At 37.7% G+C, this 72,089-nt stretch overlaps 1 protein-coding gene across 2 annotated transcripts; it reads left to right on the top strand.

Annotated features, from left to right (window-relative positions):
• Positions 1-48,037: 48,037 nt before the first annotated feature.
• Positions 48,038-52,740, top strand: LOC146327415 (uncharacterized). Of its 2 annotated transcripts, none has more exons than XM_084716322.1 (5): positions 48,038-48,145; positions 50,043-50,137; positions 50,368-50,509; positions 52,297-52,460; positions 52,589-52,740. In XM_084716322.1, exons 2-5 carry the CDS (start codon positions 50,071-50,073, stop codon positions 52,648-52,650), a joined length of 435 nt encoding a protein of 144 aa, XP_084572448.1. In that variant the 5' UTR covers positions 48,038-48,145; positions 50,043-50,070; the 3' UTR covers positions 52,651-52,740. The 2 variants fall into 2 exon arrangements, with proteins under 2 accessions (XP_084572448.1, XP_084572447.1); XM_084716321.1 differs by having other exon boundaries at positions 48,038-48,168.
• The last annotated feature ends 19,349 nt before the right edge of the window (positions 52,741-72,089 follow it).

Here is a 72,089-nt window from a genome sequence, read left to right as displayed (position 1 = left end):
TTCCGGCCTCATGTGTAACGTGAAACAAATCTCACACCTCACCCTTACACTTTTTGGTGCAGACTTGGAATTTATTTTGTACCGCTGGAACTTCAGGCTTAAATCAACAGTTTATCTAAATTCACATCTGACTGAGTCAGTGTTATCCACCTCTGATATGTCGTGATAATGCACTGTATATTTACATAACTGATTGATATTTGACTTGTTGTCAATGAACCTTAACTCCCCTGTTGTGTTTGTTTCATGTCAGTTAACTGTGTGCTCTTGGTCCCCAAGTCCTGACACTTTTTGCTCTGTGTTCCAACAACATTTGAGCAAACTTGGTACCCGGTGGAACCTCAGCCAGTTTTCTTGTTTCCTGTTTCCTGTACTTGCCACGTGCTAGACTCATCCATTTTGAAAAAAAAACAAACAAAAAAAGATGTTGCTGGTGGACCTGTAAAAGCACCATGTAGCCTACAGTATATGGTCACATCTTAAGTTAGCAAATGTTAGCAAAATGCTAGCTCACTTCATTTAAAATAGCTAGCCCGTTAGGCTGAATTTGGGACCATTAGCTTTCAGACATAACTAGCTATCTAAAAACTGATGTAAGCCTACATTGGCTAGGTAATTAGCTAAGCTACATTAGATGTTAGCTAGCCAGTTAGCATTAGCAAACTTGATGTAACTATAGATATACATAATATATACACTGTATGTTGCTTTTGCAGGTCACCCAGCAACATCTTTTCAACATAGACGAGCCTGGTTCAATTATAATTACCTAATGCTGTGTTAGATATTTTTTTTATCAACTTAAGTTCTTGAGAATGCTGCAAGTTTTGAGCTTCTATTTGCCATTTATGGCCTCACTGACCTGAGCGTTCGTTTTTGACTTTAAAAAAGAATAGATGGATTTGTTGACAATATCAAATAGTCATATTAAATATATTTTGCTATTTATTACAGACTACTTTGTGCCAAAGTTTAAGGACATTTTTTTTTTTTAATAATGTCAGATTTTATATGCACATGTATGCATGAAAAAGCTTACTGTCAGAAGTTGATACTTTTGAGTTTGAGCTCCAAAATGTTTTTTGCTTCTTTGTGAAATACCCCCTCTCTTCACATCTTCATTTACAAATAAAGGATATTTTGTTAGAATCTCTCCGTTTTGGTGAAGTTACTTGGAACAATCAGAGTAGAGTTCGGTTTTGTTCCCTTTTAATGAAATACACAATGAATAAGGAAATTAATATTTTAAAAATTGCACCTACAAACACATAAAGATATCACAACATGCAGCACAATTTTTCAGAAAAGCTGCTATAGGCCAAAAAAATCGCTGAAAAAGTCTGTGAAAATTTGGGACCAACTAAAATGTGACTAAAACATATACAAGACTAAAACTAAGTCAAAACTGGGTGGCTAAACACACTAAAAAATTATAGTATTACCATTTTTTCCTTTTTTACTTAAGAGTTTAGTGTGACATATGACCACAGATTTTCTGTTTAGTTTAAAAACAAAGAATTGGAACATTGGTGAAAACAAGCTTTAATACTGTGCAATCAAAAAGTCTCAGCATCAAACTTCAAAATCCTCCAATGGAAAAAAATGGAGACAAATGTTTTGCGGACAGAATATCCCAGATCAAAAGCAGCCCTCCTGAGCTGTCAGACCACAGTCCTGCTCACTGACGGACTGGGGGGGGGGTGGCGGGTGGAGCAGAGGAACATTCATTCCAGCTCACATGAACCCCTCACACGCCTTGTGACAAAATAAACATTATCTGTGGTGCTTGGCCCTGCGCCAGCATTCAAGGAGAAACGGCCAGCAAAAAAAGAATAAATAAATCCATCTGTCTCCATCAAACCCGTGTCACGCTGCTGCTGAGGGCCCGTCACGTCTATCAAAACCTTTTACCTATCACCTTATTACAGGATATCAACCCGTTCTCCTCCCATGTTGGCTAATAGAGATATCTTTGACTCATTACTGATGCACAGGGTGCATGTGGTCACAAAGCCCTTGTAACACACGATTAACACTGTGAAACAGTTGCAGTTTGCTTAGGTTTAGGAAAAAAGTTTATGGTTTGGGTTAAAATTATTATGTTATGTAGCATACATCACATGACACAAGCCCCAGCCTCCTGGGTTAAAGTATACATACAAAGACTTTCTGACACTTAAGTCTCACACAGATGCTAAAAGATACCTTGTTGCTTCTGTATGAGTCGCAAAGGGGGTGTTTGAACGGACCAGAAATACTAAACATACCCCTGTACACTCTACACTATCTGCCCAACACCAAACAGCAGACAGACAGAAGTGGGCAGCTAGCTACTGAGTTAGCTAGTATTTTCTTCACTGGAAAGCAAAAACAGAGCTAAAACGCAAGTGAATATTTCATTGCATTCATCATGTGTAGAATTATCAATGTTTGTTAATGTAGTACCTGTAAAGCTGAAATTATACTTTCCATGTCGTGATTATAAATTTCAGTGAGGAAGGCCTCTACGCTACAACAAGCTATGGAATACTGTCCACGCCACTGACATAAGTAGACAACATGACAGCGCCCCAAAAGTGAAGCCAAAACATCTTGAATGCCCCCTGGTGGCTGGCTGCAGTATAGGTCATAAACCCTGCCCCTCCATTTCAGTAAATAGGACATGGGTCAAACCAAAGCATGAAAGTACACGTCAAACAAATTTTTCTTTAACATGGTTTCTGTTATATTAGGTAGTTCCTTTCATTCTGATTCAAGTGTTTGTGTTTCTAATCAGTTTGGTTTTAATTACCAATTTCACACTATAAAAAGCAGGCTTCACATCATGATTGACAACTGAGCTCTGCTAGTAAGAGAATCATTTGGCTGTGTGGGCGGGAATTCAAAACCACGGCTCTGACTATGGTCACTACTGCACAGACTCTGGCTCCAAATGACGTCACTAATGATATGAGCGCTTGTATCTGGGATATTTTGGCGTCAGTTTTGCACAGTGGGAGGAAGTGGAAACATGTCGTCCATCTTTTATTTATTACAATGGTTTGCATCGGTTTAAGAGTATATTAAGGTATTAACAAGTTTATAGGGTTGGTTTATAGGTAATATGCAGATGTTTTGTTTATAGTTTGTTGCACTAACAAACATTATTAAGATACTATTTTTCTCATAAAAAAAAACACAGGACTGCAACTAATGATTATTTTTCACTGTCGATGATTTTCTCAATTAACTGTCACATGTGGAGCACAAAGATTTAAGTAATATTGGACCTATTTTTCAAGTCTTTTCTATAACAATACTTTTCATTATTGATCAAGCCATTATTGATCATTTTCACCACTAATTGATTAGTTGTTTGGTCCATAAACGATAAGAAAATGTTGATTAGTGTTTCCTAAAGTACAAGATGACGTCCTCAAATGTCTTGTTTTGTCCGCAACCCAAAGATATTCAGTTTACTGTCAGAGAGGAGTAAAGAAACCAGAAAATACTCACGTTTAAGAAGCTGAAATCAGAGAATTTGGACTTGTCTTTGTTTGAAATGACTCAAATTGATTGTAAAAATAGCTGGCCATTAATTTAATAATCGATTAATAATCATTGCAGCTCTAAAAACATATCAGCATCAAATCCAAAAACAGCAGTTTTCAAAGACTCATACAGATCAAACCAGGTGCAGGTGGCTGGGCAGCAGCTCAGACCTCTGAGGTACCCATGGGATGCAGCCTCAGGCCTCCCCCAGCCTGCGCAGCCCTCCGCCCACACCACCTTTGGGATTCAGGGTAGTTTAATCATATTTAACAATACTGCTGGTTTACTTTCCTCTCCGCCAGGAGCCAAATGTGACCGCCCTGTAATTGCTTCCATACTCCCCCCTGCACTGCACGGGTGTAAATACGTTAGAATGGCAGGTAGCTCGGGCTCCTCCTATAGAAAACACAGGCTCCTACTGTAAACAGAATTTTTTGTTCGAACCCAATGCACCGTCCACACCCCCTCCCCGACACCTAATATATAACGTGTGTGTGTGTGTGTGTGTGTGTGTGTGTGTGTGTGTGTGTGTGTGTGTGTGTGTGTGTCTCTCTCTGAGGAATGCTTTGAGAGGCTTGATGGATTCTACTCAGACCATAACTCCCTTTACTAAGAAATAAACAAATATGATTGAATTATGATGCAAGGCGCCTATGAATTTTCTAACACACTTTGGTCTTGTGTCTTTTTTTTTTTTTTGTATCAATCTGAGGGCATGTTGCTGCTCTCTCTGGAGCCTTCAACAACATTAGTTTGGCTGGAAATAGCCGTCTCCTATTTCCCAGAATTACCGCCGTGGGTGGATGTTGAAAGCAGTTTGAAAAATAGCACCTCTCATTTCTTTGTCTTTCCTGAAACAGGACACCGAACAGGAAAATAGTTAAGTAGAGTAACTGCTTACGAAATTTGTGCAGCTCAGTCCATGCTTGAAACTTTGGCTATTAACAAAAAAAAGGGCAGAAATTTTGTTATCGTATATTTCAGTCTCCTTTGCTGCTGCTTTTACGTTCCAATAAAAACCCACATTCCTCAACCACGTTACGTGTCAGACATACAAGGTTTTTTTTATTGAGCGAATGTTTGTTTTGCAAATATCTTTTATAAATGTGACAAATCCAGCTCTGACTCATGCTCGTAGGAGGCCCCAAGGACACAAATATATGTTTTTGAAAGAGGATGGCAAAGGGTTGAATCCACATCTCTGAAGAGTAAATGCTCTCACTGCCACTCAAGGTTACGCACACAGAATGGAGTCTATTCATAAAAATTTAGCTGCTAACTTAACAAGGTCATTCCCAAAATTACCTCTGAGTTATCTGCCCGCAACCTTCAGTATCTGATTACTCCTGCATAATTACTCAGCTTGAGATTTCACATGTAATTTGTCTATTTAAGGCATGAGTGAACGCTCTCATAGTAATACACCTCGCCGCAAATGTGGTCTGATGGACAGCTCACAAGCTTTAGTCGTAAATAGTAAAATCAGCCACGAGAAGGTCTGCAGATTATCATCAGTGACCGTGTTGTTATATGTGAATCATGCTGCTAAATGTATTTTTGTCAAACCATAAGCTATTATATTGAGGTAAGCTACAAATCTTAAGAAATTACATAAAACTGAAAAATGAAATTGGCTAGATAAATACTACATAGCCCTCCAGAGAACTCTTTTTGTGTTTTTGAGGGTCTGCTCCTTTTAAATGTTACTCAACATACCAAGAGGTGGTGTCAAGGCCTGGGTCAGCCATGATTTCACAAAATATCGGTTTGTCAACAAAGACAAGGAGTTTTTCCCTCGGAGTATCTAACACTACAAAAGTGTAAAAGATATCTGCATATGAATGTAAAATCTGTAGACAAGGGGAAGATTTTGGTACTGGAAGCATTCTGGTGTCGGTTTATATCTGGAGTACTATTGACCAATCAAATCAGAGCAGGTTGCATGCAGGTAAACGGTCTGAGCAAACAAGGTGTAACCAAGCCCCCGGTTAGAGCGCACAGTGGCCAAACCGTGACTGACAACATCAAGTGATTCCCTGCAGCCAAGACTTTTCCCCCCATAGACTTACATTGTGAAGGAAGTGGCTGGACACATTTTGAGTATCACGAACTCCATGAAACGCCTGTTTCATCAGATTTTGATCCATCTGTCCATCCAGTTCAAAAATATGTACAAAGTCTAGAGGAGCGGCACGATTAAATGATCTTATCGAAGTTAGCAGAGGGTAAATCAGAAGTTAGCCGCTCAGCTGAAGAAAGTCTCTACCGGGATGTGGTCATGTGCCGCACAATGTGGAAGCATACGCAGAAGCTCCAACACCAAAGCTGGCTTCACACACCAATTAGCAGCTCACATAGGATTAACTGTAACCCGCCCCCAACACTGTATCCAGTTCTCTATAACACATCCATGGGCAGAATGCATTGGCTGATACACAGTCTCAGAAGTGATCAGCTAACGCCTGACTATGATTTAGCTTTTTCAAAAACGTATATGCAGATATCTGTTCATAGAGGCTAGCTTCCAACTCCATTCTTTTGCTTCTCAAGATACGAATTGGACTACAAAGTTTTAGTCCAGGTATCCATTATCAGCTGGCAATGGACTTTGAAATGAATAAAACATGCCCTTAAATAATATCACTATATTTTGAGTATTTTGCGAAAATTATATTATTGAAAATGTGACAAAATACTGAAAAATATTTTTGGTTTTATAACTCACAAAAGCAGTTCAACTCTCCTTGCAGGAGTTTTATCTCTCCTCGCATTCAACCGGCTACACTTCTTACATACATGGTTTATTGTACATCTGATCTTTTGTAACAAACCACCTCTGCACCCCTGAAGTGGCTCTCCTTTTTCAGACTAACTCTTTAATCATAATGGTGGTAACAGTAATACTGTTTTAGCTGTCCAACCATATCTTTACCAAGGTTTATTTGCCATAACCTTGATCTTTTCTAACCTTGACCATAATGTAGCGGCCATGTTCAAGTGTTGTGGAATGAAAGACTTTAAAAAATGTTTTTATTGAAAGTAATCTGCCCTGTTGGAGACCACTGTCCAATATCAGTGTTCTTATCTAAAAGAAGAGTTGTTTTCAGTTGAAGGCTTCAGTGTGAACTTGTATTTAGATAGTCTAAAATTCATTTCTTCGAGGATTATTCTGGCATAAACATAAAATAAATGTAATAAAATTGGGTTTTGGGCGCTATAAAGTCTAAATTAAAGAGTCTCACACCGATGCAAAATATCCAGTACTGATATCTTCAAATTCAAAAATCTTCTTCTTCCTGCCAATCAAATGATAATGACAAGCTGGGAATGGCACAGTTCCCTTCAGCCCTGGCTCAGCCTCAGGTTTTCCGAGCCAACATCCTCCTAACACCCAGGAACTCCAGCCAAACAGAGAACAGGGTGGCTTGCACCCTGCTCCAAGGCCGGTCCAGTCCAGTCTGGCACAGTCCAGCCCAAGGCCAGACTCACTGGGGAATTTCAGCTGAATTCAATTTCACCTCTGGCCTCTGTCGCGGCAGCTTGAGCCGCGGCTACACAAAAGGCCAAGTTTCACATTGAACGTGAGAACCCCCTCATCTCCTGACCCCTATTAACATATGAATGGAGCAGAAAATGGAACTGGGAGCAGAGACGGAGACGAAGGAGCGAGCGAGTCCGGGCAAAATGGCTCATTTTTTAGAGAGCTCGGTTTACCTTTTCCCGCTTGCTGAGGGTTATGGCCATAAACTCATAATATCAACAGTTCAAGACCCAATGCAGGAAACTCCAACAGCTCAATCCAAGGATCAACACCTTTGTGTCTGCTTAAATGGCCTCTGACTCCTCACATCACCTCAGCACTTTCATCTCTTTCACTACAGCTGTAGTGTAGGAGTCATGTTCTCTGAGATGAAACGTTAATAAAAATAAGCTCCTACAGCGAGAATGCCCACAACTGCACAGGGCAAACTGTCTTAGAGAGTAGAAATTGCCAGGATTTAGGGTTTTTTTTGTAAATATACACTCATTCTGAATTTGATGCCTTCAACATGTTTGAAAAACGCCGTGATACATCAGCTTTTCTATTAACAACACTCAGAAAACGTTTAGGTGCTCAACAGTCCGGGGTCTCTGTTGTCATATTTTGTGCTTCTTAATGCCCCACAATTTTTTAAATAGGACAGGTCTGGACTGCAGGCAGGTCAGTCTAGTACCTGAACTCTTTTACTATGAAGCCATGCTGCTGGAACACAGCAGAATGTGTCTTTATTGCTTTTGTCTGGATGGCAGCACATGTTGCTCCAAAACCTGTACGTACTTTTCTGCATTAATGGGGCCTTCACATGTGACAGTTACCCATGATGCAAATGGGCACAGATGCTGGCTTTTGAAGTTAGCACTGGTAACAGTCTGGATGGTCATTTTTTTCTGTTCTCAAAAACAAAATGTCCACGATTTCCAAAAAACAATTTGAAAGTGGACTTGTCAGTCCACAGCACACTCATTTCTGTTTCTCTCCATCCTTGCTTTGTCTCTGCTCCCCAACACCCCCTGACACACACACACACACACACACACACACACACACACACACACACACACACACACACACACACCTTTTCACTATCCATTAAGTGTGAATGCACATTTTGAAGGCTTTTGTGCCATCGTGGCTGCAGACTCTCTCCACCTGCCTAACCTCATATTTTGAGTGGGATTCATTTGCAAATGATTTTGCAAAACACACAATAAACAAAGTTGAGGGTAAATTTGACTGACAGCATTATTACAATTCCCAAATGTTCTATAGATATTGTGAATTCTTTTGTCCACAATAATCGTAGTGAAAGTCTGACAGCTCTAGTTGAAAAGTGGACGTGTAATAACCTGAAGTACGAGGCTGATGGCAGCAAACTAAAGAATCGTAGCTCTGTGCAGCTACAAGTTGAAGATTTATGGATGAAGATCATGATATTATTGGTTAAAACAGTTTGCTTCAAGCCAATGTAAGCACATGCAGGATTTAACATTTATGTTTTTTTTCCTGTCGGGCAAGTGAGTCAGATATCTACTTGCCCAGAGTCAGTTTTTACTTGCCCCTTTACAAATTGTTTCATTTACTAAAAGCAATCAAATAACAACAAAAAATTAAAGTTATTTGTCATGTTTTATCCAGGGCTGTGAAGTCTATAAAATGTCTAAAAATGGTGAAAAATGTCCACCCCAGGTTTTCAAAGTCCGAGGTGATGTCTCTGAATGTCTCATTTTGTCAGTCCAAAACTCAAAGATATATTAGTTTAACATGATAATAAACAGAGAAAAGTAATAAGGCTCCATATTTGGGAGGCTGAAAACAGCATTTTTCACTTTAACAATTAATTGATAATAAGAATACTTTAATAGTTTTTTGTTTTTTGGGGTTTTTTTTACCACTTGCCCAGTCAGGCAAGTGTGCTGCCAGATTTACTTACTCCAGGCAAATGGGACAGCCTTATTGTTGAGCCCTGACACGTCATACTTTGTTTTATGGGATGAGAACATGACTGGATTTTGATATAAGAATACAAACACATGGATGATCTGGCATATTTTATTAAGTAGGTGCACAATCTGGCCAGGTATGTGATCTAAAAGGGCTAAAAAGTCGTTTTTCATTTCATCTCGACTTTGAATTTTAAATTAGACAAAATCAAATGTTGTGATTTGTAATTTTGACCAAGTCAAGTATGTTTCAGCTCAGTAATGTTGAAAGAGTTGGGTTGGAAACTACCCGTCACACATTTTAGACAAGGCAGTGTCATTCTGAATAATTGCAGTGTGGTATTTTAAAGGCCCTGAAAACATATTTTCTTTGAACAGTTTGGACACTTCCGCTATTTTCACATGACTGACTTCTCCATTTATTCATTTTCTTTCTTTCTTTCTTTCTTTTTTCTCCTGCTCCTCCTAACAGTGGGCGGGGCTCAGGTGGAAAAAATGCCTCTTTACTTCAGTACAACAGTCAGGATTTAACAATATTTGAATCAGAATATGTTCCTGGCGTTGGGTTATTTAATCACAGCCAAATAAATCTGATCAAACTGATTTCATTTTTGATTGTTGCTTATTAAGAATATTTGATGTTAGAGATACTTTTAAATACTTAAGATCTGAAGCCAAGTTTTCAGGAGGTTTAAAGCAACATTAAATAGCAACTGTGCCAAAATATTATATTCTCCTGCCAATATTTATGACATTTCCTTTTGTTTTTCCACACAGACCGGTCAAATTAAAAGACATGCCATGAATACTGGCAGAAAATATACATAATGTAACAGCTTTAGTAAAAATATTTGCCCAAAAAACTCATGTTAGTCGTTTTTAGTCAACATTTTTTTTTTTAAGTAGTTGGCTTTTATTTATAGAAACCAGCTTTAACTCAGACATAGCAGGTAGTAGCTGTTGGCATCAGTGTCCTGCTTTAACCCCGCAGCGCAGATGGGGGAGAAAGACGAGGAGAGGTGAAAATAAAGGCAGGGTGGGTGGGGAGAGGAGGGGAGAGGGGGGGTGCAGGTGGTGGTGGGGTTTTTGGGCAGAGCAGCAGTAAGAAGAGACAGACACAGACTGAGGAGCTGCAGCCACACCCAGGAAGAACTGAGCTCCCTCTCTAACATTACAGCTGGGGATGAGGGTGGGATAGACTGTACCTGTAGAGATAAACTCATGTTTTTGTCCCTGCTTCAGGTGTCTGACCATGAATTATGGGGTTTTTAAAGGACAATACTAAGACATATTTAATTAAATTTGAAATTTGGGGCAGATATTAAGTTAAATTCGATCATTACAGAAAAAAAATCAATCAAACTAATAAAAATAATGCTGAATAAATGATAATATCGACTGACAACGCCGCGCACCGCCTGTGTTCGTCCTTCAGCGTGAGGCCGCGGGTGAAGTGTGGCAGCTAGAGAGGGACACTTGATCTCTAACTGAGATAACAGATAAGAGGCAGACAGTGATAGGAACAGCACCACCTACACTCTCAACACACCATATGTTCTTATTATCTCTGATCTGTAAAACAGGAGCGTCAACCACTTCCATTTCTCGTCACTTCATGTCTTCTGGTCTTTGTCCTCCAGTCTGCTCAGCACCAACATGTCCACATTCACATACTTTTAATCTCTTTCACTAAGAAAACACATTCAGCTGAATAATAAAAAAGGGTGGCAGGATGGACATGGGGTAACAGTCAAATTAAATAGTTTTACAAAATCGCCCCTCCGTCCCACCTTTATAGGCTGAAATAAATCCATCCATACTAAACACAGTGAGTGATTTCAGACTGATGGGGCAACGTGTTTTCACTTCAGCTCACAAACCACAGATTTTCATATCACGCCCTGTAACAAAAAAAAATGCCCTTTTTTCGCAACTTGCTCAGAAAATTTCTGTTTTTGCGAAATAAAGATGGAATTGCTTCCACACCTACTTAAGTTTAGACATCAGGTTGTTGGGATTAAGTTCAGCTTTAAGTTCTAGTCAGCATTTCATTTATTTTAATGGCCTGAGTCCAAAAATGTTCATACACACATTGGCAGAAATTATATTACTTCCATTTATATTTCTTGCATTTATGTTTGCATGTATCTAAAATAAATGCATAATTTCAGCATTTTAATTATTGATTAATCTGATGATTATTTCCATGATTAATTGTTTAGTTTATAAAATAAAAAAAAAAATAAAAATTTAAAAATCAAAAAAAGTTTGTCACAATTTTCCAAAAGCCATTTAAGTGACAAGTGACAAGTGACAAAGAAAAGCAGCAAATTCTCACATTTAAGAAGCTGCAAATGAAACAATTAATCCATTATCATCATAGTTAGCAATTAATTTTCTTTCTATCAACTAATAAATTAATTAAGTTATAGTTGCAGCTCTACAGGGACAGTCCTAACATCACAGGGACAATGTCATTGTAGGATCAGACTGATGGGGCAACATATTTTCACTTCACTCTGGAAAAAAACACCAGAAATTTCTGTTTTTGTGAAATAATGATGAAACTGCTGCCACACCCAGTTACGTCTGGACTTTAGCTAAAGTGTCGCATTTTTGGTCGACATTTCACGAATTTTAATTTGAAAAATTGAGTCCAAAAGTCTTCAAACGTGCAAGAGTAAAAATATGTTTATCATCAGACGAATTCATTCATTCATATTTCTTGCTAGATAAATCCTAAGTAAGTAAGTCATAGTTCGTCAGCAGCATTAAGTTGGTCAAGCTACAAAGAAAGAAATGCATGAATCCATATTCAAATGGCCTGATATTAGCCTGACAGCTATATCCATCTATATTGATATAGATATACGTGTTGTCCAATATAATATCCAATAACTTTTTTTATTTTTACAAAACATAACACAGATTATTTGTTTTCTGTCTTGTTTAGTTCATATAAGGGCCCAACTAATACTGGGTTTTTAGGGCTGTTGCTGATATTGACATTAGAGGGTAAAAAAATGTCAAATATCAATATATTAGTCGAAATTCTTTATACAAACATAATATGGAATATAAAATATAGACATAAACACACTATTTTTGCATTGATCATTAAAAGGTGGCTTACATTGTCAGGTCATGGTGGACGGATAATTTACAGCTTAACAATAAACTTTATTGTCCAAAATGACATCAGGGCGCTGAAACAGTAAACTATGACCAGAATTTTTAATAATTATAAATAACATAAATCCAAAAATATTTGGATACATTAAACTAGATTACAGCTCATTAAATTTGAATATTTTCTGTTTTCTTTACTCCTCTATGACAATAAACTGAATATCTCTGGGATGTGGGCAAAACAAGACATTTCAGGACATCATCTCGGGTTTTTGGAAACACTGATCAACGAATTTCACCATTTTCTGACATTTTATAGACCAACTAATAATCGATTAATCAAAAAAATAAAATGCAGACAGATTAATCAGTGATGAAAATAAACACTAGTTGCAGTCCTACATTAAATCTGAATTAAGAGGACATAAAATATACATGAAAAGTTAACAAATAAAAGCAATCTGCTGTATTCTGTTGATTTTTTTTTTACTCATACTTACTACATTACTAATATATTCAATGTCCCAAACATCCAGTATCAGTCGGACTCTAATATTTAGGAAAATATGACTGAAATCCTGTGTTTTGGCTCATGCTGTCAACTGCTGGGGTCACATAGATTACTCAGAAACAGTTATAAAAAGATCTATACAGAATATATAGATCTGAATATGAATATATTCAGCAGTGGATGCTGAAGGTAACTTTTTCTGCTGTTTCATTTGGCTGAGCCAAACTCATTTAGGCAAGTGATCAGAGGCAGAGCGAGTGGCCAGACAGCCTCTCCCCCTCCCTCCTCCTCCTCCTCCTCCCCCCTCCTCTTCCCCCTCCCCCTGCATCAGAGCCCGTGGTCATTATTGCCCTCCAGACTGCTTTTATCATCTCTATAAATCTCTGCTGGCTCAGACACGGCGTAATGAGGAGACCTGCGAGGCTGTCAACCTGCGACTCTCACCCCCGCCGAGAGGGAACGGACGGGGATGAAAAAAAAAAGGTGGAGGGAGGCTGGAGAGACACAGACAGAGATGAAGAGAGTTAAAAAGAGAGAGGGCAGGAGTGGGTTATATACGCACACCCACCACCACCGCCCACACACACACACACACACACACACACACACCACGCAGATTCAGAGTGAGAGACATTATATTCTGCTCAGAGGCTTGAGTCTGGAGAAGGAAGAGTCACGCTGGTCAGCTGGAGAATAATCAGCTTTCAAATAAAAGCTTTCAGCACTTAAAGAAACAATCTGTGACATTTTCATGTAGCTGTCCATTTTTCCCCTCTCCGTCACCTGAGCCGACCTGCAGCCGGTTCATGAACTTTATTTACATTATCTGCTCAAAGGCCTCTCCTGGCATCAAATCCTCTGCTGCATGGGAAGTGACGTGTTCCACATTTCTGCTTTGTTTACAAGAAACACAACAAGAACTGAGTACTTTGTTTGAGCAGCAGCCCGTAACTGAACAAAGACTGGAGCACAGAGCTGCAAAAACAGCGCTGGAAAAACAACACAAACCGAGAAAATGCAACTTAAAATCAAACTCTCAAGTTCTGACAAATAATAAAGGCTTGCACCTATCGATCACTTTCATAGTCAATTGATCAGCTGATTATTTTCTGGATTAATCGATTTATAGTTGCTTGCCTATAAAATGTCAGAAAAAAATGTTAATCAGTGTTTCCAGAAGTCCAAGATGACGTCCTCAAATGTCTTGTTTTGTTTTGTCCCTAAAATATTCAGTTTACTATCAGAGAGGAGTAAAGAAACTAGAAAATATTCACATTTAAGAAGCTGAAGTCACAATTTTAACCTTTGTCTTTAAAAAGTACTCAAACAGAACACTGGTGATTCATTTAATAAGAGATAAATTACAGCTCTAAACTAAGGCTGCGTGATTTTGTAATAAAGTTTGACTGAAATTTTCACGTTCACTGAAAAAAAAAAAGTTTAAATTGTGATGATGTGATATTTATTGAGGTCTGTATGAAACAAATGTGTTTTCGTTCATCTGAAGAACAAGATATTTAGGTCAGGTCATCTACAGTACTTCATGATAACGCTGTTTTCTCAAACATTTTTCATAAAATTGTGATTTGGTTCTGGTTCTGTGATTTAGATACTGCACTTGATCATATTGTGATTTTATTGTGATTGCGATTAACTGAGCAGCCCAAGTTTAAACTAATAATGTTTTGTTAGGATAATTTACTTCTTTCTTCTTTGAGTTTTAGAACCCTCCTCAAAAAACAGTATTTCAGAAACTGTTGAGTAAACTCACTGAGGTGAAAGTGAACAATGGTTATTATACCGTGGTCAAGGTGAATCCACCCACTACCAGAATTCTGATTCCAGCTTCTTAAATGTAAATTTTCCCTGGTTTCTTTACTCCTCTCTAACAGAAAACTGAATATCAATGTCTCAAGACATTGGAGGACGTCACTTGGGGCTTTGGGAAACACTGATTGACATTTTTCACCATTACAACACAACAGACTAAAGAGCTACTAATCCTTAGTTGCAGCCCTAGTTTGTAGAGAATGTATTTTAAAAAGAAAAATGAATGGTACTTTATCATTTCTTATACCAGTATTTAGTGTTTTAGTTTGATACATTTAATGAGCAAATATTTGTCATTTGTAACCAGATACTTTTTCATGTATGTGTGCCCATCTCCATTACTTAATTAGTACCCTTGTTGTATTCCATTAAACCCCAGCACACAGTTCCTACAGACTGTCAGGCTTTATTTTGATCTTGGACTTATTTAAATGGACGCAGGTTTTGGCTGTTTAACACAAAGCTGTTAATCTTCTCTTAAAAGTATTTCATACCATAACAAATGGATTCACTATAAAGGTTTTTATGATGCTATAGATGTCAGTCGATAAAAACTCAGCTGAATATTGCACATGGGACAGTGACAAAGCAAATCATGCAAAACTATTTGAAAAGGCAATTTATAAAACTGAGGATCTGTATCAGTACATTCAGAGAACAAATCAGTCCCTCCAGGATTTTGCAGGATTTTTTTTTTTTTGTACTGTTGCGGAAATTAAATTGCAGAATCAAGTGAAAACTGCCACACACAAAAAACTGTAAATATATATATAGATAATTAATTCAGAAATCAAAGGGAACTGGTTCTGATGAGAATAAATTACACTGCATTATGAGTGTTTCAAGCAACAGGACCAAAAAGGCTCATTACAAAAATTCTAACAAAATATAAAATAAGTGCACCTGGGGTATTTCCCAAAGAGGCAAAATATTTTTGGAACTCAAACTCAGATAAAACAGCAACCGGAAAATTATAAAATATTATAAAAGTCCACAAAGCATTGATAACCTTAAAAAATTATGACAAACCTTGTGTTATTTTCAGTACCTCTGACAAAATAAAAAACTAAATAAAATAAAATAAAAAAGTAAATCAGTTCATTGAGATGTGCGTGTATGATGTTAGTGCTGGAAGTTACGGTGATTGGTCAAATTTGCTGAAAAGGTCATGCAGAATTCATGGGGACTGACTGAATTTGCGTTTATTGTTGTGATCACAAAATCACAACGTCCTGAAAGGGATCGACAAATCAAGTGCAGTACCCATGACAACAGTAATGTGGGGCCTTGATTTCTAATTTGAGGGCACAAATGACCAATCAGAGAGAAATATATAGCCAAATATTTTCTCTGCTGACACTTACTGGGCTCCATAAATTTGACATGAAGATGTTAAAAATACAACACAAAGCACATTTGTAATGTTTCCATTTTAGAGTGCTTTAAGGTGTTTCACTGTAACATTAAATATGATGAAGAGCCTGACTAAATGAGCAACAATCAAAGTGTAAGTTAGTATCTATGTAGTGTTAAAGAGTAAAAAGCTGTTTCATCAGGACTGTGTGGGTGTAATTTGATCAGATGTTATCTACAGCCTCCCTCCAGAATCACAAAACAATCACAACTGTCTTCACAATTCAAATCAAATCCTGCTAAATTCTGATTGATTCACATCACACAACATTATCTAATACAACAAAGCTCCGCCTACCTCAAACCAGTGAGGAGAGCCCAGATGGAAACAAGAAAAGTGAAACAACCAAACAGACAAAAACAAAAATACAGAAATCTCTCAAGTGAAAGAGCCGAACTGATCTAACTTTGTCAGGAACGTATATGTGTTCTTGAAGGAAGGAACATTTTTTAGCTATAGGGACCAGCAGTGGCAGTTACAGGTGAGCGCTTTTTTTGACGAAAGGGTTCATAAAGGGTTCTTTGTAAGACTAGAGGTTCCATCAAGAATCCTTTTCAACCAAAGAACAGGGTTTCTTTTTGTTTGTTTGTTTGTTTTTTTTAAAAAAAGAAAGATTTTGTCCAGTGTTCTTTATAAGATCACAGGTTCATCAGGAACCTTTTTCATCCAAAGAACCTTTATGTTTGAAAGGGTTTGTTGAGGGTTCTTTGTAGGACTAGGGGTGCCATCAAGAAACCTTGTCAGCCAAAAAAATCCTTTTTTGAAGTCAGGATTTGTCAAGGATTCTTTGTAAGACTACAGGTTCCATCGAGAACCCTTTTCATCCAAATAACTCTATTTTGGGTTCTTTGTAAAATAAGGACAATTTACTCTTCATAGAACCCTCAGAAGACAATAAGCTATAGGGTGAAATCCTTCTAAAATATCTTTGGTGGGTTCTAGATGAAACCCTTGGAATATAAACGAGTTCACTGTAGAATCCCCTGTTTTTGTTTTTGTTTTTTGTTAGAAAGAACCCCCAAAGAGGGTTCAAAGTAGAACCATTAGGCTGGCTCTACATTTTCATGCAACTGGTTGCAGGTTGCAAATTGCATGACACATATTTTCCAAGCAACTTGACAGTGACATGACGCAATTTAAAAAAAAAATCTCATGCAACACCTGCTGCACCATTTTAAATGGTTTGTACTCTTTTTATACTCTGCAAGTAATTATGTTATGCAATCCATAATTAATGAGTCATTAAGTATGATCTATCCTGTCAGTGTATGATGGTGGAATGCAGGGCACAGTGGGGGGGTATGAGGGGTCCAGTCCTGCCCTGGACCCAAACCACACTTGGGCCAGCCCTGCATAGTAACTCTGAGTCCTCTTTATGTATTTTTCTTTGTTTATTTTGAATCCTATTTTTTTTTGCTGCAAAGACAAATCTCTCCTCATCTCAACTTCTGTACAAAAATACATCCTGAGGAGAGATGTAGTGAGGTGTGATTATTATCTATGTCCCCAAAAAACCCTGCCTTTTAAGATGTACTGACAGTGTCCTTGCATACTGCGAATGTGTCTTTTTTTTCTAGGAACTGCGCACACACAGCAGCTGGCTGGTACAACTGCTCGGGGGAAAAGTAACAAACAGCTCTAGAGAGATAGACCAGCGCTGACCTCAGTGACAGTGTCGGTTGTGTGTGTGTCTGTGTGTGTGTGAGAGAGAGAGACAGAGCGTGTAAGCCAGCTGAACTCTTCTACCTCTTCATTCTGAGTGTCGTTTCTGATGTCAGACAGAAGAACCTTACGTGGCTGCTGACGCCCGTTCAGCCGGTAAACCAAACACACTCCCTGACAGCTGATACATAGTATGGACTTTGACCCACGCCGAACCTCACAACAACAGCCTCGTCATCCAGCGTCAGCTCGGCGCTCCCTCTCCGGTCCGGTCTGATGCCCTCCCACACTGTCAGGAGCCGTCTCCAAACCGCCCACTCTGGCTTATGTAAGGGGATAATCCTGTGCAGTCATTAAAATGATGCACGGTGCTGGAGGTGTACAGGCACATAACTATTTGATGCAGACGGTAACATCAGTGCATTAATGTTTAATAATCATAATATCTCGCTGAAGATTAGACCTTCATACGCTTTTAAAAATAAAGGTTCCGCAAGGCTTCTTCCTGAAGGGATGAGGCTCTACCCAAAATCATTTGCTTCTGAAGAGCCCTTTTTTGAAGTGAGAGTATGATAAAGAATTCTTTCTAAGATTAAGGGTTCAATTGAGAACTCTTTTAATTCAAAGAGCCATTTTTTGAAGAAAAGTTTCATCATGGGTTCTTTGTATGACTAGAGATTCCATTCAGAACCTTTTTCATCCAAAGAACCCTTTTTCCTGAGAAAAGGTTCATCGAGGGTTCTTCATAAGACTATGGGGTTCCATTCCAAAGAATCCTTTTTTTGGAGAAAGAGTTTGTTGAGGGTTCTTTGTAAGATTAGAGATTCCATTAAGAACTCTTTTCATCCAAAGAACCCTTTTTTGACAAACGGGTTCACTAAGGATTCTTTGTAAAACTAGGGGTTCCATCAAAAACACTTTTCATCTAAAGAACCCTTTATTTGAAGAAAGGGTTCTTCATAAGACTACGGGTTCCATCAAGAACACTTTACATCCAAAAAACCCTTTTTCTGAAGAAACGGTTCATCAAGGGTTGTCCATAAGACTATGGGGTTCCATTAAGAACCTTTTTCTTTCAAAGAATCTTTTTTTTTAAGACAGAGTTTGTTGATGGTTCTTTGGAAGACTAGGTGTTCTACTGAGAATCCAAAGAAGAAATGGTTCATCAAGCGTTCTTTGTAAAACTAGAGGTTCCATTAAGAACTCTTTTCTTCATAGAATCTTTAGAGGACAAGTAGTTATACCTGAAACCCATCTACACCCCTGTGTGGGTTCTACATAAAACCCTTGGAATCTAAAAAGGTTCTTTGTAGAACCCCCCTGGGTGATTTCTAGATGAAACCCTTAGAATATAAAAGGGTTCTCTGTAGACCCCCTGCATGGGTTCTTGTTAGCGAACTTCCACCTAAACAGAATGGGCCCCAATCCAGTCGAAGCACCCAATTTGAACACTGAGAGCTTTTCCACCAGAAATAAAATTGGTTTGTAATCTGAAAGGTTGGTTCCCAAAAGTTGCAAGTTTTCCTTTGGAACCAAAGTGGGCATCTCATATTCTGCAAGTTGTGCTTTGTGTACTGCCCTCTGTTGATGACATCCTTGATTACGCTGGTTCTGGTCAAAACTTGTGGAAATGAGGGCTGGTTAACTAAATAGCACCAAGGTTCCAAGGACCTTGAATGGAACTGGTTCAAGAACCAGAGCTTGTTTGGTGGAAAAGGGCCCTCATAAGCCTTTTCCACCAAAATGGAATGGGCCCCATTCTAGTTTAAGCACCTGATTTTGAAACATTCAGAGCATTTCAACACAAAATAAATTGGTTCAAAAGCTGTAAAAGTGGTTCCTAGCTGGAACCAAAAATAGCAGGTTTTTCTTGGGAACAAAAGTGGGTGCCTCATATTCTACAAGGCGTGCATTATGCAGCATCATCTGTTGATGACATCCTTGATTACGATGGTTCTGCACAAAACTGGAGGAAATTCTGTCTGGTTCACTAGATAGCACCAAGGTTCCAAGTATCTTGAACAGAACAGGTTCAAGAACCAGAGCTTAAGGGTTCCAAGTGGAACCCCGATAAAACTGTCCACCGAGAACCAAAAAGAGTTCTACTGAGGACAAGCCAAAGAACCATATACGATCATAGTCACCGGTGTGCCGGGCTGAAGAATCTTCCAACTTTACCACCCGCAACCTGGACTGTCTGTAAAGTGCAGCTGAATATTTGAAGAGCTGCAGCTCCTCTGACACTTTAATGACCCCTGCTTCTCCAGACTCCCTGGCTCTTTCTCAGACATCTCAATCACCTTCCCCTCTGGTAAGAAAGAAAAAACTCATTTCACATGAACACTCGCTGTGTGGCTCCTCCAACAGAAACAAAAAGGCAGCCTCTCCATCATCCGGCAAACCATAAGCTTCCCTTTATCTTCCCTCCCTCATTAAACTCTGAATAACTCAGCAGAGAGGCAGAAGGAGGAGAGAGAAAAGTGATTGAATTCTGCTAGAGGAATAAAAGCCCCTTGAGGTTGCCATTTTGAATGTGTGCCATGTTGAGCAGGCTGGATCCAGAGATCACCGAGACAACGGCGCAGGGAAGAATAGTCTATAGACGGAGCTCCGGGCCAGCTGACCCACTGTAGATAATGTACCATGGATGTCATGTCATTGTACTGAGAGGCTGGAGTCATGATGATGACCCATCACGACCTCGCAGGGAGGCGGGCAGAAGCAGAGGAAGGAGCTCTGAAAGGGAGGTCAGAGGGAAATCGTGGCACCAGACTTGATATCTCTATTCAGAAGCTGCACTGGCAACCTGGTCGCACTGAATGCGGCCCAATTATTTCAATACACCAGCAGTCCTGGGAAGGGGAAGACCGGAGAAAGGGGACACAAGAAAAGAAAAATGGGTTTGACATTCAGGCAGGCGGGCTGAGGGAGGTAACAAGTTCACGGCCCTTTCAGAGAACATGGACGCCTGCTGTGTGATGGATCACGGAGCCTCAGATGGGCCATCAGGGGTGGGACCCAGGGTGGAACGCATGGGAACCCAGTCTCCCAGGAAGAAGGGAGTCATCCTGATGGTTAAATAAACGAACTCCTGGTGGTTCAGACATAAGCAGCTCCAACAGCTTTCCCCATATGGAGCAACAATACTGCTTCTAAGAAATTATCACACTGACAGAGGGGTGGGTGATATGGCCATTTTATCTTGTGGTAATGGAATATATCACAATGTGGTAAAATTTAAAAGTAAACACCATACTGTACTTCATCACATTTAATTATTATCTTCACCTTAGTTAAAAAACAAACCTGCACCCCATTTACACCTGATATTAAAATGTGATCTGTATCCGGATACGTTATCCATATTGTTGTATGGATTCGTGTACAGTGTGCCATTTTATATTGCAGTAACAGTATATATTGCAATATAGTAGCTGTTTTGTTTTGTTAATTCAACTACGAAAATTTAAAAATAACAGTACCATACTTTCTTCTATTTTCTTCACTTGAGGTAGAAAAACAAGACTAAAAAAAGTAAAACTTGTACCCCATTTACACCTGATATTAAAATGTGATTTGCATCCAGATAAACTATCTAGATTGTTGTACGGATTGAGCCATTTTATATCACAGTAATGGTATATATCACAATATAGTAATAAGAAAATTCAGAATAACCATATCCTAACCAATTTAATCATATTTGATTATTTTCTTCACTTGAGTTCAAAGCAAAACACTCAAAACAGTAAAACTTGCACTCCATTTCCACCTGGTATTAAAATGTGATTTGTACCCGAATACATTATCCAGATTGCTGTATGGATTGTGCTTAGACCTACCTAAGATCTGAACCTCCAGATGTAGTCAAGCAGATCTGATCACATTCTGATCACGTAACATTTAACACGCATTTTTCCCTGACTGGATAACTTATCCACATACAGATCACATTTTAATACCAGGTGGAAATGGGGAGTAAGACTTTCAAAGTGGAAGCGTTAACGTTCCAAATAAGAACAGTAATTTCAAGGGAAACAGGTTTTAAGGTTAACAGGTGCAAACAAATAATAGCCCGTTTGTGATGTCACTATTTTTACTATTTCACTCTCCTCCTCAAACCAGTTTTACCGGTGCATTAACGCAAGCATGTCATAAGAGAACGTGGTACACAGTCCTGCTGTCTAAATCACATCACCTTGCGGGGCAGCTAGATTTGCAACATGACATGATAATTGTGCAAGATCAACTGAAAATAACCACTGCACTGGTATTACACAATCTCTACCGGTGGACACGTCTACTGTCACAGTATATACTGTTATATCACTCAACCCTACACTGATACTTGGGATAACACCTCTGTGCACACTACACAGATTGATTAACTACATTTTCGTGTACTGACTACCTCCGCCAAGGATGTTACATTTTTGGTGCCGTTTGTTTGTCTATCTGTCAGCAAGATTATGGAAAAACTACCAGGCTGATTTTTGTGCAACTTGGTGGAAAGGCGTAGCACGGGCCAGAGAAGAACCCATTCAGTTTCCCACAAATGAATTTTTCCGTCCTGATACTGACTCCAATGCCTGAACTTTGAGTATCAGCAGATATTGATAATCCTTCTGAAACCAGTGTGCTAACAACATGTATATTTTATCAGCAATTATTATTTAACTAGTAGCCCTGTATGATGTGAGATGAGTGCTATCATTGTTGTATGGCCTGGCTCAAACTCTTTGCAAAACATGAATATATACATGACTTCACCAAACGGAGTATGAGACACTGCTAGGAAGTAACTGGGTCCCATTTTGGGTTTTCATAAATGATGTGGTATTTGATCGATGCACAGACTCGCTTCCTTCCTGATACCAGCATTTTAGGCTGTATCAGAGGCATTTCCTGATGCCACCAGTATCCAAACAATCCTAACTGCACAGAGGGATGTGTGTTTGCAATAATCTAGCAGTACAATACATATCATGATACAGGCGTTACTATATTGCAATATATTACAATACTGTAAGCAAGGTGATATATTGCTGTTTTTAAATTTATTTTTAAGACTATCATAATATAAAGAACATATATGTGTCAAGGTTAAAAATGTTTATGTTTTTATGTTATGTTTATGTTTTGTTTTCCATTGGTCAGAGGTTAAAACACAACACAAAATGAACCACTGCCACGAATCTTTGCATGTATCACCGTACCACGATACAGTGTTCTTGAGAATCAATACAGTATCCCAAATCATAATATCGGGATAGTGAAGTGTAGTGATATTTCTTACACCTCTAATTGTAAGATAGGGCATTTGGCCACTTGGCAGAGGTCTTTGCTCTCTGAATACACTTCTAGTTTTTACCTATATGGGTCAGAATAAGAAAAAAAATATCCCAAATGGTGTTTGCAAATGAATGAAGTTAGAAGAAACAGAAGAGCTCATATTAGTGAAGACCCCAACTGCAGCTGTCAGGACAGATCCTTTCATTAAAACGAGGCAAACCTGATCAGTGACTCCAGCAGTTCATTACTGCACCTCCATATAATTGTTCTCACTTTTAGCCCCAAGCATGAGCCAAGCTTCAAAAAACACTGGACCCTATAGTTCCCATAATGCAACTCAGCATCTTTCAATAAGTCTTATGCCTTTGAAACACTGTCATAATAACAGAATTTTAAACTTCAATACAGTAGTATTTTTTTAAAAAGATACTCAGTATGTCTTTCAATACCATAACAAAAAGAAAAAAGTCTTAGGCAGACAAAATGGGACTTTATGTTTTCATTTAAAAAAAAAAAAAAAAAACTACCTGCACACAGTGCTGGTACAGAAAAAATCACTGAATACTGTCTAGGTTTGCTGCAAACCAAATTTCAGGCAGGATAATAGAGACTGAACTGAAGTAAAGTCTTGAATGAGGACTTTTTAGCTTTAGTACTTTCGATACCATCAAATGTCTAATTAAAGGAGATTGAATGATTTTTGTCTGTCTAAAATTTTACTTAATAAAAGCTCTTCTGGAGCCACAGAAGACGTCATCAGCACACTGAAAACTAGTCAGAATCTACATGAAAAAAATTCTTCAAAAGGAAATGAAAAGTCTGAATTTAATCTCTTAAACCTCTTAGTTTTGTTCAGCAGCTTGAATAAAGGTAGAGAGTGGCCCCTGAGTTATTATTTTTCTTTTTTTGTCAATCTACGTTACCAAAGTCATAAAAAAACAACAACATTATGCTTGGGTTGGACAAAATAAGCCATTTTATTTTAACTGTGTATTAAACAATAAATTATTTTCTCAATTTATCAATTAATAGATGTTTGCCTACAAAATGTCAGAAAATGGTGAAGATTTTTTAGCAGTGTTTCCTAAAGCCCAAGATGACGTCCTCAAATATCTTGTTTTGCTCACAACCCAAACACACTGAGTTTACTGTCCTAAAGGAGTAAAGAAACCAGAAAATATTCACATTTAAAAAGATGAAATCATAGAATTAGGACTTTTTTTCCTTAAAAATTACTCAAACTGATTAATCCATTATCAGAATAGTTGGCAAGTAATTTAATAATCAATTAATCCTAGCAGTTCTAAATTTGGGGGAAATTGTGATGAGCATTTTTCACAATTTTTTTGACATCTTATGGACTAAATGAATATATTTGAACCAATATGTACAGTAAGAAGATGAAAAATTTCAAATGTCCATGGTAGTTATTTATGTAAATTATAGCCCACACGGGCACCAAAAATACTGTTTCAGTGGTGAACCATGTCAGCTTCTTATAAATTACATTAAACTGCCAGCAAAGTCCCAGGCTAGACAAAAACATCTGCCACAATCTGACCTCCCTCAGACACAGCAATTTTTAAAATAATCATCAGTCCTGAAAACTTTAAATTAAGGACGTTTTACCAGAAAGTGTAGCCTTTAAATGGTCATATACTGAAGAATAAAGCATGAAATGGGCTTCTTTAATCTCAGCTGATTCGCAGCCTCTCTCATCAGGGAGATCTGCTGGAGCAGTAGAGGGTGTTTAATGAAAGTGGTGACACCGGAAGCCTAATCCATCCTGAAAATATTTATATAAAGATAGTTTTGTGAGCACAAGTGCGTATGAAGCTGGGATAGTGAGGGGAAACAGCTATTGTAACCATTACAAGCATGACGATGGAGCAGAGAGGATCAGCTACAGTATGTCTGGTATGCCTGAGATGACGACAACAGCCACTAATACTGTAAACATATTTAAGCACTGCTTATCACTGAGGAGGAGGAGGCGCCGATGGAATCCATCATTTCTATCTCTCATTAATTCAGCTACAACTCTGAGAAATAACTCTTTACTAGTTAGCCAACATATAACATGAAAACATGGTGGTTCAGTGTACATTAAAATCTGTAAAGTAAGTTAAATCATTACAAAAATGAATTATTAATTATTTCCAGGACTCAAATGTGATCCTTTTCTTCGTCTTATACGACAAAGATAAGTGTTTTGAATCATTGGTGAGATAAAAGCAGCGTGAATATGTCACCTACGCCACCTTGGGTTCTGGGAAATTATAATAGGACATTTTAAAAAACAAATCTTATCTGATTTTTTGAGGGAAAAGATCAACAGATTTATCAGTAATGAAAATATACACCAGTTGCAACCTGAGCATTTTGCCCAGAGTGATGCAATGAAAAATTTAAAAAAAAACATGACACAACACAGTGAAGCCATATGTAATAATAATGATAGTAATAGTTGTAATAATAGCAGTAATCTATAAATACAAAAGTCACTCTCCTTTCCCCTATAGGGCCATAGTATCTGTGGCTCGCCCCACTTCCACAGTCTAGGAATAATAAACCTGTCAACAACAAGTCTCCTGGGAGGCCACTGCTGACACCTCGTTGTCAGTGGCAAGGCATGCTGGGATAGCTAATGGGACAGGCCCTCGGGGGTGCCTCGGACAGAGGACGGCCCCAGACAGGTGAGCTGTCTGACAGCTCTCATCTGAAAGAAACAGTCATCAATAATAACCTCTGAAATCACAAACTGATCTCTGCTATAAATAAAAACACACTCACCTCCTGTAATTACCAGATTATTGGGTAATATATCAATATTTTATCAATATTGTGATTTGAGACCAGGTGTTAGGTAGGTATATTATTATTTTTCCTGGTTTTAAAGTAAAGTGATGTCATTTCCTGAACTTACAGGCTGTTCTTGGTGTTCTATTATTTAGCTTTACCCACTTAGTCATTATATCTACATTACTGATGATTATTTATCAAAAATTCTAATTGTGTTCATGCTTGTGAAGGCACCAACAATCATCCATTCAATACTGTCACCATATCAATACATTTCAATGTCAAAAATACTGTGATACTTGAATTTTTCCATACAGTCCATACTTTTTTTTTAAAAAAAAATCTGCTCTGATTAAATCCAATAATGTTATTGATTTAGGAAATTTAAGATAAGGCTATGAAGGCATCAGCTGAAGAGAATAAATTTAAAATTTAAACAATATAGGGACGCAACAATATATTGAATATTGTGATAAAAAATAAAAATGTCTCAGTACTATACTGGACCGTGGCGATGTCTGCTGTGATACTACCTGCCTAACTACTTTATTCTATTTTAATATTTTATTTTATATTATTTTACAAAGGCACTGCTACTGACTGGTGCATTGTTTTTGTTTTGCAGTCGTGCATACATAAATTCAAACATTCATTGCCAAAGATTATTCATGCCAATGTTTGCAAAAATGAATTTTATACAAATATAAAAGTTCTGTATAAATTTGATTCATTTTTTAATAAAGGACTTTTTCAAGGTGTCTTTTTTTTGTTAAAATTGCAATAAACATCATATAATGGACTTTTTATCGTGGTATTATCATAACTTGAGTTTTTGGTAGTGTCAAAAATATTGTGATATTTGATTCTGTCCATGTTGCCCAGCCCTATTGGAAATCCACTCTGATTAAATCCAATAATATTTTTGGAATTTGGAATTATTGGGAATTTGAGGTAAGGCCAAGGCGCCATTAATTGTAGGGAATTAATTTACTAATTAAACATAAGTGCATGATTTTGAAGATATAAGGAAGTGTGTTTTCAGAGGAAATGCATGTATGACAGGAAATGATGGGACAACCTCGCTGTTAAAATGAAATCTGAAGTAAAACAAACTGAGCAGACGTACTTGACACGCCGACAAATGCTGTCATCACATCAGTAAGCAGAGCACCCTGTGCATTTACAATCGCTAGAAGGAGATTCTGTCACCAACACGTTCAAAACTCCCTTCACAAAACTTGAAAATGAATCCTCTCTTTGTACCGCCGCCGCAATGCCCCCTCCCCTACACTCCCAAACCACCACCGCCCCCCCCACGTGAGTGAGCATCCATCCTACGGTACATCTCCGTGATTTCTCCCTTATCGTAACCACGTGGCCGCATTCATTCGGCGAGTTTCGTCCTCCCTCAGCACGTGCACGCATGTGAACATCTGAGTTGATCAACTGAACAGCTCCCATACGTAGAGCTGGAGGGGAGCAGCTGGAGTTTCACTACTTTAAGGGTGACACCGGCCGGACGGTGCTGACAGTCTGTCATCCAGTCTGTCTGTCAAGTCTTGTTACACAATCCCACACTGTGAACACCCACTATTTTTTTTTTTTTTTCATTCAGAGCACAAGCAGATGTACAGAGCACAATGAGCAGACAGGAGTTTGAAAGCAGAAACAGGAAAGTAAAGGCAAAGAGTGAGCAGTTGTTTGGTCTTTCCTGGGCACTGACCTGGACAGCACAGCAAACACAGCGCCGGTCAGCCTCTCATCTTGCTTCTCTTCTCAGATTTCACACTCCAGCTCCTTCATCACTGCCTTTTGAAGTTGGTGCCTCCGCTATTTCTGAGGTAAAAGTCGAGAATGAGGGAGAGGAAGAGGGAGAGATGGGGGTGAAGTCTTTCTCTCTTGCCTTTTTTTCCCTTCTTCTTCTTCTTCTTCTTCTTATTTTCTTTACTTCCCCTCTTGTTCTATGTTGCACTAAGCTGAAATCTGCACCTCCTCTTGCTCTTCCATAGCAAAAAAAAAAAATCTCTCCACACACTCACTCACTACTGGGAGAGGAGGGGAAAAATAACACTGCGAGAGAGAGAGAGAGAGAGAGAGAGAGAGAGAGAGAGAGAGAGAGAGAGAGAGCGAGCGAGAGAGCACAGCAACAAAAGTCTGCTCAGTCACCTCGTCTCCCTCCTGTTCAAATTTAGAGGCTGGATCTCAGGCTGCAAGGCGAACTCTACTGGGCATGCCCACAACCGAGAGGCACACTTTGTAATGAACACTCACTTCCTCTCTTGTTCTTGCCTCCCCCCGCTCCTTCTCCTCCTCCCTCTTCTCCTCCTCCTCCCTCACGGCTCTTTCTCTCCTTCCCCTCCCCCCCCCCCCCCCCCCCCCGTCTCCCTACAGCTCTCAGTTCAGTTCAGCACGGATCAGGAATGCTGCTCGGACCAAAGTCCACTCGGCTCCGAGGAGCGAGCCCCGCTTTGCACGAAAAAAACAGTCTGACACTTTAAACACAACAGACTGGAAAGCAGAGCATGAGGAAGGGAAGAAAAATTTGACATGGCTTTGAAAATAAATAAATATAAAAAGCATATTTTCATACTTTCAACCATGAACTTGCTCTAACTGCCAAAAATATCAATATTTTTGGCTTGCTGCCTCAAACCTACGTGCCAGTTACTCCCAAAACTACAAATACTGACCTGTTTAAGCTTTATTGGTTTATTTCTGTTTTGTCCAATACTTGCTGATATGATTTTTTTTTTACAGTTCAAAAAGCAAAGAGGTTTTACAAGCCACAACCACTTTTCAGGGATCATTGCAAAAAATGAAAAACTGTGTGTATGTAATATATTATATTTTGTATCTTATATTCTGCATAAGGAATATATAAAGAATATCAACCAATATATCAGTCGACCGCTATATCAACCTGATACTGGCAAATTTAAATTATCTGGTCTATTTCAGTTTAAACATTTATGTTGTCTGATATGCACCGATTAGATTTTTTTTTTCTTTTGACATAATGCAGACTGGTTTTATTTCTTGCCCCTATAGATAGCAATTTATGTATAACTGATCCATTTTTTCAGGTTAAATATATTTTGCTTTATTTGTATTTTTAAATTCAGAATTATTAAAAGTAATGGTTAACATTTACTGCTTCAGTGCCTTGATATCATTTTGGACAATAACAGATTTGCTAAACTGTAAAACATCCTGCCTCTATTAAAAAACAATGTGTGTTTATGTATGTGTTCTATATTCTGTGTATATTGCTCGACTGATATATCGACGAGATATTGGCCTATTAAAGGTATATATCAGCCTATATCACTTTCAGCATAAATTGACCAAAATGGGTCGATATGATTTTTTTTAAACAGAACATGATACAGATTGGTTTCATCTGTAAGCTTTATAGACAGCAATTTATGTATATTTGATACTTTTTCTTCATAATACATATTGTCTTTTTGTATTTATATTTGTATTATTAAAAACTACTGGTTAAAATGTATTGTTTCAGTAGCCTGATATCATTCCGCACAATAACGTTTATTGTTAAAGTGCGTAATATCCTGTCTTCATTACATATCTATGTATCAAGTGAAACTCTAGCCCACTTTTGAGGGATCATTCCAAAAAATGTGTGTTTATGTAAATATTCAATATTATGTATTTTCTATTTTGCAAAAAGAATATCGGCTGATATCAGAATTTTCTACTCCCACAAATCAGTATTGGCATCAGCCACAAAAATCCAGTATCAGTCAGATGCTGGTGGAAAGTATCTGTAGCAACAGGCTTACTGGACCATAACTACATTACGCAACAAATGTGAAAGAATTCATGGTTTATGTTGTTAAATGGTTGCAGTCTGGTTAGGTTTAGGCACACAAAAATTGTGGTTTGGCATAAGTGTTACATATGTCACATGATGGAAGGGGCATCAATCACGTAACTTACGTTACATCCATAACAAAATTTTAAGCTTTTTAATTCTTTAACTCCATGATTGCTTTTCATTTCACTTTTCATGTTTGAACCACCCATCCACTCAACCTCGTTCACTCGTTATAATTCTTGTGACATACTTACTACAGCCACTCGGGGGCGCCACCTGACAATCAACAGACACATCATTCGGAAAAAGCAACATGCACATTCAGCCAACATGCAGGTTTTTCTGAGGACAGGCTGCTAGCTGCATATTTCCAATCCATGTAATTCAATCATGTGCACATTAGACGGCTGTCTAGACTTCAGTGATGTAATACCTAATCCAAAACTAATGGCCATGTCGCTCAAAATGGCAAAGCAATCAAACACAGTCAATTCCAATAATGAAATGTGCTCATGTGAACAGTTTCCTGCATCACCTCTGCTCGACCAGATAAAAATATTATCTGGACCTATGTGTCATCCTATTTAAAGTCTGCCTACGCTGGGCTCTGTTGTGTCCTATTTCATTAGTGATCCCACGAAGACAAAAAGGTAATTTTGCCAGAACTCGAGCAGTTACATCTGACAGGTATGCCAGGTATGTGGAATTTGCTGGTTTAAAGCAGCAATCTATGTACAGCGACGTGTGACGTATTTCTTTAGCGAGTCAGCCTCGTGCCTGCGCTATCTCAGGCTCCCCGCGCTGACCCAGATTCTCCCCAGCAAACTATCAGGACACTATGTATCAAAACCAGGCTATGGAATGAGGACAGCGAGTTCAGAGAGAGACAGACAGAGAGAGAAACGGAGACAGGCAGAGAAAGTTCCCCCGGCATCTGTGTTGTGCTACGCAGGGAAAAACACATGATAAATGCCATCGAAAGTGACAAGGGGCAATTCAAACAGCAAAAAAAAAAAAAATGCTCTGGAACAACATAAATCCTGCGGATTCAGAGCTTGATGGAAAAAATTTAAGCATAATCACAGAAATAATTCTGCAGCCAGAACTGCTGCTTCGCTCCTGCATCCTCTCTGTCGAGACAACAATGTAATCCCATAGATGTCCTGAGTGGAGAGTAATCCATCTGGACCATCTGAAGGGTGGAGATAGGGGCCAGGTGGAGGAGGAGGAGGACGTCCAGACGGCTGCAGGCTTGACCCCGAGAGGTCAGGGGTCATGGGAAACAGCGGGTCAATACGAAGATGAGAGGTCAATGTCACGGCTGGGTAAGCCAGAGCCGCATGTGTCCAGGTCGAAGGCGGTTGATGGAGTGATGGGGGGCGAAAGTGTAAAGGGATCAAAATTAAAAGCTACAAAGTCAAACAAAGGAAGAGAGGGGCCGGTCAAGCTTGAAGGAGTCAGAGTCACGCTTCACGCACAGATATATTGTCAGTGTTGATTTAACTGTGGGAGTGTAAACATGGAAGGAATGCCAAGTCCAAAGAATTTACTAAGCAGGATTTAAGGGTTCAGCATACTGAAACAAAGTAATTTGTACAATGTGCCGCCCCACTACATCTCAGGCAAATAAGAGCTGTTCTGAGCGCTGTCGGAAATGCCTAATATGCTGGCTCTGGTATCAGCAAGAACACAAGTCTATACAACGATCCCATATCAGTGAATTTATTAGCCCCGAAACAGCATCCTGCTTTTTCTCAGCAGAGTCCCGAGTACCTTTTTTTAATCTGATATATACCTGATATATGTTGGCTTTTTTTACGCACAGGTATAGAATTGGTACTCAGCACTGACCAATAAGAAAAGTTCAGGTACTGGAATCAGAATTAGGAAGGAAAAAATGGTATCAGGACATCGATAGTCTTTAAACCCATTCAGAACCAGACTTAGGGCAGGTATTCCCAGTGGGGATGAGGGCATTGGCTTTCTGACAGTCTTTGAATACATCTATGGCTTTACCCTCAGTTGTACTAGTCTCGCAATACCAAACAATCGGAAATTTTGCCTATTACCAATCGTCTGGAAATTTAAATACAAGGTAGCTGCTTTAAATGCTGTGAGAATGGCCACTACCAAAATGACAGTCCTAACATTATTTCAAGGACCAAAAACAATTCTAAAACCCTGATATGAGGGGTCGCCCTGAAGACTCTGGTTTAGCAATAGTCTTTTTTTTTTTTTTTGGTTCAAACTCTAATTTCTAAAACTCCAGTTTTACTGCTTGAATCTAGGGTTGTACCCACAAAAAAGCAGTCATGTTAAGAATGAAAAAAAAAAAAAAAAAAAAAAAAAAAGATTCCTGCATCAGAAAACAGGTTTTCGAAATGCTGTTAGAAAATCCCCCCGAGCACTTTGTTTTAAGCGTACTGAAGCCTATACTTTTGGAAAGACACTTAATGTCTCTGTGGATCTACGGTACATCTGTGGTGTTATGGGTAACCATGGGCCGCAAGGACTAGCAAAGGAAGTGAGGCAAAAATTTTCCAAATTTCAACAACATGTTGTGTGGCCCCGGGCTTCTTTTTAGTCGGGGTCAAAATTACAGGTTCACTCGGTTCTGAGTCACCAAGAGTTTACTCAGGACCCCAGGGAGGCTAAGTTCAAACTAAATTCAGTCTAATCCAGTCGGGCAGAGTTGCATCATATTGCTGTCTGGTCTGGGTGTCAGTATGTCTAACGCTAAGGTAGAACTGAGCAGGCCAGCTATCAGCTTTGATCCCATGGTACATCATTTGTATTCCATCTCTTTTTGACCAACAATATTGGTTAAGTGGTGGCACATCATGCTGCTGCCAGTGTTGGTGTGTTTGGAGGAACACCTAATGTCCTTGGGTAAATTTTTTTGAAAATTGTTTGGTATGCAATCAGTTCAGGGGTGAGGGTTTACCATGTGTCCTTTTCTGACCAGACGCTCTCAGACTTAACTTTTCCACTGCTTGTAAGAAAGTGTCTTATGTACCAAATGCTTGCTGATAAGACAGTAACACGGTGGTTCTGCAGCCTCCTGTCAGGAACAAACCAGACAAATTGGCCATGGCCGTGTCAGAACCATCTGAGCCTGTGGTTGCAGACCACACTGGCCTGCTCCTCTTAGCTCAATACTGACTCATTAGCCCTCTCACCCTGGGTCTCTGAGGACCTGTGACCCCAGCTATTGTCTGGCTCGAGCCTATCCTGACGAGAGCCCCAGCGCCGAACAAAGCCCTGTCATTAACTCCGGCTCGGCTGCCCCCTCGGCCACAACCTGCAGCCCCCGCAAGCCTGTCTGGGATGAAATGAAGAGGGTCAGACAAACACAACGCACCGTTCATCAACCTTAACCCCCCTGACGACCACCAGCCCGCTGCACCCTGCCATCTGAAGAGGCTGGGGAGTGACAAGCTGTTTACAGGCAATAGAGGAACAGTGTCCATCCACCTGCTCCTGTGCAAACACAGATGTGTGAGGTGTATTGGTGAACTGCAGCGAGCCAACACTAAGTGCATAGTGACGGGGGGGTGGAAAGCAATAATGGTGGCAAGACAGTTGTTTGTTCTCGTTCTCTCAGTCAATAAACCAATAACAAGTAGCTAAAGAACACACAGACATGTTGAACTTGCTAAGCAGTGTGCCGCCTGTATTCAAATATGATGCTGCTTTGCATCAATCCGATAGGAATTAAATTCCAGGTACTATGTTGAGAATTAGCTAGACTCTGATCTCATTTTGAATGGACATGAAATTATAAAGCAATCAAAATTTCTTTAAATATTTTACCATTATTATAACAGCACTACTAACCCAGCACCAATCACAATGCTGTTTCATATTTTTGACCAGGAGCTACTGTAGCAATAGAAAAAAACAAACTAAACATTTGCCTGTTGCAGATGGCAACGGCCAAGAGACTTTTCACTGCCCGAATGATGCTGGATTTTTGGGGCTGTTGCTGAAAAAGATATTGAGGAGCAAAAGAAATTCTGAAATACGTATATTGCCTGGTATTCTTTATAAAGAATATAATAAACAGAATACAGAATACATTTATTGCAATGATCCCCCAAAAGTGCTTAACCGTTATGACAAAGACACGTAATGGAGGTATGATATTTTACAGTGTAACAGTAAACTTCATTGTCCAAAATAATGTCAGGGCACTGAAACCATAAACAGGTATTTTTAATAATTATATGTAACTATGAATAAAAAACACACAAATAGAGCAAAATATATGTATATATTAAGCCTAAATTATGAAGACAGATGAAATATATACAGCTAACAAATTAAGAAAAAAAAAATCTGCAGCGTAGGGATTCAATGATTATCGGTCCGGCCAATTATTGGAACCAATTCAGCATTTTTATGATACTGGAATCAGTGTTTTTTTTTTTTCTTTTTTATCCAATTGCTGATAAGATAAATTAATTTAAAAATGTACTTCTCTGGCCCTGATCAAGCTGCCTCTCTCAGTCTGCAGTCACCATACTGTGATTTCACTCAACGTCCCACCTACAACACTATCTGACTGGTTGAGTGTTGAAAAGTTCTATTTTAATTTTACTACAAATACCTAAATATCTGTTGTTGGTTTCCTTGATTACTAATAACCAGTGAAGGTATTGGTCTGACAGAAGCATCTTGGTCGACCTCTACTGTTGAATGTAACTGAACAATCAATATGGTTTAGTGGACTGTTCCTTTGATCATATTCATTATCTTGGCTTGTAAAAGGTTTCAAGAAATAAAGGATTGTCAGCCTTTAAACAGCCTCTCTTCAGCAGACTCAAAATGATTAGACAAAGGACACAGTCAAGAGCAATTACACTGTCCGAGTTGGACTAATTGTGAGTGGATGTGAAATTAAAATAATATAAAACACTTTGAGCCATCGATAAAACAACTTATGAGCGTGGTTATAAGCTGGTATTCTGACGTAATGCTTGAGGCACCATTAGCTGTCTGAACACATTCTTTTTTTTCTTATCTGAGCAGCTCAGTATAGCAGTACATGACCTCCTTACATGTTCTTATAGCTGTGACACCACATGTAACATAGACTAAGACTACAGTGACACAGAGCAGTGAATCTGGTCAAACTATTGGAGGAAAGTGCACACTGTGAGAAGAGACAGGATGGTGGGACGTGGTGCTCAAGATTTCCCTCTTGTGCTTTGCAGCAGCTGTTTAACAGCCTGCGCAGGAGTAAACACACATGGAGCTCTAGCACCACCCTCTGGACTAAACTCATTCTGCAGAATCATTCAAATTCCTGAGGTTACAGTGACTTTTCACACAAGGTATTTTTGTCTACTTCCCAAATCCATAATACATAGCAAGTCCAAGCAGATTTGTATGCATATATTGTTCTAAAAGTAGAAAAATGTGAAAAGTATGTAAGTATACTTGATTTACTTCTATTTTGAGTGTGCACTATTCTCTCACAGTGCAACACACAAATGAAATGGACTGAGCTGCTCATGCAAAACAATGAAGTAAGCTCATGCAAAAAAAAAAAAAAATGAAGTAAGCTTTAGTCTTTGGAGAGATGTGTAGCTTTCTTTGCTGTATTGCAGCACTGACTCTTTGTACATTAACTGTGAAACCAGTATTCTGTGACAAATAGTGTAAATGCTGTATACAGTTGCTGTAGTCTGTCACGCATTCTTGAGCATTGAGACAAATGAGGGGGTTTTGATTTTTACGCTTCAATTATGCTGGAAAATATATTTTGAAAGGTCAAACTCTTTGTTATTAAACCTTGTAATGGACAAATCTCCAAGTAATTAAAATTTTTTTATTATTAAACGTAGATTTCAACTCTGTCAGATGGAAAATCTGACCAACTTGATCTCTTACAGAGTTAAAACTAGGGATGGGCATTTTCGACAAACTTTTTGATCGATAATCATGAGAATTAACGATCAATTATCAATTTAATCATTAAGAAATGTCTGATAGAAAAAATGATTAAAAATACCACAGGCAGTCTGTTTTTTCTCAATTAAGTATTTATTTCAAGAAGAACCTTTAATCCAACAATCCTCTTGCACAATTTAGGCTACAGTTTAAATGTGCAACTGTTAAACAAAACACCGCGAGGCGTCGGGCTGAAACTCCTCACAAAATAAAAGCCAGTGACAGTACTATTTTCTCAAACAAAATACAATTCCGCCTCTTTTAGACAGAATAAAAAATCATAATAAATAATAATAATTTAAGGAGAACTTTAATCCACCTCTTGCGCGATTTACAATTTAAATGTGCAACTGTTAAACAATAGAAATAGACCTACGCGGAGGCGTCGGGACTCGGGATCTTAACAAAATAAGAGCCAGTAGGCTATTCTCTAAAACAAAATAAATAGACTGCATTTCGCCTGTTTTAAACACAAAAATAAAACATCATATTATTAACTAATAGTCATTTAATCAAAGAACAAAGTAGACTCGCAGCTGACCTTTTTTTTTTTTTTTTTTTTGCCAAAAGGCACGACTGAGAGAGGGAGATCCCACATAACAATAACACATTATAGGCCTATAGGTTTACATGAAGGCTACGGTGGTAACTGTCCTGGGCTATAGCTTACTTAACCTACTTGTTTTTGTTTGCTGTGCACGCTTCATGTTTACTACCTTCAGATACGGCGGCAGGGCAGAGGTCAGCTCGCAGGCGGCTTTCACTGCTATATCGCCCCCCGCTGGTGGGATATTTTACTACCGCCACATAGTGAAATTCATTACATTGCTTTCTCGACGCACACTACATGAACTCTGTTTAACACTGTCGAAAAATCGAAAAAAAATTACGTGATCGACAAAATTCTTAATGATCAATTATCGATCATCGATTAATCGTGCTCATCCCTAGTTAAAACATTACATTTTGTTCCTTTCACAGCATAGCCATAGTGAGTAGCAATTTTATTTTTATTTTTATTTTTTCAGAGTTCTTAATACTAATCAAAATACAATTTTTTAAACAATAATTCTTCTCTAGCTTTGATTTAGAAGGGCTACAGAGTTTACATGTTATGGTTGAGACCAGTGATAGATAATAACAAAGCACATTTACTCGAGTACTGTACTTAAGTATATTTTTTGAGTAACTGTACTTTACTTGAGTATTTGTTTTTTGGAAACTTCTGACTTTTGCTCCACTACATTTCAAAGACAGACAGAAGGTTGTCATTACTCGTTACTTTTAGTCTAAGCAGAGCTTTGAAGTCAGCTGTTGCTGTTTTTTCTTTTCTAAAATGCAATTGGTCACACGCTGTGTTCCTCACAGAAGGAAACCAATCACAGTACCCGCTCTCAACTGGGACTGATGTAAAAGTCATCCAGACGCTCTGTAACAAGAACAAGCAAAATCTCTTTCTTTAATTCAAACAAAACTCAATAATGGTGACAGCAGGAGAAAAACAAAATTAAATCTCAAGATGTTATTATAATTAGAAAAAGAGAAATAATTCCAGTTAAGCTTTTAAAGTTGGATTGTTTTTATCAGGATGAAAAATACCAGATAATTCATGTATATATACTGCCTCTGAAGACAGAAATAAATCTCAGTTATTTAACAGACTTGGAGAACTTCTTACAATCGACTTCAGTCTAAATTTAATGATGTGATTTTAATACAGTTACATCAGAAAATGACAACAGCTGTCCTTTTTGTTTTTGATTGTATTTCTATGTTGAAGTTTTTATAGGTGTTTCTATAGACTGTGTAGCAGAGTGGTTCTACAAGCAGGTCAGAGCATCATCAGGTGGTTTCAGAGAGTTACAAGGTTCAAACAATACAGCATGTATTGATTTTAGAAAATGTACTTTTGAACACTTAAGTATCTTTTAAAGCAAGAACTCTAGAACTTTAACTCAAGTAAAATTTTGACTGAGCAACTTTCACTTGTAGTTGAGGTACTGGGGTTGAGTACTTTGTCCACCACAGGTTGAGACACGTTTGATAACAATATTATTTGATAAAATGTATAGAAAACTAGAAAGTTCACCAGTGCTTGAGCAGTGTTCCCACATTTTTTTACACCAGGAAATGAGACAGGGGTCCTTAGGTTATAGCGAGCCCTTTTTATGCCTGATAAAATCATGTTTTTGTAAAAATCTGATGGAGCTGACAGAAACCTGGGACACAACTTTAAACACCCAACATTTAAATAAAAAAACTTTTTTATAAACAAAGATGATTATAATAACACTTTTATACCTATGTTATCAGTAGGTAGGGCTGGGTTTAAAAAATTGATTAATTGATCTGAATTGATTTTCCTGTGCATGGCCCAATATGGATTCATAAAATTCCCAAATCAATTATTTAATGTATCTTTTATATCTAGTACGGCCTGCAGTTTAAACCAGAGCAGTCTCGCGTGACCAGCCTTTCTCCCGAGATCTCGTCACCAGGTGAGGAGCATTGTTCAACAACATGGCGAAAGCACTGAGGGCAACGCCAATAAACCTGAAAGCAGATGTCTGGATGCATTTTGGATTTAAAAAACATGAAGGCAGCAATGATACCATATGCAAGATATGCAACACGGAGGTGAAATATTGTGGAAACACAACGAATCTCCGAAATCATTTAACGAGACATCACCCAGAAACGCAGTCTGCAAAGACGTCGGATCCGAAACAAACCCAGCTGGAAAAGGCTTTTGTATGTAAGCTACCAGCAAACTCTCCTCGAGCCCAGAAAATAACCAAGGCTGTCACAAAATTCATATGCAAGGACATATGATGATACAGCGCTGTTGAAAGCAATTCAAAAAAGCATTTCAGAGCCCTTCTCAAATATTTTTGTGTGATATTTCTTTCTTGTGATTTTTTTGAATGCAGTGACAGTCTGACAGAAATCAGATACAAGGGGGAGTTCAGAGTTCAGGACGAAAACACTTCAAAAGCAATACAAAATTTCATTAAACATTCTGTTAGACAGAGGGCTTTTTCAGTATCTTATCGTATACTTTAACTTTACTGTTCACAAGAATATACAAGGCTTTTCCAACATGTACCAAAAACCTGACTTATTGCACTATAAAGACAATTCAGAGCCATTTTATTTGTGGGTTGTTTACTTTTATTTATTAATTATTTATTAATTTATATGGTTGTTTGTAGGGCTGGGCGGTATGACAAAATTTTCATATCATATCATAATTTTCATATAAGTTTTTTTAAAAATCATATTGTTTCACAGTATTTTACTTTTTTTTTTTTTTTTTCATGCAACAGTGTTCTTACCCACATTTCCTTCTACTGAGAACAGAATTACTGCAGTTGATTGTCTTTAAATATCCCATTTTACTGTCATAAGGATTGTATCATGTTTTTTTCATGTCCTGACAGGTAAAAGCATGACCCCTTCAAAGTATGGTTACCATCACATGGACGACTATACAATTAAACATCCCCACCCACGCTAGTCGGCACCAGAAATACTAGTCATTTAAAATATTTAAAAATTAAATATTTGTCAATATTGCATGATGCAAGTCATCTGTTGCCACACGGCACTAGTCACAGCTGCAGCGCTATCAGGCAGCAGCTCCTCTCACCCAGCGCGTATGAACCTGTTGCCATGACAACACCGGATGTTTACATCAGCGAAGTCGGACAGATGAATGTAGACTGTGACAGAATAAGCTGATATATATTCACTCAACTGGAGAAACATGTGACCACATTAAGCACAGACACAGACATAAACCTGCAGGCGGAGCTGCTGCTGCTGCTGCTGCTAGCACTGCTAACGTTAGCCACACTGTGTGTCCAGCTGGCAGCTAACGTTAGCCACACTGTGTGTCAGGCTGGCAGCTAACGTTAGCCACACTGTGTGTCAGGCTGGCAGCTAACGTTGGCCACACTGTGTGTCAGGCTGGCAGCTAACGTTAGCTCTGGGTCCTTTACCTGCAGACACTGTGACCCTCTTCAGTCTGAAAAGGTGAAGTGTAAGCGTGTAAGGTTTGTATTGCACAACGCGAAGTAGCACGCATTTCAGCGGCATTTTAAGTACAATTTGGTGATTGTAGACTATGATTAATGGCTTCAAATGGCTCTTAATACACACTATTTTTTTCGGACAGTGTTTAACATTATAAATGCTGCTGCTAAATTTTAACAGCTTTCTGAGTGTTTTCTCAGTGTTAGACTAGTCTAAATAAAATTTTGCGTTTAATCGACAGGGAATTTAGTCGCCAGGAACATCCCTAGTACACACGCTCATGCAAGCACGCCTGTGGTGTTGGTGTGCAGCAGTGAAATGGGTCCCCGCTGAAACACTTTCCCGCCGCGCATGTTCCAGATAATGAAAATAAAGACCAGTTTACAGTACGAACCGGTATACCGCCAAGACCTGGTTGTTTGTCTCTTTTGGTTTCTCTTCTGATACAGTTGTTAGGTTTGCATTGCAACCACTGTAGTATATTGCACAAAAGGTTTGTGAGACAGTCACAGGCAGCAAAGTGAATGTCCTCAGTTTACAATGGTTTTGTAGCCACCTTATTTACACTGCCTGCCTTGTGACTTGTTTTGATTTAAATTATTACATTTGAGTGTTTTGTTCAGGTCATGTTTAATAAAATGTACATGATTAATGTAACTGCTTTGGGCTCAATCCTTAATGTAAACATTAATATTTTTAATAATGCACCAAGTTACAAGGTTCTTCTACTATTTACAGCATTTTCTGAGAATCTCTTCCATATAAAGGTAAAATTGGTATTGTGACTGAAATATCCCTAACCGAACTGAATCAAATCAAAACGAATCGGGCCCTTGTGAATCGAAACAAATCGATTTGGGAAATCTGAATCAATACCCAGCTCTATCAGTAGGTGTTGATAATTTTAGATTTTGAAAGAAAGATAAATTTTCACCAAAAACAAATGGAATTAGCGTTTTGGTATTAATAATTTCTAAATATTCAGCTCTATTGCTTATATTGAAATAACAAGCTATTTTTAATGAAGGATTACACGTGCATTGTTTTTTCCTGTACTTTAGTACTTCAAAGTTTCTAATCCAAATTTGAAACTAATAATGTGGGTCAGAAGCAAAAAACAGTTCCATAATGAAAATAACAATTATTTTCAATATCAATTCATCTAGTAATTATTTGTCATGAATTAATCGATTGTTTAATACTACATTAAAACGGAGTACCTCAGGGTTCTGTTCTTGCTCCTCTGCTTTTCTCTCTTTATATTTCACCTTGTGGCCAAATTAATATGCCGACATGGGATTAATTTCCACTACACCTATTATAATCAGCATAGCTAAAAATATTGTCTATGGCTAATGCAGACACTCAAATCTATGGTTTGTTTAATCCAGAACTCAACGTTTTGTTGTCAGGCCTGCTGCATGTTAGTACTAAAATTGTTCAAAATATTGCAGTTATAACTTTAACTTGACGCTAATGCTTTTGTTGGCTCCATGTGAGATCAGGTCTCTAAATGGTCTTACCGCTTCATAACTGTCTGATCTCCTTTAACTTTGTGTCCCATGTCTTGCTCTCTGCTCTAAGAATACAGCCTGTCCTCAGAAAGAAGTCAGCAGGCTGTGGAGCCTTTTCTATCGTGCCTCCTCCCTCTGGAACCTTCCTCCTAACATCACAGAGTGCGACTCTGTTGAGGCCCTAAACTCCAAACTTTAAAACTTCTCCAACTGTTCCCTTCTCATTCTCTCCTTATTATCTCCTGTCTTGTGCTGTACAGATTATGAAGCCCACTGAGGCATATTTATAATCTTGGGCTAAATAAATGAAGTTGACTTGACTTGTTAAGTCCAAAGTGGCACCTTCGAATTGCTTGTTATATCTGAACACCAGTCCAAAGCAAAACAAATTGTCATATTTACTTAACAAATTAATAAAACTATACATCAACTGTCAAAATTAATAATCTAAGGGAAAATTCAGTTGTTTCTGTAGCAGTAGTTATTTTCATTATCGATGGACCTGGTCATCACTTTCTCCATTAATAACTTACTTGTTTGGTCCAAAAATGTTGAAAAATACTGATCAGTACTTCCCAAAATCCAACATGACGTCCTCAAATATCTTGTTTTGTCCACAACCCAAAGATACTCAATTTACTGTCAGAGAGGAGTAAAGAAACCAGAAAATATTCACATTTACAAAGCTGAAATAAGAGAGTTTGGACCAAACTGATTACACTTGGCCACTGATTAATCATTGCAGTTCTAAAAGCAACACTGTTTTCTTGTCTTATGCATTTAAACTGGCAAAGTTCTCAGAGTTTGTATTGACAGTCAAAATTAAAGTGGCAGTTTTCACCCAAAAAGGGGTGGGGGAACGATACAGGAGCCAAGTACCCAGATGTGATGCTCTCAATGCTCAGTGATTCCTGGTACATGAAGGTGCTATTGGCACAGCTCCATCAGAAAGAGAACTCAGCTTTCTTGGTCAATAAAACACAGTGCATTGCCTTAATTGACAATTACACTGACTGGACATCTTCTCATTACAAATATACTATTCCCAGGCTTGGGGTGTAATGGATTACATTTAATAGGAGTTTATGTAATCAGGAAACAAAACAGGCAACTTGATTTCGTTGCAATTACAGAAAATATGTTTAGAAAAAAATGTGAATTATTCAGCAGCAATTTTAAAATACAATCTCAATAAAGAACATACCACTATGCGCAGAGCGCCACTCTATCAATCCATTATCATCGCCCCTAGTGAAAAAAAAATGCTTCACAGGGTGTAAATTAGAACATTATTTGTCTTTAAATCAGAAAGAGGAACAACATCACAGTACAGGGACAGTTTTGCCTTCAGCTACAAAAAACTGACCACATCTAATTCAAATAAGTATTTGGGCTACAGGTAAGACCAACCACAAATGTTAGCTACAGAGACCGATTGCTAAAGTTAGCTACACAGACCAACTACAACCATTATGTACACACACCAACAACAAACTTAAGCTACACAGACCAACTACAAACATTAGCCACAGAGACTGACCACAAGCATTAGTTTAACAGAAATCTATTTAGCTAGCTAACCTGTCAGTACTACTCCTAGGCAACTACTGTGAAAAAAAACACACACCCCAGACCAGACATGTTTCTGTTAGTTAACTTTAGGTTGTAAGCATGTGAATATCATACTTAAAGAATATTTTAAAGTGCCTAATTACCAATATTAAATTAAATGAGTACTTATTAACCTAACAATCAACAAAAAACAATGAGTTCACCATATTTGAGGTATACCGAGGTAATCCAAAAGTAAGGGAAAGTTGTTGTTTAAAAGTTCAATGACTTTAATTGTAATACTTGGATTCTGCTACTGACCTCTTCTTAAACAGGTAATTAATTCTAATATTTGAATTCATTTTCAACACACCGTCTGTTCCTCTTATCACTGTCGGTGAAATGATTTGTCAGAGCGGTCATCACCTACCTGCTCATTGGCTCATTCCCTCGCAGCAGCAGCAGCAGCAGCAGCAGCAGCAGGAGGTGGTGAAGCCCGGACCAGGACAGCAGCTGTGAGCATCACACACCAGCTCCACTTTTATAGTCCTCGTCCTGCAGCACAGAGCACATTGAGGGGATAGATTTCCAAGACAAAACCTGCACCTCGATTGATCCAACCTTGAAAAAAATAAATACATTGTCATCGATGACGCTCTTTGTTAATGCTGCTGTTGGCGGGGGCCGCGCGGTGATTCACATCCACACCACAGCCGGCATCAATCCGCGCGCTATTAAGAGACACTCCTGTCATTACGAGGAGGAGGTATCAATCCGACCATTTTGACTCAGTCAATAACATGAAAAAGCACAAGTGATGTTATTCCGTGTTAAAGTTCAGCAGCTGATCGGTATGGACATATTCCTGAAAATGATGATGCAGTCAAAGAACTTGTGATCATTAAGGCCATTTACCTGCGCCCCACACCCCCCCACCGTCCAGCGCCAGCTAATATCGGCTCCCTGGTGCTTTATTGTGGGGAGGCTCCACCTTCTTTATTGGGAAAAAGGCCGCGATGATTATTCAAACGTCTTGAAGAGTATCGAGCCGCCAGAACAAGGCGCAGAGTCGACTGTTTGAAAGTTATAGCTGCTTTCACGCTGTGGAAAAAGGGAGGAGGGGCCCGGCTGTCTCCGGGGGCCCCGTCACCGATAATTAGCGATCAATCACGAATTAGTTTAAAAGCTCGAAAAGAACACCGAGAGCACTATTAGATTGCAAAGATTCACTGCTCTCCAATAATTGCTTTGGATTTTCACAGGGAACAGAGATCCTCCTGTTTGTTTATCAGTCCCATCAGGAGGTTCCCAACAGTCCCAGAAAAAAAATCACTCCAAGTGTGGACTTATTATTTTATTTATGAGTCTTTGACAATGAGAGAGACTGAACTGTGGAGGTGTTGTTTTCATCTGCTGGACCAGGGCTCTACAACCTTCACTCTCAAGAGACATTTTTGGCCAAAAACAGGAAGAAAAATCTGCCTGAAGCCAAAATTATGCATATGTTGAAATGAATTCTTCCAAGATTTCACTGCTAAGACTTATTGTGACTTGGATCAAGATGGTTTGTATTCTTTGGTCACCAGGGTAAAAAAAATCGGGAACACTAATTTAGACCTACAACAATGATAGATGAAAATTTTAATGTAAAAAAACAATCGTTATTTTTTTCCATGTCCTTTTTCCCTAAGTCACAGGGAGCCACTGGAGAGGGGAAAAAAAGGCCACATGTGGCTCCAGAGCCGCGGGCCCCTGTCCAGGACCAACAGAGGAATTATTGCCTTAGCTGTGATTATAAACTGCACTGGAGGAAGAATTCAGATCATTTACTTCAATAAAATTACTACACTATAAAAATACTCATATACGAGAGGTCCTGCATTGAAAATGTTGCTCAAGTAAAAGTATGTAATTATAATCAGGAAAGTGTACTTAATTAGACTGGGGAGACTGGGGACCATTGTAACAATTTTTACTGTTTCTTTCACAACTCACATGCTGCATCAGACTTCCCATGATAAGTATGGGATAATGTACAGTGAGCAGCTCATTAATATGAAATAAATCCAGACAAGATAATGCAGGACCCTGACTACCCGCCCTGTGCATTATCCTACTATTTACATGGTTACTTACCTATACACACACACAGACACACACACACACACACACACACACACACGTATATATCAGCATCTCTACATGTATGGCAGTCAGTCCATTCCAGTCCAACACAAGCCTCCTCATTCTGCCTAATGAGACACTGATTGAATATGAATATGTTTAATTTGCATTATTAGAGGTCTGAAAACACTACATCTTTTTCTGCTATTTTGACCAGTTTCATTTTCTGCCAATAAATGCACTATGTTCCTCCAGAGTCTATGATCCATAGCAACAGTCTGGTCTTCATAACACTGGTGTCCTATACAAAAATAACAGACCTTAGAATGCTGTAGTCCAATCAGAGTCAAGTATTTAACAAAGCCATGTAACAACATGCTATTAAGCTCAACAGTGAGGTTACTAAAGTGAAAATCACAGTCATATTCTGAATACAGTATCTAGAGTCAGTATTTCGTGAATATCCAAGGTAGACTCGCCACAAGCTGTGAGATTGTATAATGATGATATATGCTCCTGTAGAGGCCACAAGTCTGTATATCAACCTTGTTAGAAGAAAAATGTTTTATTCACAATTTCATTATGAAGTACTACATTACACTGTAAATGATTTAAAAAAAACATGCAAACCAATGCCTTCACATAACTAAGTAAATGTGTAGATTTTTAAGAATTAGGTGTAGATTGTACTAACTACTGCTTATTTAGTGTAGTACACTTACACTTGAGTGTAGGTGGCTAAAAATAATTGTAGAGTACTTGATAATTTACTTCAGAAGTGACTAAGTATAGACTACTTAGAATTACTACTTCAAATACCATTTTTGATAAAATATTCTGTTTTGCATATTTCTAACAACTCATATTTTTAAGTTGGGCTAACAAGCAAACTGAAAAACAACAAAGTGAGCTGTACTTGTAACTTAAGTGTTTAAATTTGTTTACACATTAATGAAAAACAGGTCCATTCTCCTAAAATAATCACATTTTCAGTTATACAATATAAAGTAAGGGAGTGGCATGGTTCAATGATAAATTACGTGCATTTATTTATTTATTTATTTTTATCTTTCTTTATTATCTGACATTTGAAAATGTAACTCATGCCAACAATACAGTTCAATTACTCAACTGCCTGTATCAGAAACATTAACCATTTCTTGTTTTGGGCCACTAGAGGGCAACAGACGCAAGCAGTAACCACAAGACTGACTTTCTGAAGACGGACTCATTCTAAAGTTTATCAGCTGAGGGTAACTGTTGAGTGGGAATAATCATCTGCAGGTTAAAATTAAATTAAATTAAATTAAATTAAATTAAATTAAATTAAAATGTGGCAAGAACTTAATAGGATCTGTTCACAGGTTACATTCGTTACATATGGCCTGAGGGTGAGTGAGACACAAATCCACAGACGTAGTAAATTCTAAGTAAGCAAATCTGATGAAGAGAGTTAATTAAAGGGATAGTTCACAAAAATGAAAATTCAGTCATGTTTTACTCACCCTGATCCTGACTGAGGGTCGGGTTTATTTTATTAATCTGCAAAACACTGCTGGAGTTTCACAGGAAAACAGTGTTGCAGAATCTCCCAAACAATGGAAGTGAATGGTGACCAGTTTCAAACATTAAAAATAAAAACGGGGGAAAAAACAAAACAAAAAATGCCTCCATACTTCTCGTCTGACATAATCCAAGTCTTGTAACATCCTGACATGCCGTTTGCACACCGTCACACCACACACACCATACACACACCCTGCTTTGATGGTGTGCATGTGCACATGAACATGGCACCAAGCTGTACGGCCTGCAGGCCAGATCCGGCCCGCATGATGGTTCTATCTGGCCCATGAGGTCGAAGACAAACCACACCATTTTACTTAGGAGGCTAAAGAGATGAATGAAATGTTCTAAATCAGCTTTTATTTTGAAATGCTTGTGTGGCACAAGTGCGCTTCCTCCTGTCACAATTGATTGACATGTCGCGGCATCTTCTGCTGAGGTGACTGAGACATGCCCAAGGCAAAAACGGAAAAATAATTATATATACATTTTTTTTTTTTTTTTTGTCATCTTGGCATATTGGGTCTTTCAGAAACTTGGATTACGCCAGACAAGCAGTATGGAGGGATTTTATGTTTTTATTCTGTTATTTTTTTACATTTAAAAACCGGTCACCATTCACTTCCATTGCTTGGGAGATTCTGCAGCGCTGTTTTCCTGTGAAACTCCAGCAGTGTTTTGTGGACTAAAAAACTAAACCTGACCTTCAGTCAGCATGAGGCTGAGGAGATACTGACTGATTTTTTTTCCTTTTTTGGTGAACTACCCCTTTAAGCTTTTCAGGTTAGTAATCATTGTGTACACTCTTCCATTAGATTACCTAGCCTTCTATCAAATTGATATTAAATTGGATGGCGAAATTAATCTCTGAAAAGAAAGAAAGGACGCCCTTGCACAGGTAACCTAACATGGTGATTTGAATACTTTTCACTGATTAGTCCTCTAGATGTGTACAGAATGCTTCACTAACATCTCCCTGACCCTCCTGACAGCTGTGTTACACTCGTAGGGCTGCACAATTGAACTTGTTATTCCTAATCACCACTTATCAGAAATAGCAAAACACACCTGAAAACACCAGGAATAACTGTAAACAGCTGTGTGGCTGCATAGGATTATGGAAGTGTTGGGGTTTTTATTTATACTGGCATCCACAGAGAGTGTTAATATGTGTTGTTTTTTATGATTATATTCTGATAAAGGATCATCTATGTACCCTGTCATGGCCACAGCTGCTCCATTCTATTCTTCCTCCTGTTGAATTGAGGCTTCTTACTGGCACACTTCAGTGAAACACTGAACAGTTTCACTTCTTTATGCTCTGGGAAATTCTATTTTGGAGTTCTGCAAAGGGGAGTAAAAAAATAAATAAATAAATAATATACATATATATATAAATATGTATTGTGAGCAGGTCACTATTCCAATTCCACAGGATGATCCAAGGAGTTTATTTCACAATAATGACCTGCTCACTGTACATTATCCCGCTTATTACATGGCCAGACAGAATATTTAACAAAGCCATATAATAATATAAGGACATGCAGTAATTACTTCCTCTGACACTGTAGGTGTTTTCTCAGCAGACCTTGTCATAACAGGAGGGTTACTTCCTCTTATTAGTGTATTGCATTGCTGTTAATGAACATTTAATGTTGCTCAGTGTGCCCAGTTTTTCATCTCTCTACGTGCTTTCCTAGCACACAGTTCTCTTTTTGATGAATGCACTTCTAAGATGTAAGACTTGAGTCTGTGTATTATGATTACTGCTGGTTTCAGTATGATGTGATGTGATGTGGTGTGGAGGAGAGATATAAAAGTGGCTGACCAGCTCCTGGAGAGGAAGGATCCTCTGTTCAGATCTGAATGATCTCAACTGTCCCTACACTCTTACACTTGTGTTAGAGGTGAGAAGAAGAAGCAGAAGGAGGTTGGAAAAGTTTATTTGATTTTTTTCTATTTTAATCAAGTGGGACTTGCTAATAAACTCACTGGGACATTTTTATTTTTATATAAGATATTTTGACTTGTTTGACATGATATGAGTTAGTCATCAGTGGATTAAGCAGGTTTAAGGCAGAGCACAGGCCTGAGCTACGTGTCTATAGCTACATCGGTGAATCCTAAAATGTCATGTAAGAAGAAGCTGTGTTGAAAATAAAGTGGATGACTGTGAACCAAACACAAGTGCTAGTGGCTACTTAACAAACGCAAGTGAAGTGTCCACAAAAGCTGTTGGCACCAAACGGCCCAAAACAGTAAGGAGGTAATTGGACAACTCAATATTTTCTTAGGTGGTACACAGTGTACGAAGTTTGAGAAATGCTGCGACACCCAGTAAAACATCTATCATTTAAAATGTGTGTAATGTTTCACTGATGAAAGGATGGTCGAATGTCTATCGATGGTTTGTCATTTTAAAAAACAGGTAATTCAATTCCTTTAAAATACGTTTGAAAATATGCTTCTTTCCAGCACGTACTTTGTATTCTTTAGCTACTTTATGAAGCCGCTGTTAACATTGGAAGCAGAGAAGCCAGTGAACTGACAGTAAACGGACTTTCAAGCAGCAGATGGCTGAGTATTGTCAAGGAAAAGTTCAACATAAGATCTCATCTTTGTCAAGCCGATGTCTCCTAGACATAAGTGGGCTCAAGTTAAGACCAGTAAGAGACTTTGACCATTCTCTCATATGTCTTAAATTTGGCTCCTGAGAAACAGTCTTTGTCTCATCTCAGCCTGAGACTAATTTGAGCTCAGCTGAAGATCTTAAACCGTTCTTTTTTATTTCACTGCACTGATGTTAAATTTGACTTAAATAATCAGCTCTTGGGGTAACAATGAGATCTAAAAGAAAACTCTGTCTTCTTAAAATTGTCTCAGGGGTCAAATTTAAGTCTTGTCGGTCCATATGGTCGCCAAGGAGAAACGTCTGAGACACCTCTGAGCTCAGCAAAACATCTCCTGCCTTTTTTCTTTTTTTTTTTTTTTACTTTTTTTTTACTATTTTCTGTTCAGGGGCGTGAGACAGATGAGACTTCAGTCAGCCCAAAATAAGAATCTCATTTATTTATCATAAGACAGAGAAAAGATGATTGTGATTAACAATTTTCCTTTGGGCCTACATGGTAAAAATGAAAGTTAAGAAAACTGAAAATCTCAAGGCAACACACTACTTTAGATTTTTTACTTAAATTTAGACGTTCTGAAAAAGTTTTACCAACTAATCTTTTGCTGAGATAATTTACTTTTCTCTTTAGATAAACTTAAATCTTTGAGTTTTAGAGAACCCCCAAAAACTGTGTTTAAAAATGCCTGAGTAAATTCAGTGAAGTGAAAAATGAATGATGGTTAAAATGTTAATACTTTCAATTTAAAAAAATAATAATTTTCAGGCACCAAAATAACAACAAATCACATTTACACCTCACTGTGACTAATTTTAGGAATACAGTTTTTTTGTGTTTCCAAGACTCAAGTTGATCTACTGAAGAAAAGTAAATTATCTCAACTAAAGATTATAGGTCAGCAAAATGTTTTTAAGTTTATTTCAAAACTTAAGTGTTGGGGTTGGTCTCAAAACTCAAAAATTTCTTGCAGTATGTTGCCTTGAAATTTTGAGTTGTCTCTTTTTACAATGTAGAATCTTGTTTTATGAGTTCAGTCAAGTTAAACAAGGATAATGAATAACTGGCATAGTACAATCTCACATAAACCCATAAAACATTTATACTGTGTGGAAATTACTTAAGGATGATATTTCTTGACATTTTTGTGTTCATGTCTGTGTATTTAACCTTTCAGGTTCAGACTTTGTTTTCTAGCAGTCAGAATGAAGACTCCTGCTCTGCTCTCTGCAGCCCTGCTGCTGCTGCGGTTTTCTTGGATTCCAGCTGCAAGTAAGCTTTAGCTTCAGACAAATGTCTTTCACTTTAACTGAATGTTAAAACTCCTGGTCAGTGAAGGGAACAGTAATGGTTTTCTGTTCCTGTTTTTTTCCTTGCACGGTCACACAAGGCTGAAGCTAAACTGAGTGAACGCAACAAAGGTCACCAGTTCAGGACAGTGCATATCGCTTTTATAGTCCCTATTTCATCGTCTGTACTAACTCAGACTTCCTTTTTTTCAGGTTTTGATCAAACTCCCATCAGTGTCCTAGTGACAGACTCTGTGACACACACTCCGAACAAGACCTACAGCACGTACGTTGTGTTCAGAGGAATTTTACTGGGTGGACTGAGCAGACTGCAGAACACCACCAAAGACTTTACGTAAGATCACCAGCATGGATTAACACTGTGAAACTTTGTCATATAAATGAACATCTGCTGGTTCACTTTTACACCAGCTGGAACTCAGCACCTCCTGAGGGTTTTCTCTCTGTAGACTCCTGTCAGAGATGGGGGCAACACATTTCTTCTTGTCTGTCATTTTGTGCTTACAAGTGGCCTTTCATATGTTTGGGTGTGACTCCAAACTCTTCTTTGATTGCCAGATGACTAATGTTGCATAATCCTTTTTTCTTCAGTTGAGCAATATTGAGTCAAAATGTTATCTGGTTGTTTTAATGCTAACCTTATAAAATGAATTCACACTTTTACAGTAACCTGTATTCTGGGATCAGCCAAAAACTATTTCACACCTTTGCAACAAAGTGACAACTTTAAATTTCCGCTAAAGTTACAATTGATGTTTAAGTGTATTCATCACATAGATATTACATTATATGTCACCTATACACCAGTATCTGGCCCAACAATGACAAAGAAGTAATTGTCTAGATATTTTATGGTATTATTAATTTATGTATATTTCCAACAGATCCTCATGCCTAAACGATAGAAAAGGTTGATTGTCAGTTGCTCTCAAATCCACATGCAACTCGTAGAGAGTACTGACAGTGACAGGCTTGCCAGATGGCAATTACGTGACATAACTTGTGTGACACTACGCGTGTGGTTTATGTTTTAAAACGGTCACAGTTTAGGCACAAAAACTACTTGGTTAAGGTTAGGAAAAGATTGCAGTGTGGGCTGAAATAACTATGTTACTATGTCACTTGATGGAAGCGATGTCACTTAATGCTGTAAAGCAGCCACAATATGGTTAGGTTTAGGCAAAAAAACTACTTGACTAGGTTTGGGGTTAGGGTCATGTGACGGAAGTGACATCAATCGCGCAACAGAAGTGAAGCAACAGAAGTGAAGCAACAGAAGTGAAGCAACAGATGTCACATCTATAACGAAGTATTACTAATAGTTGATCAAAACTAAATAATTCTACATCTACCTTTCGTTTCACGGAGGACTCAAATCCCAGTGTCCTGGGTGAAAGCCTTGTGCTTGACTGTTCTTTGGACGCTCAAAAATGCCTGGACATGTCCAATAAAGCTGTGAGAAAAAGTGTCCATGTTTTCAGGTCGCAGCGGAGAGGTCACGCCCCCAACATTTCAGAGCAGAGAGAACTGCTAATTTTTTTCATTGTTGTTGTTGTTTCACTGTTTCTGTAATGAGAACACACATTTATTGTTTCTTATCTTTAAAGGAAAGGGGCATATTTTTCTAAGAGCAGTCTGACTAATACCTTTAAAGAAACATTTGTAAAACATTCATCACCTGTAGTATTCTAACCAAGTTTGAAATTGGACAAGGTAAGTCGAAATGCTTTGTCAAATACAGCCCCATCACAAACAGACGGTGCCTTTTTCATTTTTTTTCGCCCCTGACCCTCAGACAGCCTGAATCCACCACTGCTCTGACTTGCATCCAAATATGAATTGTCTGCATTAAATTCCAGAGATACTGAGGAAAAATGCTTGACCTTTAGGCTTCACAAGAACAAGCAATAATATTGACCGTTAAGTTTGCACTTGGCAGAACTGCAGATGAGAGAAGAGTGGACTGCTGGCCTTGGTAGATTTTACTTGAATTCTTTGAAGTATTTTTGTGCCTGCTGTATTTTTGTGCTTACATAAAGCATTTTGTAATGCAAAACACTATTCTGGATAGATAGCCCATGTCTAAGTCCTTTGCCAAGTTACCTCCTGTTGTCCTTGCAGGTTCACTTACACAGAGGATCCAAACTACGGGCCGTTCCTGCAGAGCGTCAACGGTTTGCCCGGAAGTAAAGATAAACGGACCTACTGGCAGCTGCTGGTGAACACAACTAAGCCAACCCAGTCGTGGGGTCCCAAGCCTAATCCAATCATCATACCTGATGTTGGTGAGTCAACCAAGAAGACGTTTCTGTCTGTCTTCTGTCATTTAATATACAATATAAAAATCTCTCTTGTTCCTAGTCTCACTGTGAAGCAAATGATATTTTAATTCTGTATGGATCTTTGTTTGCAGGTATCGGATGTTACATTCCCAACGCAAATGACCAAATCATCCTGAAGTACACAAGGTACTGAAGAATCAGGAGCCTGGACGTCAAAATGGGACCAGTTTAATTCAAGTGAATCACATATTTATGTCTAAGATTATTAATAAAGAAAGATGTACTGGCTCATTCTTGAGAACTGGAACAAAAGTGTACTTTGAGGGAGTTTTGATCTTAACTCTTCAATTATGCTGGACAAAAATTACATTGCTTTCATTTCACAGCACAGTCAAAAATCTGATGGCTTTTAGAAATTATTTATTTTTTTAATTAAAGAAAACCAATATAGATAGATAGATAGATAGATAGATAGATAGATAGATAGATAGATAGATAGATAGATAGATAGATATCTTTGAACAATACATTTTCACAGAAAAAAAAGCTGAATTTGAGTGTTGGTATCGATGATTTTTATATGTTTTAAATCTTTGATTTGTCCCAATTCTCAAGAATGGATGATTCCTCAGATGGAAACAGTAGATATAATGTTTCTTGAATGTCTGATTAATGTTTTCTGGGATTTTACCTTCACCTAGGATTTTTCGGCGTGGGAACCTAATCATTTCAAACTTTACTGCTCATTATTCAATCTGTGGAATAACAGCTTTGCACACTTTATTATGCCTTCTGTTAAACTACAAGTACAAAATAAAATAAAAACCTTTACAGCATTAACTGATGTTGAGAAAGTTTCATTTTTCAGTCAGATTTCTAGTAAAAGTAAGCAATGCAGACTAATCAGTGCTATTCTTGCATTTTTTTTTTTACATGCTTCACCTTCTAGTCACCGTGCATGATCAACCTGTTCTCATAATCAGATCGTCAAATACCAAAGTCTTTATCTCCCTCACGTACGTAGCTTTATCTCTTCTGCTGTAAAGTTACACCCTAACAGGTTCTCCCTTTCAGCAGTAGAAAAAGTTATTCAAAATCCTGACACCAAGAAACTTGTCAATCCCAAATAATGAACATGAGGGTTGAATCAGATCTCTTTAGGAAGCTGATTTTGGAGAAGCTATTGAGAATGATAAGTGGGACAGTATCTGGTCGTACTCTTCAGGTTCTTTATTCACCAGCAAAGCGAGAGAGCTGCAATTTAAGGTTATATATAGGCTCCAGATCACCCAAATGAAATGCAACAAGTTAAATCCTTCACTTTCAAAATATTGCAGTATGTATAAACTTTCTGAAGGTTCGTATTTCCATTGAATCTCTGACCGCCCCCTTATTAATGACTTCTGGGTCAAAGTGTGCAAAGAAATTGATATTTTTTTAACAAAAAACTGACTCTTGAACTTATGTTTTGCATTCTTGGAATACAGTCAGCAGCACTGAATGCTCTTCACTGAAGCTTCACAAGATGCTTCTTTTTAGTGCAAGGAGGTGTGTTCAGGTGTCTTCAGTGGATTTCAGACACTGTCCCTACGGGTTCATATTGGATCTGGAGCACTATGGAACTTATACCTTTACAAACTATAAGCTTCTGGCTCAAGAAGCAGCCATTCAAGTTTTTTTCATATCCTTTTCTGGACTATATTGGAATTGATGGGGCCCAGGCCCTTTGGAGTTGACTGTACGGACAAGCATGGACTGAGATCTCCAAACACATCTCCATGTTGGTCTATGTGCTCAATATGCCACTGTCTCTTCATTATACCTGCTTAAACCTCAGCACTGTAATTCTGTAAACCTTTGTTATCTGTTTTGTTTTTTGTTTGTCTGTGGGTTTTTGTGGTTGTTTATCACATAAGTTGTTAATTATTGTACTGTTTGACTGATTCTTTGATTTATATCTTTTTTGTAAGCGTGAAGAATATGTTCTGTGTCAGAGAATAAGTTAGTAAAGAGGATATGTATATCTATATAGTTTTATGATCCTCAACTCAATAAACATACTCTGTTTAAAGAAAAAAGAAAGTCTTTTAACATTTCTATGAACTTTATTTGGCCAGAGCACTGACCTCGGTGCCAGGCCCTTATTAAAACTGAGGGAATTATTATAATGTTTCTCCAGTGTTTCCTCTACAGTCATTCCTAAATCCTAGCCGCCACTCCTTCAAATTTCTTTTTTTTTTTTTTTTTTCTTATTGTTGACGCAAATACACCACCGCCGCATCTCTCCACCTTCAAAACAGACTCCTGTCGGGTACTTGCGAGCACTAAGGTAAACTGCAGATAACTATCTTGCTCAGTATGGAAATATACTTGCGCGCGCTCATTTGCATGATGCTAGCGTTGTTTGGGGGGCGCGGTCGTCAAGCACATCAAGCACCTAGGCGACAGGGCAGAGTCAGAGGAGCGAATTCCCGAATTACAAATAAACAATAAAGCAGCGAATTACCGGCCGGAGAAGAGGTAGACGTAAGTTATTAGCTTGAGATAACTCGACATAGATTTTACAAGTTAAACAGACGTTCACAATATGTTGATGACCAGCTAACGTTACGTAACTTATCGGTAGTTTAAGTTAATTTGGCCCGGTGCCAACTCAGTGTCGTTAACATGAGTAAACTAATTGATAGTATTAGGCTAACGTTAATATCTACACGCCATTATGTAACAACTGACTGCATTTTTCAGATGAGTTTATTGAAATATTTCTCTAAGAAGAGAAACGGAACGCCTGCCCCCGCTGCTGAAAAAAACCCTAGAGGAAACACTGTTCTCCGAAACAAATCACATCCGAGGCACATGAAACTTGGTACAGTCCTCAGTCTTGGCCCAAAATGTCATCTAGTACAAGTTTTGTCGATGGGCATGGCATAATGGCTTGGTGACGCCCTTTAAACACCAGCCTCTGTGGCATGTTTCACTTGGGGCCATAACATAAACCCAACAAGAAGTCGGCCATTTTTAATTATGTGGTCAATTTTGGCGATTTCCAGGCGTCGTATTTTAACAAACTCTTCCTACAGAATTAATCAGACAGACTTCAAAATAAATGTGTGCCATCTAGAGACCTTCAAAATAAACTTACAAAAAGATTAAATTTTTGTAGAACAGTTTTGCCATAGTGTGGTGAATTTTTATGTTTCACCAGGAAACAGCAAGTTGCTGTAACTTTAGTGTAAATAGTCAAATCTGCCCCAGACTTCACAGTTGATATTAAGCCTGGTCTGCACATATGATATTCAGTCATAGTCAGAGCGCCACCTACTGGCAACAGGAAATGATATATATTTTAAGACTGTGGTGTGTTCCTCTTAGCAGATTGACCAGAACAAAATCAAATGTGGTAAGAAAAGTCTTAATACGTTAATACTGCTGTATGGCAGTATCAAGTTAGCATCACAGCAAACTCCAGTGTTTCACCATGACACAGGAAAGTTTTGAAACCTGAATGTACATAGTCCAATCTGTCCCAAGTGTCACATGTTTGATTAGAGTTGAACCCTGAAAACATCTACAAGCCAATATTCAGTAGTTTTTGCAGCTGAGGGCTGCTTTCAATGAAGACTTCAAATGTCAAGATGTACAAAAAAGTAATTTGGAGGCATAACCTTAACACAGCAGCCATTTTGAATTTAGAAGTTATTTTTGGTGATTTCCAGGTGTTGTACTTTAACAAAACCATTGTGATGATAAATTATTAAAAGATCACATTTTTGTTGAATGGCATGGTCGCGTCATCAAATTTTGCTGTTTTGAAAAGGAACAGGAAGTTGTTGTAACTTTAGTGTAAATGGTCAAAACAGCGCCAAACTTCACGTGATTGATTAGAGTCCTGGTTTCAACCTGTACATGACAATATTCATTTGATTCTCCTAGCAAGTTGACCAGCTCCAATTCAAATGTGATCAGCAACGCTTTAAGACCCGACAACACTGTAGTGTGACGTTCAGAAGCAACAACATGTGTAACATCTGATTATATTTTGATGACATACCTCGATCTTTGGCTTCTGTCCTCAAGCTACAGGAATCTAAGGCCAGCTTACTGAAGGACACTAAAATACAACACAAGAAAAAAGCAATTAGCAGAACTGGTTCATATACAGCATTAACTACCTTAAACCACCCATCATGCACCCCTGAATTCACAAACCCCCACTTGCAAAACTGATTGGCTGGTTTCAGTCACAAAGTGTGCTGAAGTGTGATGCTGTTTCTTCTTAGTAAGAGCACATCACACATCAAACCATCAGGCCACAACTATATGAAATATTTGAGTCTCAGTGTTGGGGGTGACAAATGCAGGCCATCCCTTTTTACTAGTGCAGCTTTCACAAACGTTAATGGTGCTCTGGACGGCACCCATGTGTGTATAAAGTCCATCCAGGTTGCACAAGACAAACTTGGCCATGCTCTAATGTCAAGTGTCATTTGCTTTCTTTGTAAAAAAAAATATCTGCTTCACAATTTCCTGTAGTCCACATCTACTTGCAGCAGGCTTATGCTTATGCACTGTTAAACCTCACCCTTGATATTATGTCCTCATACTTTCCTTTGAATGCTGTAGTAGCACTGACCCTCATTTCCTTGGCCCCATTCTTCAGTAGGATATGAAACAGAAAAAAAAACTTTAAAAGGTGGAAACTTAAGTGTTTCAAACCTTGAAATCTAATCAATAAAACTTTTGCAAGATTGAAACCAAGTTTGAAGGCTTGTATAATATTTTCCAAGGTTAGAAAAATCTCTGCCAACAATACTTAAGTTTTTCTTCTTTACAGTGTTCCTCCAACACACACATTTGTCACTGCTCTAACAGTGCATTTTGTTTTCCAGGTTTGAAACCTTGTAAATGGTGAGCTGAAAACTGAGAACTGGTGCGCATGTTGAGGAAATAAAGTTTGGAAACTTGTGCTGACGCAAACTCAGCTCTCTAAGAAGAGTCTGCAATATGACTACAAATGTACACCCACTTTTCAAACACCTGTACACACAAGCAAGCTCGCGAGTCATATGATTTGTGGCAGCGTTGTCTCTCAGAGCTGGTCTGAATCTCTGAAACAGACTGTCTCGGGGGGACAAGCTAGGCCTAGCCTTGTGTTGCTGTATGTTACAGCTAATGCAAATCAAGTAGTTATTTCAATTAAATTAAAATCATTTTGTATATTTATCTATTTATAACTATGTATTTGTCTTTACACATACCTAGTTAAGGTAACAGTTAAGCTAACTTCAGGAAAATGTATATGTTGTATAGATGAGTTTTTTAAAAGGTAAATGATACAAAACAGACTTGTATTGTCAGTGTGTATCCTGATGTGAGAAAGAAGACAATAAGACAGTGAGACAAAAATATGTTGTCATCATTTATTTCTTCAGATCAAAATTCATGAAATTTACATAACGTTTCAAAGTACAGCTTAGGCTCATTATTGTCTATATGCTGCCACAAGGAAGGAAACACGGAACCAAGGAAACGAAGAAAGAAAAAAGGTTGGAAGGAAATGAGGAAGGAAGGAAACAAGGAAAGAAAAGCGGATGGAACCAGGCATACAAGGGACCAAGGAAGGACGGAACCAAGGAAGGAAGAAAACAAAGGAGGTACCAAGCAAAATAGGAAGGAACCCAGGAACGAAGGCTCTTTATTGTCGGTGTGTTGCATGTCAGATATTTCAGATTCATGCAGCATCTTAGAGGTGAGAAAACCTCAGGAACACGTTGTCAAATTCACAAACCTTGTAGCAAAGGCCTGTGAAAAGAAATAAAAACAGATCAGTAGATGCAATCAATAAAAATCAACATAATGTGATGAGTTGACCTTTTTCAGGACCAAATTTCTACAATGAAAAGTCAGCAAAACCCATATTTGGCTGTTTATTGTCATTCCTCTGACTGAGTAGTGTCTAATGTCCAATTATATTCACTCACTAGAAATGTTCTTTTTCCATTTAGATCCAAGATTAATTATTGTTTGTATTCATTTAGTTTTTTTATCATGTAATTTTCTTTTAGATTTTTATTTTCATTATACTGAACATTGCACTTTTTTACAGTATACAATTTATTATGCGCGTTATAATTAGACTATTTAAGAAAATTACTGAATTAGGGTTGGGCGATTGGATGAATATATCATCTATTGACAATGGACTGAATACATCGTCAAGTGCTTTTTTGGACAACTTTTAGGGCAATATTTGTCATTTTATTTTGCTAAAGTAATAGTCTTGAACTCAGAAGGTGAACGGTTGTATTTCTCCATTTAAATGGAAAATAAGTGTGAAAACATGTAATTTCTAGACACTTTGTGAATTAATTTTATCCATTGGACATAGTGAACGTACGCAGCATGCGTAACATGGTGAATTTGCCGCTTGCGCACGTCTCCCAGCTGAGACCCAAGAGGACGTGAGGAGGTGGGAGGGGGGACAATGATATCGCCAGTCGCCGATGTATGGGCTGAATGATCCTTTGGAAAATTTTAGCATATCACCCAACTCTAGATTGAATATTGAATATTGATCACACTAGAAGTGTCAGAATTCCATAACTACTAGAACGGTCAGAAGTGGTCACTTTGACCTTTGAGTTCCAAACTAAGAGATTAATACATTTATTCTGTTAAAAATGAAATGACAACAAAACGTACATTTTAAAATGTATTTATATATTATCACTATGCAGCCATCACATGTATTTAACTGTAATGACTGCAGATATTCACATCAGTATTTTTCTGTTGGATAATAATCATAAGTGATCCAATTCAAATTTTAGATTAATCTAGAATTACTCTTATAATCTAGTGAGAAACACTTAAATGTATTTTATAGCATTGATTGGGTCATCTTTGGAGATCCTGGGGAGGGTATATTAAAGACCAAGTAAATGAAAGATGTGTTTGCCTTCACAACACTCTTTGCACAGAGAAGGGTTTTGTTGGAATGGAAGTCAGAACATCCACCAAAGTTTCTGCTGTCGACTTCATATTATTTCTCAAGTTAGAAAAGATTAAATACTCAATTAAAGGGTAAACCCCAAAAGTCCATACTACATGGGTACTACACCTTTGGTACTATATTCTGGGGGGTTTGGGGGAGTTTAAAAAACAAAAATGTTTCTTGTCAGTTGCTGGTAAGTAATGTCCTTTTCCTCAAATAAGTACAAAAACAATACCAAAGGAAGATGGAAACATTGCTACTTGTAATAAGTAAGGGTACTTTGTTTTTAAATTTGAGAGCTTTTACAGAAAAAGTCAGTCAATTATAGGTGCTGAGATACAGTGTTACAACCGTCCCTGGTCCCCCCTAAGTCCCCCCTTAATCTAATCTACTCTAATTAATTAATTATTTGTATTTTTATGTTGGGAATTTGGACCTTGACACAACTTCTTCAATTTTAATGATATAGACAGTGATAGTTGCTAAGCAACCAAGACGCATCTCCAACTGTGCAAAAAGTAACAATACAACAACAGCAATTTCCATGTGGTCAGTATGACCACCTATGGTTAAAATTGATAAATGTTTTCTTTGCCTTTTGTGCAATCTATATATTTAAAAAAAAAAAAAAATACATTTTAAATTAAAATAATCTTTGAGGAAAAGTCAGGTACCAGCAGTGTTGGTTTTTATTCTTTAATATTTTTATATGAAAAACTTCCACTGATACTCATTAGGTAAGACCTAGAATTACCCTAACTGGGCCATATCTGCCTCCTGACTGGGTCACCTGAGACGAAAAAAACAAAAAAAACTGAAAAGTCTCTATACATAATTTTTTTTATATTATTTTTAATAATTATCAAATATATATATATATATATATATATATATATATATATATATATATATATATATATATATATATTTGTGTGCATGTTAAGGGGTTAAATTACAAGCACTGATCTGAATGTTGTTGCTTGCATTACACTCTGATAAACATTTCAAGTAATAAGAGCACAACCTTTTGGTTTCTAGTGAAAATGTGATTTGTCAATTATCTGTTTACATCGAGGTAACAAAGCTCGTTTTTTTGAGATAACCAAATAATTAACTTGTGATATAGAGATAATGACATAAAAAAAATTGCAAGCACGACCCTTCTGGAATGCAGTTACAAATCTTATAATTGCATTCATAAACGTTTCAAGCAGTAATATTTGCCTTACCCTTCTTCTTCGACATTGTTGTCTTTTTGTTCCGCAGAGCGACAGAAGTCAAAGATGAGATGTACAGTATCACTACCCTGAGAGGCTTATATAATAAACCTAACTCCTACATGTAAACACTGCTGATGTAACAAGGAAGCAAATGGAAAAATTGTTTTCATACCTCAAGAGACCGGTCAGATTCCATTTCGCTTTCAATGTCATGTTAGGTTTTGTTTAAGAAAAACACATCCTGGTTTGGGGTAAACTGGAATGCATAAAGGTATGGTCTGAGGGAAGTTGACCTAGATTAGTGACCTGTGGCTCTTTGTGTAGTTGACAGGAGGTGCTTTCCCAGCGTCTTGGCAGAGTTGGGACATCCAGAGGCAACAGACAGGACAGATATGATGTCTGATAATTTTGTTCTTTATCAGCAATATTTATTATATAGTTTATAGGGGTTTTTTTGTTTTTGTTTTTTACAGTGTAAATAAACACAGCAGATAGTTTACAAGCCCCAATTCCAAATAGTAGGGACGCTGTGTAAAACATTAATAAAGACACAATGCAATGATTTGCAATTGTGTTAAATTGAAAATAAAGACAAGATGATGAAAGTGATAACTGATTGTTGCTATGCTGTGTCAGACCTGTTCATGTATTTGACATACTCTGCATGCTTTCATGTCTGCGCTTTTGATTTGCATGATTCAGAGTCTAACAGTGCAGCAGAATTTTGGCTTTAGGCGATGTGTCTATTAATATTCCTCATTTATTTGCTTTTTGCATGTTGTTTTACGAGTCTCTGTGCTGCATGTTTTAGATAATACTTGTCAATGTAGTTTATGGATGTCCTGAATGATGTTTCAGTTTACATTAATATTCTCTCTTCTTTTTATTATTCCTCTGCATGCTTATAAATGATACATTTTGAGCAACTTTGTAATTTTAATCTAATATTTTGTTTTTAGGGTGTCTTTGTAACATCTGTCCAGGGACCACAGATGAATAATTGCCTCTTAGCTAACTCTAGTGCATTTACAGTAATGTTTATTCATGTGCACTGTCCCTGCCAAATAAAGAAATAAATAAATAAACAACCTTTATTGCTGTTTGTAAATATATTCTGAATTTGATGCCTGCAACATATTTCAAAACATTTGAGACAGGAGCAACAAAAAACAACAAATGAATGAAGATGTTTACCTTGTTCCTAACTGTTTTTGGACATCATGGACATCATGTCTATGATTACTGATTAATTATCCATTATTTTCTTGATTAACTGATTAGTTGTTTAGTCCATAAAATGTAAGAAAATGGTGAAAAAATTAGTGATTATTTTAATAGTCAAATAATAATAATCGATTATTCGTTGCAGCTCTAATTCTTTCCACTCATCAGTCTTCTTGAGTATGACCCAACAAGCACTGCACACCTGAATTTGAGGATTTTCTGCCATTCTTCTCTACACATCAAAAAATTAAAAAAAATAAAATAAAATAAAATCATGACTGGGTGACATATTTTGGCTTCTGTAATCAACCAAACCTTTATCAAAACATTGCAGCTTGTGCAATTTGGATATTGCACTCAGCCAATGGTGCAGTCCTAGTACTAACCAGGACAAAACAAACAAACAAACAAACAAAAAAAGACCACGTAATGCCAGTCCTCTGAAAGCTTCACTGGCTAACTGCTGTATTAAGAATACAATTCAAAGCATTAGCTCGTCTGTCTCCACAGATCAGGTCAGACATGCTATCAGTTTACAATCCCAGCAGATCTCTCCGGTCACAAGGTGCCTTGAGCACTTTCAAAGTCTGATTAAATGGCTTTAAGTGACACAAAGGTAAAGCAACAGTTTGCCAACTGATCTTAAACTTGCTCCAACACTGTGTTCCTTTAAAACCAATTTAAGAACATTCCTTTTCAGCTCTGCTTTATTTATTCTAATAATTTCTCACCTGGTTAAGGAACACCAGCTGAGAGATAAACATGGTATCTCTGATGAGGGCAGCACCATTAAACCTGCAGGTAATTTAAGGATGTTTTTTTTTTTCTTTGAAAGGGAAAATCGTATGATCTATAGTACAGTAAACAGAGCTGTCGTGTTTGTGTGCAGCAAGAGACCAGAGGTATGTGTGTGAGAGAAAGGAAAAGCAAAATGAGCAGACTTGGGTAATTTGTGAAGAAACACTGACATAAGGTGGAGTAAAATAAAAATGGTGAAATAAGAAATAACCTACTAAAAACAGGGTCAGCCTAAAATAATAATTATATTACATTGTATTAAAATTAATGCATTAACTAATAAATACATTTAATTAGTTTATCATATTATTTATAAAATCCAAACAGAGCACAGAACTACCCCCCCTCCATCCCCTGTGAAACAACCTCTAGTTTGTTTTTGTGTTTTTTTGTTTTATTTACTATTCCCTCTGACAACCATCATCATGTCTGGACAAGCATGTCTCTGAAATTAAAATAATAAGTGTCTTAATGTCTATATTATGTATATTAGTACACAAAACTTTACATACAATGATTCATTCAAAAGTAGATGTTTATCTTAATTTTCTCTTAATTTCTCTTAATTAATTTAATAAAATATTAATTAATAAAGGACAGGCTCAAGCTAAGTTGTCCTGCAGTGTAAATGTTTTTGGAAGGTCACATTTTGGATGGTAAAACCAGCGTGAAATCTGATCATATCACAGTAACGGTGGTGAGATAGGTGGCAAACAAACACAAAAACTAAAATACCAGTTAATATTTAGAGCACACCAGTTGTCTTTCTCTCTCTCACACACACACACACACACAAAACCACTATACAGCAAGTTAGATGGCATTATACCTCTTCAATTTACGTTTTGAGATTTGCTTGATTAGTTTCTTACACAGATGAAAGCAGCAGCAATATCACATCTCCAAAACTGCCAACATTATGACACAAGTAAGCAAACAGCAATGTTATCGTTAAGTTATCATTAACCATACTTACAAACTCTGAAGTTTTCATCTGAAACATGGATGTAAATGAGGAACCAGGTGGCGATGCAGGAGGAGGGGAACAATGAGTGGATGTCAGATGGGCTGGAGACAGCAGTCCGGATGAAGTAGACGTCTCCTCATCGACAAAGTTCAAGACGTTTCCTCTCCGACTAACAAGTGTTCAACAGTTTTCTCAGTTACTTCTCATGCCAAGCTTGTCTGAGCTTTTACCTAGCTGACAACACTAACATATACCAATACTAGGAGCACACAGAAACATTAGTTGCTAACTTGCTACATTCAAATAGAAGCTAATTTCGCTAGTGTGCTAATGCGCTAATTAGCATATTAGCACACGTGCTAGCGCGCTAATTAGCATATTAGCACGCTAATTTAGCTAGCGCACTAATTTCGCTAGCGTGCTAATGTGCGAATTAGCGATTAGCAATTCACGTGAAGCAGTGTTAAAATACACAGACGTATTTACCCTCTGCAGGTTACGGTGTGTCAGTTAAGTTGTTAAAACATATCTGGGCAGACTCTCCACTCACCTTCACTCATTAGCCAGCGGTCACTGGACTCCTCTGTTTTGTTACGAAGCCAGTGGCCTCAGTGTATGGAGTCGTCTTTGCCCCGCCCGTCTGCCTTTCCGATTGGATGATTTGTAGTGCATTCACGTGATGTCGGAATAATGGGAAAAACGAATTCCCGACTGAGAAAACTCACATTCAAGTCGGAACAACAACTCGGAAAGTCGGAGAAAAATGTGTCACATGAATTGTTTAGTTGTTGTCTGTTGACGTCATATATGTATAAACATAGTGGATTAGAGTAAATGTTTGGTTGGTAACTTTTTATGTATTTAAAATTTTAAGGAGCATAAATATTAAACAAAGGGCCAGAGAATAATTAAGACATGAAAAAATACATTTAAACAAATAACAATATTAGTTGATGAATTCATAAGTTTTAAGTTAAGTTCAAATATAGGCCTAGCCAAAAAACAGTCACCTACTCTAATATTTAATTGGACAGCCTTTAGCTTTGATTACAACACACTTTCACCATGGCATAATTTCAATAAGTTTATGCAACGTCAGAACATTTATTTCTGTCCAGAGCTGCACTAATTTTCTTGAGATCTTGTATTGATGATGGGAGAGTCAGACCACTGTGTAAAGTCTCTCCAGCACATCCCAGATATTCTCAGTGGGGTTAACATCTGGACTCTGTGGTGGACTGTCTATGTGTGAAAATGATGTCTCATGCTCTCTGAACCACTCTTTCACAATCTGAGCCTGGTGAATCCTGACATACAAAAATAAAAGTAAACTTGAAATCTAAGAGTACTAAACTTTAAGTTCACAGAGTTTACATCTCAGTTTTATTTTGCACTGCAACTATATTGTGAGCTACACCAGAAGTGAACTTACAGGTATATTGTTAGTTTACTATATACTTCCCACATTTTAGTTTATGAAAGTATACTTTCAAGTATACTCATTAAACTATTAGTTCAACCGTTTTTATACTGCATGTATACATGTAAGTTTTCTGTTATTGAATTTAGTTTACGATTTATACATATATTATTTTTACACTTTAAAGCAGGCCTATTCAACTAGCGGCCCCCAGGCCGGATACAGCCCTTTTGAATTTTTTTATGGCCCACAGGACTGCTGGTAAAACATGATTACGTGTGTCATACATGTGATAAAATAAAATAAAGATAGCCTACATCTCTGAGCTTAACAGAGCCGTTCAGGCTCAACGGTTCTGATCTGACTTGGATAGATCTACACCAATGTTACGTCACACCATGCACCTATATGCTGGACAGGGGTGTGCTGTAATTGGCTGCCACGCTCACTCTGCACTTGCACTCAGGGCTCGCGGATGAGAGAGTTAAAGTCTGGTTAGCTAAGCTAACGTCGTGTTGCAACATGTCGCTCTCAAAACCCAAGAGACGGAAAGTTGATTTTGAAAATCGGCAGTTCCAGGGCGAGTGGACGGACAAATATTTATTTACTTTACCTGCTGCGACAAGTAATAAACCGGTCTGTTTACTGTGCAATGAATGTATATCTGTCATGAAAGAATACAATGTGAAGAGGCACTACAAGACAATTCATGGCTCGTTTTATTTAACGAGGGTTAGGGACCTTGGTTAAAAAGCTCTGTATGTAAAAGCATTAAAGTGAAAGAAAAGGAATATGTGTCACTAGTTTATTTCATGTATATATCTACTAACATAAGAGTTATTTTTAGCCATTAGTTGACAAATATTCTGTGTGGCCCACGAACCCCCAGTGATTTTCCTATTCGGCCCACTTGGTATTGAAGTTGAATAGCCCTGCTTTAAAGTATCCTATTTAAATATTATTTTCCATACTTGAAATGCACCTTTAAGTGTTATCAGGATTAAGAACATAGTTTTCGTCATAAATCAAAAATTTCAAACAAATGTGTTTTGTATTGGATGCCGTATAAGATGCAATTAAAAAAAACATAACAATGACAAGTTTCTGTATAAGGCAAGAGTACTTAAGTATATTTTATTAAAGTATACCTGTACAGTACAAGTATAAGCAAAATATACCTAAGAAAAATTTTGGTAAGTATATAAGTACATACAAAATAAATTGAAAGAATACTCTAATTACTTTACTACAAAAGAGTTTTACTAAAAAAAATAGAAGTATACTAATGGCACACGTGAATAAACTTATTTTTTATGAGGTGGCCAATATTTGATACACTGCTCAGCTACTACATCAAACTGAGCCTCCATAACAAGCATCTGTCAGATCAGGAAGGACAACTTGGACAAAGTTACTGTTTCCATGGCAATCCTATGACCAGTTCATGGGTTTTCCTGTGTGACTCTCAATCAAATGCTGGCTCCTTAAACTAGCACTCAGTCAAACAGATTTGTACAGTCAGTCATTCATCATATCCTGATGTGACTGAGAAGACAATAAGACAGACAGAGAGACAAAAGAAAAAAGAGAAGAAAAAGAGAAAAATATGCTCTAATCATTTATTGCTTCATCTTGCAACTCCAATTCTGGTCAAAGTTCATCAAAGTAACACAGTAATGTAAAGTACAGTTTAGGCTCTTTATTGTCAGTGTGTTGTATTTCACATTTCATGCAGCATCTTTGAAGTGAGAAAACCTCAGGTACACATTGTCACCATCACAAACCCTGTAGCCAAGACCTATGAAAGAGATTAAAAACACAGATCAGGAGATGCAATCGATGAAAATCAACATAATGTGATGAAAAATAATCCCATTTGTCAGAGGCAGTTTTCGTGAATTAACCTAGCTAAAGTTAGAAGTGAAGTTATTCAAAGTAACTCTGGTGAAAACAGAAACATATGTGAGAGATAATGTACAGTAAGCAGGTCATTATTGTGAAATAAACCCCAACAGGGTGAAGGGGTTTATTTCAGTAACGAACTGCTCACTGTACATTATCTTGCTTATTACATGGCTACTTACCAAAATAAATCAATACATTGATGCCAAATATTTGATTTTAAAATGGAGCTCATAAGTGTGTGGTCTGGACCTAGAGCTTGTCCACAGCTGATCTTGCAAACTACCAGATCAATCAGCCTATTTTTTATTTTTTTTTGTGCACAGTCATGACTGCATACTGAAGGTCCTCTGTCATTCAAAACTCCTGATTTTTATGCCTTTATGGTTTTATGGCTGGAGGCATTATGTTCTCAGGTCACCCCATTCTTCTGAACACGACATCTCAAGCATCCATTTGGACTCAGGAGTGAACTGATTGGATTTTGGTGAACAAAGGTCAAAGTCACGGTCACCTCACTAAACTCATTTTTGGACATAACTAAAAGTTTCATTTGATAATTATGACAAAATTACACACAGATGTCTAACTGGATAAAATGATGAGGTGATGACATTTTAAAGTGTCAAAGGTCAACTTCACTGTGACATCATAATGTTAAGGTCTCTATTAGTCCTGCAGTACAATATATAATATATTTACACCCCAGGTTCAAATAGCATTGTTGCCTCTACATCTACAGCATTACAATTGGAAGACTGTGTAAAAAGCATTTCTACACTGTTCATCTAATGGGATATAAAATACCCTAAAATCAATCAATTAGTCATTGTTAATTTACAGATACCTGTTCCTCCATAATCAACCATATAAACATGGATAAATAAGTATGGTTGGTGTGCAGTTACTGGCTAAAACTTTATCTGCTCTCTCCTCATTTACCTGCATCAGTCTCATTAGTGGTGCCTCCATGTTTGTTTTGTTGTTCCCAGTCAGATCATTTCTGCCTCCAGAACAGTGCCGCCTCTGTTTATATATTTATTTTAATTTTTTGTGGAACAATATGTTTTTCCTTCAGCTTACTGATAGGTTGACGTCTTCGTTTCCATCATCACAGAGAAGTGTTTCCCAGAATGTGTTTTTCTCATTTTCCACGTTTTTTCCATCCCACATCACTTCCACCACGTACGGTCCACTGGTGGGGATGTCCTCTGTGTGAAAACTGCAGAGACAACACAGTCTCATAAAAGCTGCAAAAAATGTTGCTGACATGCATGAATCAGTGTTGAGCTGCCAGTAAATGTTTACTGCTCAGACTGGTGAATGTGCACAAGATGGATCAGTGTTACTGATCACACGAAAGTGATGAACTAAACTGAAGGAAGTTTAACCTTCAGTGTGACCCCAAACAATCACATGATTGATTCCATTTGATTTATCTTACAATTCTAGTTTTTTACAATTGCTAAAGCACTGATCCCCAGCTCTGAACCCATTTAAGAAATCATTTACTCTTTTTGGCAAAACTTTGCAAAACATTTGTGTTGCCAAATGGTGAACACAGGCAACAGAAGCTTAGTTTTTAATTCTACATAAGTCACACTTTTTGCAAAACACACAGTTTTCTACAGAGGCACAACATTTAAACTTCCAGTAAAATGTCTTGTGTTTCCTCTGAAAGCAACACAAATCACAATCTTTTGAATTAAAAAAAATATATATATATGTAAAAATGCATATTCACTGTATACATGAGTACTTCAAGTAATAAACACATAAACATTTTCCCTTGCAAGTTTTATCAGATGAAGACAAAACTCCATGTCTATCACTGCAGGCAAAGTCACTTGATACTCCTGTTATGTGGGTTTCAGCCACAGACCATGCAGGCGTTACTAGTGGTAAATAAATAATTAGAATTATAATAATAAATAATAAATCTTGGCATTGTGATTGGTGTTTCTGAAGAAAATCAAGATTCTACAGTAATTTTAGATGTTGTGTCTCTGTAGAAAACTGCGTGTAGAATTCAGTGCATGAGTTTCAGATTTCAGTGACTTTCATTTAAAGCTCCAATTTTAGTGCATGAATAACTGTGAAAAACTAATTCACTTCATTTGAAACAAGTGTGAACAGCTTTGGGTCTCTGTGTGTAAATGATATTTGTGTTGGAGTTGTGTTCAGCTTCTGTCACAAGTGTTTTGCAAATGTTTTGCCAAAAAGAGTGAATGATTTGTTCAATGGGTTTAGAGCTCTGAGCATTTGATCCAAAGAACGGGGTTCAGTTTTAGCAATTGTTAAAATTGTAAATCCGTTACCTGTATTACTTGAATATATATATATATATATATTTCAATTCTAAATACATTTTTAAAATCTTAAAAATATTCTCCTGTTGCTACTTGTGCTGACAGTGTTTTTTCTGTCTTGTGTACTGACTGATCAGTAGTGTTTGGAGTCTGTCTATAGTTGACAGTATTGTTAGATTTTACCAGGAGAGTCAGAGGTTTTGTGAATGTAGCTTGAACATTTGGTTTTGTGTTTAGACTTCTGAGAAAAGGTTGAAATGTGTCTTAGCAACTGTGAAAAGCCGATAAAGAAAAAAACCCAGCATGCATCAGAGGCTTACAAATATTATTGCGAATGGAATACATTTTGAATAACTTACCTAAATTTGTCTGGATTGGTTTTCTGGCATTTCTGCAGTGCCTGAAGGAGAGTCTGACCACTTCTCGTTGAAACGGTGAACATTCGAACGCGTCCTGGCTCCTTCAGTTTCTTTATATGTAGCTTGAAGGAGATTATAACACATTCAAGCTTATCTGTAGGGAAAAAGTGGATGATAAAAACAGAATTTCAAGTCATTAGTGGCTAAATACTCTTTCAAATATCTGACACTGCACTGATCAACATTTCGTGCAGTAATATTGACCTCACCTGACTCAGTGGACATTGTTGTCTTGTTCTGCAGAGCGACAGAAGTCAAACATGGGACATACAGTATCACTACCTCCACGACTCAAGCATTTATAATCAACCCTTATATGTTAACATTGCTGAGTGACACAAGGAAACAAATAGTTTTCATTCCTAGAGGGAGGAGTCAGGAGTCAGGAATGATCTCGTTTTGCTGTGGTTTTGATTTTTATCAACAAACGTCTGAGTTGACGCTCTGAAGGAAGTTGAATGAGATAAGTGATGTGTAGGTCTTTGTGTAGTTTATAGTAGGTGCTTCCCCAGCCAGGGGACATGGATATTGTTACATGATGCTGATCCTGTCTCACTCACTGGGCTGTGTCTCCTTGTTTCCTGGTGCGCCTGCACAGGGTGCCTGATGCATCAGTACAGAGGGGGACGGGGAGTTCAGCTCATCCCTCCGCCGCCAACGCCGCCGCGGTAGCATTAGTGGTGGTGGTAGTGGTAGTAGCATGACCTTATGTTGTCTGTTTGTTTAGTTTATTTTAGTTTTATTTTGCACAATTAAAACACAAAATATGACAAATGATATGCAGTGCAGAAAGAGGCAAAAAAAAAAAAAAAAAAAAACCCAGAGGGCTTCACTGAAACCTCCACCTAAATAAAAAAAAATTATCAAGAACTCAAAAATAGAGAAAATACAAAAATAATACAAGTGATGGGAAACTAACAGCACCAAAATGTTTGATAGAAACAACAATAAACAACAGTGATAATGGTATGAATTTAAAAACAGTAAATGTGAAGATGTGTGAGTGTGTGTTAGTGAACTCTAACAGCAGACTTCAGTGTGTGATTCATATATGAATAGAGTAGTTTTCCTCTTCAAGATAGATTCTAGCAATGCAAGATTTTTATCTACTTGATGTGAATTGTTCAGAAAATTCATAGGCAGTGGTGGAAAGAGTACTGAAAATTTGTACTCACTTACAAGTACTATTACATTGCTAAAATATTACTCAATTACAAGTAAAAGTACTAGTGTTAGAAAAATACTGAAGTAAAAGTACAAAGTATTTGTCAAAAAAAAAACTACTCCAAGTACTAGTTACTTTTAACCGATGATGTCACAGTCACCTCTCCAGACTAGGGCTCTAAATTTTGTGTGTTTTGTTTTACCAATAGTTAAAACACTAACAATCAATGAATCATTAATAATTAATAAATAAATATATTATAAATAAAGTGTTTTTTCCCTCATTTTGATTGGCTGTTTTTTTTTCTTCTCATTGTAAGTTTTTATGTTTTAATGTCTCCAGCAAACAAAACAAAGTTAACAAAGTTGCCATGACTATTGCTTAAATATCCATGAATGCATTTTTAACTGGTTAAATGCTTAGCAAAAAACCAATTAAAGATCAGTCATTAATATACTTTTTTTTGTTTTGTTTTTTCGTCCATATGTCCTGGTTTTCATTGGTTTGTTTGCTATCAAATCACCTTATTGGCTACAAAAATGCAAATAAAAGGTATTTTGCACCGGAGAGTGCTGTGATTGGTGGAATGAAACAGAATGGAAGCAACAATGATTGGTCAAATTTGCAGAAAAGTTGTGGAGTTTGGACAAAATTGCAAGGTTGCATAGAATTGACAGAAAACTGCGATTGCAACATCGCAGCTACTGATTTCAGGTGTGTTACCTTATAGCAACACTGTAAAAGTTTTTTTTGGTTAAAATTTGAATTGCATTAGTAAGGGAAAATATTCAATTGCCTCATCTATTTCAAATTTATGCCACCTCAAAAATGTTCAAACAATGTTGAGAAGGTCTCTGCACACCTGAAATATCTGACAGGTGCGTCGGAGGAAAAATTCAATTTGAAAAAAGATAGCAGACTCCCGCACACTGTCTCACTTTCTAGTGATTTATTGAATATCCGACGTTTCGGTCCAAACGACCTTCATCAGGTATACTGGCGGCATTCAGGTGTCATCAGTGCAGCATTAGGGCCGGAAACTCATCAAATCTCAGTAAACATTTTTTCTTTTGTAACACCCCACACATGAAAAATATCTACATATATACATAGACCAACACATATCTCAATGTTATCTGGTGCATCATACTGCAAAATATATCAATCTCCAAAAAAGGGACATCAGTATATCATAGCAGCATATATACATATAT

The sequence above is a fragment of the Lutjanus erythropterus genome, chromosome 4, assembly GCF_056507025.1.
Source record: "Lutjanus erythropterus isolate fLutEry1 chromosome 4, fLutEry1.hap2, whole genome shotgun sequence".
NCBI lineage: Eukaryota > Metazoa > Chordata > Actinopteri > Lutjaniformes > Lutjanidae > Lutjanus > Lutjanus erythropterus.
This window is presented reverse-complemented; position numbering and strand designations above follow the sequence as displayed.

What these genes read in the sequence shown, in the direction of transcription:
- LOC146327415 (XM_084716322.1), top strand. Translation starts at nt 50,071, where the DNA reads ATGAAGACTCCTGCTCTGCTCTCTGCAGCCCTGCTGCTGCTGCGGTTT. An exon ending in AACACCACCAAAGACTTTAC is followed by an intron (nt 50,510 to 52,296) that starts GTAAGATCACCA and finishes TTGTCCTTGCAG; the next exon opens with GTTCACTTACACAGAGGATC. An exon ending in AATCATCATACCTGATGTTG is followed by an intron (nt 52,461 to 52,588) that starts GTGAGTCAACCA and finishes CTTTGTTTGCAG; the next exon opens with GTATCGGATGTTACATTCCC.